Below are 71,016 nucleotides of genomic sequence, written 5' to 3'. Positions count from 1 at the left end.
GCTATTGGTTTGTTACCACATGTCCGAGCAAGAGTAAGGCCCATGCTTCCGCTGTACAACGTGCAGGGGTGCAAACACTTGCTGCATCCTGGTGTTGGTACAACCGTTCTGGTTTCCACGTCCCACCTTTCCCACCAGCTGTCTGCTAGCATTGAATCTTATTCTTCCTGCTTGCACTGTCGACTAGAGGATTTTACAGTACTGTAAGCTGTCCTTTATATGGTGATATTATTTATATCTTAAGAATTTTGATTGTGTGTTATTTTTTAAAAAAGAGACAAAGTATGATTGGATCAGTGTGTCTGAAACATGCCAACGGCCTACGCTTCCAAACACTTGACTGGTCTCTCTAAAATGTTACCAGGAGCTCTTGCTGGCTAAAGAAAGCAATGATGCCTGCCTGCCCACTCCCACACCCTTGTCCTCTTAGCGATTCGTCTGAGTTGTCAAAGGAGGGTGAGGGAGCCAGGCTGGCATGGTGGGTATCAGCTTGCCAGTCTTGGATCGCAAGCTTCGCCATCTCATGATAAAATTTAACAGAATTCTGTTCCTCTTCTGGGATTTTCTTCTTTCTCTTTCTCCCTCCCCCACCTCACTTCCCACCCCCACTCCCCCATCCCACTCTCTTCCCCCTTCCTCCCTCATCCACCCCATTCTCCCCCACTCCCCAACTGGTGTCTCTTTCTCTTTCTCTCTGCCTCTTGCATTTTTGTCTTCATTGGGTGATGGTGGAGGATTAGGATGTGAATAGTCCAGTCCCACTAAGGACTGATGACTACTGCTTAGAAGCATCTGCCCAGAGTATAAATTTTTGACCAGGGTGCACAGAAAGGAGACTCTAAATTTAAGAGAAAGGGAACTGACGCATACCTGATACTTGGAAAGAATCATACCTTACAAGATTGTGTATGTTCGTCGGACAGTAGCAAAGGTATCTATGTCATGCTGCCTCCTTGCTTGACCACAGCATTCGTGGTCAGCAGCCCTGCACTGTGCTCCTTTGTCAGAGTTACAGATGTTTATTGAAGGAGCACAGCATACAAATTAGCAACCAAATCAGATGTTTTAATGTATCACTCTGGGAGCTTTTCCCTTCCTTTTCCTCCTCTCTAACCCATGTCTCCCCACTCACCCTAGCTGCAGTGCATTGCAGTGGAACTGCTGAATGTGTATCTAAGGCTCCCTTGCAACCCCACCCAAATTAATGACAGAGCATGGTAAGAGATAGATGTAACAAGAGGTGTGGTCACTCAATGCTGCCAGCTGCATAGTGTCAGAGATGATAATGTGGGGCTAAGATGACTGAGTTTTGGATTTACCTGCTTGCTGGTGTTGACTGTGCAGTGGATTTGAACTCCATGTGGCAAGAAGGAACAGGTTGTTTTAGGTGCAGTGGTTCCCTGAGACTGGCGATGCAGCTGATGTCCTCTGTAGCCTGAGGCTGCAGCCTGTATTTTTCAGTAAGAAAGAGTCAAATTGCACAGTGTATACTTTCCAGGTATCCCAGCAGTGGCATGTAAGTGCTGAGCTAACCACTGTGTAGGCCCTGTCATGCCTTACTTCAACTTGCAAGGCTGGGCTGGTGGGCAGGAGTGAGGACTGCATTTAGCAGCGAAAACTACATTGTCTGACCTACCAGCGAGGAGAGAGAATTTGTGCTCCCCCATCCCCATGCCAGGCCTTCAGGCAAAAGTGTGCAAGGAGAACAGTAACCCATAAAATCTAAATGGTCCCTTTCACAGGGCAGCATTCAAAGTCTGTCGTTTTGATCTTTGAAACTGCACTGACTGTTACATGGGCTGTAGCAGTCCCATGATGTGAATGACCAACTCATTGTGAGGTTTTTTTTGGTGTAGTGATGATGTTTGAGTTGTGGAATGTGGTTCTATGCCAATGCGGAGCTCTTCCAGCTAGTGGCTCTTGGATCTTTAACAGCAACCCTAACCAAGCAGACTGTGCCTTGATATCTGTGACCTGATTCTCTTTCCCCTTCCCCAGCCCTTCCAGCCAAGTTACAATTGAGCACTTTTATTTGAGCTTCCTTTTAGCACCTTACAATGCACTAAATTGCACCAAAAGGCATATTTATATCTATTGTAAATGTGAACGTGCATATCACAATGTTACTGATCCATTACCTACTTAGTGGTCTTCAGTAATGAAACCAACGTCCCTCCACTGAGCAGTGGCCCCACATACACTCATCTTTCAGAAGAGAAAACCCCTGTAGGGATGTGGTTGAATTTGTGTTTTAGTATGGGTGCTGTTGCTGAGCTCATGACAGAGCAGTGCTTCTGTTCTGCCTTTGTGGCAAGGGACAGTTGGCTGTGCTTTTGTGCAAAATTTCACAGCCTTGGCCAAGCACTTTGTGGGCATTTGCAAGGACTTTTGCTTTTGTTTCTCAATTGTTTTACCACTCACTTCTGACTCCAATCTCGTAATCCTCCCAAGAACTCATAAATAGGGCGTTGACTTATGTTAGGTTTCCTCCATGCCCACACTGCATTCTGGCACCAATAAACAGCAGAAGTGTGAATAGCCTGACAATCTTACAAGAAACTAACAGTTGGACACTGAACAAAAACCCACAAGGAAATTTCCACAAGATGTTGTAGCCACTACCTACAATGAGCTGACGCTACTTTGTTTCCTGCTGCCCCTGCATAATGGAGGATGGGATCCAGGAATAACTAGACTCTAGTTTTGGCCATTTCCTCCAGTTTACAGCAATTTAGCGAGTCATTTAATTGCAGCCCACGGCCTAGTATGAAGTCCGTAGGCTGCATGGAAGGAAAGCACTTGATAATATGAGTACTGTATTGATGAGAGCACTGGCAGAGGAAGAAAGAATCTAATTGATGTTTTGCAAAAGAAGAAGCGTGGAAATTCCTAATGTTTAATAAAGTGATGGGTCGTTATTCTTTAGTGTCCTCTGTGTGTTGAAATGTGTAGGCCAATCTGTGGTGCCTTATGCATGACAAACAGTTCAAATTTTCAGATTTGCCTGGGGACTGAAGCAATCTGGTGCCATGACCTTGGTGAATTTAGGCGACGACTATATCTTAGTGCATTTAAAACTCTGTAACATGAAAATTTCATCATGTTTTGTTCAGTGTCCAGCTGTTAGTTTCTTGCAGTATTTTTTGGCATCGACCTATTCCCACTTATGATGTTCACTGATGCCAGAATGCATTGGTGGGGTGGGGGAAAGGTGGAAATTGCACATCAATCAACTCCCTGTTTGTGAGTTTCTTGCAGACTGCTCCCACTGTCACCTGCACCCTAATGCCCCCGGCTCAAAGTTCTTGTGCTGGCAGTGACAGACCTGTTGCTGTCAGTAACCTGCAACCAAATGCCACCTAGCTCAAAATTATCTTCCTCCCCTGTTCTGGGCTGACATGATCAGATTGTGGCATCTTCCCTAGCCAAAGATAGAGACTGGTACAGGCCTGACCAATTTGGAGGGATACTCGAGATTGGGGAGCTGCGTTTTGCCCAGTTTAGAATCAAACCCAGATAGTCTGGGCCTGGGTGTGTTTTGTGCTGATGCAGAAGTTGAGATTATAGATCTCTGTTTTTCACTCAGGTGCCTTTAAGAGCAGGAGAAGAAGGAAGCAAATGCTGACTGGGGTACAGTGATTATCACCCCTTGTTGTAACTGTCTGACGGTTCCTAGAAACTGGCTGCTGTAATTTGCATATTGTACAACAGCCAGACAGTGTTTTTAGACAGGCTTTCCATCTGCCAGCCCTTCCACTGTAAAAGCTTGTGTTCTGCATGAGAGACCACTTCAAATTGCCTTGTGACATCAGGACTGATAATTACTCAATGGTTGTTTGCAACCAATGCGTACTGCAGTCTGTTGCATGCAGGTGTTTTCCTCATTGTCACAGAACACTAAACTTATAATCAGAATAGAGGGCCAAATCCTGCTTCTGTTGCAGCTAGGATTACTTGTTACAGATTGTACTTGAAGCCTCTGTGACAAAAAAACTGGGTATTTTGGGTGGCTGAGGTAGTGGGAGCATAGTCTGCTGGTTTTCTGGAGGCCAATGTCATCCATTGGTGTTTCCAACACTCTGGCATTGTTTTTCAATGAGTCACAATCTCCATCTTGGTGCCACTTTGCACCAGGTACCCTCGCGTGCCCCTGTGTGCCATTGCGTCCAACTGCTGTAGGTGGTTCGGGGGACTTGATTGAGCAGCTGTGCCACTGTGTCTCAGTGAGTTCCTTCATTTGCTCGCTCTTGCGCGCGCATGCACACATCTATCCCTTCCTGGGGAACGGAGGAAATTGCAGTGATTTTTATTTTATCTGCACCCCTCTAAGAAAGGTGACCAAGCCTAGTGAGTCTGCAGTAAAAAGTCAAAATTTTCTTCCAGTTGTCTGTTAGCAGAGTTAGGGGCTGGGATGGAGCAATAAGGATTAACCAAGTTAAACCTCAGATTGTTAGTATTTGGAGTCACGGAAGAAATTCCATTTTTCCCTTCTGATCTCATCTGTGAAACAGAAGTACATAGGCAGTGATCTGAACCTCTCATGCTCCTTTCTAGGTGCTGTCTCAGAATGGTTTGCATCCTTGCTGATATTTGGCACATTGATTTGACTTTATTTCTTCAATTGAGTGTTCAAAATGCAGTTCACTGCAGTAGCAGAGGCTCCGTAAGTGTCGGGAGGTAGATAGCGATGTGACTGAGAAGTTCCAAAAGGAAATGTGATACAGCTCCTGCACTGGTCCATCTGTCCACTCTGTCCTAACATGCAGTGAGAGGACCTTTCAACTTGATGCCACTTTGCAGGCTCACTGATTTAAGAGCCTTTCCATTGTAAAGAACTTTATGTATGGGCATTCCTATCCCAGTTGTTAATCCTAATTGTGAAGAGGTATCTGTACACTCATCAACAAAAGCCACAGGAAGAGGGGAATGAGCATTTAATCCCAACCGTCCATTCCCCCCCCCCACCCCCTCAACTTCCCAGTCCCTGTCCCTGTGTAGTACCAGTTTTTGGGAGGTCCCGTGTAGCAACAACTTGTATTCTTATTTAGCACCTTCAGTGTAGTCAAACCATCACAGCATGCATGCAACTTTATCTTAAAAGCCCCACTTCCTTTGTCAAGTCCAGGATTCAAACAAGTGCATTTTCAGCTGGAGTGAAAAGAATCAGTTGTTTAAAACGGCAATAGATAAAGGCTTCAGATCATGCAAGTGTGTTTCGCTAGGTTACGCTCCAAGGATTTGGGTAAGGGGGAAGAGGCAGGTTTTATCCTAGATACATGATATCCTTCATCTTCCACTGCCTTTTCCCCTCTCCCTCACCCCCCTTCAACCCTTGTCCCTGATGGAGGCAGCAGAGTGAGCTCAATCCTGGCCCTGTGTTACTCCCAGCTCTCAATCTGCCTGGTGAAATGTTGGGGTTGGTTTCTCTCCATGGGTTGAAGGCAGCCAAGTTCCACTCCAGTAGCTGTGAGTTTGTGTTTATGTCTCCACCCTCGCCACCTTTCTGTCCTCTCTGTCCTTTTATGAAGCTGCAGCCCTGCTCTGTTTCTGCTTGTCTCCTCAAGGAAAGCCTTTCACTGCATCGCAGTGCCTCTTGTTAACAGCCCTTCCCAACAGTTGGATGAACAACTGCAAAGTATCCAAATGACCGAAGCAGTGTGGTAAGGATCTGCCAGAAAGCATTTTCTAGTCTGCACTCCCAACACGTTTGTTCTTGTGTGTATTGTCAGTGACTAGACTCTTCCTGTAAACGAATAGCCAGTAACACCTAGGTTTAACCCGTGGGTCTTTTATTCTGTAGAATAACGCTTTTGTTTTTGCACGAAAATAGAGAAAACAAGTTTATATTTTTTTTAAAAAAAGCATTTAAAAAAATCATAATTGTAAAACTGTTCTGCTTGTGACTCCTCCGAAATGTTTCAGTAAACAGAAATATAAATTATATTCTATATAATTGTTGCTTTTACATTGTTCACCCTTAACCATCACCTAGGTAACTCCGTCGATGTGCTGGTGGTTTTTTTTTAGTTAAAACAAAGTTATTTTAAACAAAAAAGAATACATAAATTTAAATCAGCGTTCCAGTGCTTATGTGTTGACATTTGCCCGGTAGAAAATTGAGATATGTGAATTTAACCCAGCTTCCCCTCTGTCCTCACCTGAAAATTAAAGGGGCACAGAGTTGGAGCGGGGTGGGTGTGTGTGTGGCGGCAGATCTTGTGAAGAAAAGAAACGGGGTGGCGGGGTGGAGACTAAATTAGTGGCAGTTAGAGAGAAAGGGGCTGAGAAGGGGACTTGTACGTCGGGATTTGGGGGTGCAAATGTGGCAGCCACACAGTTTGGCAAAGCGTTTCCGTAAATTCAGTGACCACGGCCAATTCTTAGCCGTTAATGTGTGTGTGTGCTGATCTGTTTTTTAATTATTTTAAATAGATAATCCGTTTGTCCGGTAAGGATTGACCGGTTGGGGGACCACCTGGTTTATATTTTTTACATTTTAGTAATATATAGAATATATAAAGCTTCCTATAGAATATAAACATATAGTTTCCTATAGAATATACATGTATAGTTACTTAATAGATTCTAGCTCAGTGCTTCCTTTTTCTCTTGTACTGTCCAATTACCGTGATTATCAATGCCGGGCCTGTCGCTTGTCTGTTGGCTCGAGTATTCCTGAAAGCTCTTCCTCGTTTAATGACACTACAGTGCTGGAGCATTGGTTGTGCTAACTGTGTGGAAGCCCTGTTTATTCAGCAGGCTGTAGGGACTGCTGTACGTAATCATGGACTCCCTGTCTGTTCAGTGAGGTAGAAGCTTTAATGCTCACTGTGTAACCATGTCGACATTCCTGCTCAGCCCGGGGCAGGGTCTCGTCTGTGATAATGTTGTTTCTGTTTGTTGCCAGGGTAGTAGTGGGTAGGATGGGTGGTGTAGGGAACTGAAGCCCAATCACTGTGTGACAGTATTGGAGTTCTTGTTTGTTCAGCAGGGCAAGGATTGCTCACTGTGTAACTCTGTGTGTGTGTGTGTGTGTGTGTGTGTGTGTGTGTGTGGGGGGGGGGGGTGGGGTGGGTGGGTGGGATGGGATGGGGGGGGTGGGGGTAGAGTCTGTTTTATTCAGCAGTGTAAAAAAAAAAGTTGCTCACTGTGCTGTGTAATGGTATGGAGTTCTTGTTTATTTGGCAGGGTAAGGGTCACTTTCACTGTGTAACTGTATGGGATGGGGGTGGCAGGCTAAGGGTTCAAATTACTGTGCAGACTGATCGGTCTTCTCTCATTTGCCTTCCAAGTGATTCTTGAATGTGGCTACCATGACTCTCGGCACGTTTGATGAACTGATGTGGTCTCCCGTCACTGTCGAAACGCAAATAAAAACTTCCGAGTCCTTCAATTTTAACTATTTGTAAGAGTTTTACTTTGGCAGTGAAATGAAGTTACATCTTTCTTTTAAACTTCCTTGACCACAAACTTCCAGCCCTTGGTCAAAGACCCAGTATGCAGAAACATACGGCACCTTTAAACTCCAGGGCAGACCAATGTGCTGGCACCTTATCTTACCCTATCTCCTGGTGACTGATGGTGACGGATGCGGGGTGCTGTCTCTGGTGGAGGCCAGGCTAACCAAAGGGTTCAAACACCTAAGTCGAAGCTACTTGAGCTGGGGCTGGCTGGCTGCAAGTAACTTTCAGAGAAGCAGTCAGTCTGCAAAATGGTAAAGGGTAGGGAGAAAGACCTGGCTAATGACTGTGGTGGATGAATCGGCCTGGAGTGGGGATATCACTGATTTCTGTCAGTCATGTACTTGACACTTTGCTCCTTCTGTGCTGGCACTGAGGGAAAGATATGCCCTAAATGGCCCACTGCCCTGCTGCCCCTCTCCTACTTGCACCCACCTCTGTGTTGGCATATGAGAGCCCCAGAGTCAGTATACTGCCTGCTGTTGCTATGGCTGCAAATGACCTTTGCTGGTAACCTCCCTCCCAGCTTTCACTTGCATGCCCTGTTTGAGTCAGGAATGATCCCAAGTTGCATCTAACCTCTCGGTGCCCCTCACCCACTTCATGACTCCCACCTCTTCCTATTGTCCATCCTACTTTTTAAATAAATGGGAACCGCTGACCTGTGTCATTTTAAAGACCATGCCGAGGTTGGTGTTGGTATTTGCTAACGGGATTGAAACAGGAGGCAGACACTTGGGAGTGTTCAGTGTTGGAATGTGTCGTCACTCGATTTTTATGTGCAGCTTAAAAGACTATTGATATCACATTCACTTTGGGAATGGCTGGTGAAGAGAGGTTGAACCTTTCATTATTCATCCAGTAAGAGACAGGATGACCAACAGTGACCTGAAGGGGTGCCACGTAAATCTGGCATGTGGTGGATTTCTACAGAGCATCAACTGTTAATCCGTCTGAAGCTGTTTGTCATGTCATCACGGTATCTGAAAAGCATCTGTCTGCCTGTCGAAGCAGTTAAAATTCATCGCAACTGGAAAATTATAAGCTGTGTCCATAGCGTTTGGACATGAGGATTGGTGGTGGCTCTGGAACAGCCTTTCCCTTTGGCTTGATTTGAGGCCACAACCACAGGAAATACTCTTGCCACAATCACTGCAGGCCATACTTCTTCCAGCAAGTCATGTCCCTTGGTCCTTGAAAGCCAAATGTCAGCTGAAAGTCTCTGCTGTTAGTATCAAGAGGGACCTGGTCCACACCATTGCCCTTCCTGCCATGATGCCTTGTTATTCATTTGAAATGTTTAGTGAAAAGTCACCCATGTTCCGTCTGGTGGATAACAGTGCATGCTGACCTCTACCTAATCCCTCATTCTTTCCTGGGATATGAACATTACTGCTGAGATCGGTGTTTGTTGCCAGTCTGGATTGGTCCCTGAACTGAGGCTTGCTGTTGCTTTTTAAAGGGCGGTTCGGATTTAGCCATATCACAATGAGGTCTGGAGTCACATGTAGCCAGACTATATAAGGATGGCAGATTTCCTTCCCTAAAGGATATTCATATACCAACTTGATCTCTGTTGCAGAGACTGATTTTCAATTCCAGGTATTGATTTTAAATAGCATAAGGTGGGATTTGAATCAGTGTCTCCTGGGCATCGGCCTGGGGCCTCTGGGTTATCGGAGTCCCATGACTTCACTGCCACGAGACTGTGTTCTGTACATTGTTCATTCATGGGGAGGCAGGAAAAGGTACAGGTGTGTTTGTGAAAAGGCTAGCACTATAAGTTGGGCCCTTCTACCCTCCCGCAACCATCTCTGTCATAAACATCAAATCACTGCCTGTTTTTAAAGGGTGAGTGCCAATGGGAGAATTGTCCTGTTCAGTTTCTCTCACTTGCTCTCTCTCTAAATGCATGTGAACTAGATTTACCTTTGCCTCTCCAAAAGTAACCATTTGGCAAGAACATACAAAGCACTGTAGACCCGGTTATAGAACAGTCTTGTGGAATGTGGTGTTCGGTGCTAGTTGCCAAGCATAATTGAGAACTTTTGGGCTAGTTCACACCCCTCCCATACATCTTTCATCACTTTGGAGCTGTTCTCTTCTCCACCCGTACTAAATCGTTGCACTCTGTGCTCAGACTGTATGGCAAATGGTCTGCATCTGTGAAGGGGGCGCTCAGCTTCGTGTTGTTGCCATGTGCTGCTTTTGTGTGTTAGGCTGGGATATGAGTATGGGTCTGTTGGTGCATGGCTGTGTGTGCGGGGTTGTGTTTGTGTGCGGGACTGCCTATGGGAGTGTGGGGCAGCCTGTGGGGGTGTGAGGCTGCTTGTATCAGTATGGGTCTGTCTGTGTGGGGGTACGGGGCTGTATGTGGAGCTGTAGGTCTGTGTGCGTGGGGGCCCAGGACTGCATTGGTACGTGTGTGGTAGCAAGCGGTTGTATTTATGCAAGTGGGGTTAAGATGCTGCGTTTGCGTGTGGGGTGCATGGGGCGCTTTGGACATGGGGCACCAAGTCTACATTTGTGTGATGCTCCATTTGTGCAAGTGAGGTGTGTGGTGCTGTGTTAGTGAGCATGGGGTGTGCTGTGCTGCGTTTGTGTGTGCGCGCGGGTGGGGCTGCAATTGTGGGCAGGGATGTGGAGCTGTGTTTGTGCTTGGGGCATTGGGCTGCATTATTACCTATGGGGCAGTGAGTCTGTGTTTGTGCATGTGAGGGTTGTGCTGTGCTGGCGAGTGTGGTGGTTGAAGTGCTGTGCTGGCGAGTGTGGGGGCTGAGGTGCTGTGCTGGTGAGTCTGTGGCGGCTGAGGTGCTGTGCTGGTGAGCGTGTGGGGGAGTGCAGGGCCGCGTTTGTGTGTGGCTGCATTGTGTGTGGCGTCTGGGGCTGCGTGGCTGCATGTGGGAACATGGGGCTATACGAGTGTGTGTGCGCGCGCACGCGCGGGGAGGCGCATGAGGCTTTGTGTGGGGCCACGTGCTGCATTTATGTCTGCTGTGCTGTGTTTCTGCAAGTGGGGGTTGTGCTGCATTTGTGTGTGGGGTATGTAGCACTGCATTTGTGCGTGGGTGATGTGGCATTGGGTGCCTGCATGGTTGTGTGTGCATGTCAGCGTTTGCATGGGTGTGTGCCGTGTGTGTGCATGTCAGCGTTTGCATGGGTGTGTGCCGCGTGTTAGTGTTTGCGCTGGTACATGCTGTGTGTGGGTTATTATCTGTGTGGGTACATGCCGTGTGTGTGTGTTTAGTGTCTGCACGGGTACATGGAGTGTGTGTGTGTGTGTTCGTGTTCGTTCACACATGGATTCAGGTGGCAACCAGTCGTGGAGGCACAAGATCGGGAGCCCTGTCACCCATCATTTTCTGTGGAAGAAAGGGCCAAAGACAATTTGGTCATCCCCTCATTGGGAACTGATTTGAAAGGTGTTGTCCACTCTCAGCTGATTATACTGTCAAGCCTTTCCGAGGGTGGCCAATGGAACATCAGGGAGAGGGGTACTGTAGAAAAACCCCACGGAAACTGCAATGTAGATGAGAGCACTGTTGATGTTGGATGGTCTGAACGCTGTCTCTTCACACCCAGAGATGCAAGCTGTGACCCCCTTCCATCTGTGATCCGCTGACCGTGCCTTTTGAGGTGGTAAATGCCCCATCTTGTCCAACGTACGCCCAGTGCATTTGCAATTGAACGTGGAGTCTGCCCCGGCGAAGCCAGTGACAGTTGGGAGTGCCTCGCCCCCAACCTGTAGGCAGGTGGTTGACACTCACTGGCAGTGGAATGGTACTATTTGAGCCCAGATATGGGCTAAGGGTAAGCCCAGCTCTCGTTAAGTTTCATTGCTCAGGAACTAGTTTGTTCCCTTCTGAAGTGGTTGGCTTTTGTTTTAGATGCCCCAAAAAGCTGCTGTTCCTTCCTGGCATCTGCTGTTTCGCTGGGTGCAGTCTCCTGTCATTATTTCTCTCTCAAGCTGGTGACCCGTCCCGGCCGTTTGTGTTCTTATCCATTTGCTGAATACTGGGCTGGCTTGAAGAGGCTGGTGATCTGCTGTTACCCTCTGTGCTGTGTCAGGGCACTCCTAAATCTCCCCTGATATGGTTTTCCTGATGGATTTGTGTGTGGAATTTGCCACCGAGCTGAGGAAGGAAACCTTGGCAGCAGTTGGCATTTCTCCTCTGCTCACATTTTCTAGCATTTCTGAAAATCTGACCGAATGGTTGACTCTCACTTTCTCAGAATTGACAGAGAGAGGCAGCTTGAAACCCTGTTCCAAAATTGCAGTTCTTTGCTCGTCCCCAATTTGTGTTGCTATTTCGCCCTTGATTGTCGCTCTTGTGTTCTCCCATTGACCATTCCTCCCATGTTCTCCCCTTGGCCACTCCTCGTGTTCTCCCATCAACCTCCTGTTCATCCGGCTCCCTCACCAAACGTTCTTCGGCCCTGGATCCCTCCATCCCTTCGCTCTCGTTCTTCGGGCCCCGGCTCGCTCCCTCCCCTTCGTTCTTTGGTGTCCTCTTGCTCACTCCTGTTCTCTTGCGCTCGTTCCCTCCCTCCCTCCTGCTGTCTGGCACTCACTTCCCCCCTACCTCCCATCTCGTTATTTTATTCATTCCTGGATTGTGGATGCTGCTGGCTATGCCACCACTTATTGCCCCGTCCCTAGTTGCACCCCTTGAGAAGGTCGGGGTGACCTGACTTCATGAACCACTGCAGTCCATATGCTGTGGGTTGACCCACAGTGTCCCTTAGGGAGGGAATTCCAGGATTTTGACCCAGTGTCGCTTCCGGAACGGCGATATATTTCCAAGTCGGGAAGGTGAGTGGCTCAGAGGAAAACTTGCAGGATATGCTGTTCCTGTGTATCTGCTGCCCTTGTCCTTCTAGATGGACGTGGCCGTGGGTTTGGATGGTGCTGCCTGAGGATCTTTAGTGAATTTCTGCAGTGCATCTTGTAAATGGTGCACACTGCCACTACTGAGTGTCGGTTGTGGAGGGAATGGATGATTATGGATGTGGTGCCAATCAAGCGGGCTGATTTGTCCCAGATGGTGTGGAGCTTTTTTTTTGTAATATTGGAGCTGCACCCGTCCAGACAAGCCCTTCAGAGCACCTTGTTGTTTTCTGTTGTACACTTTGCCCCCATTTGTTTTTACACATGCATCTCTTCTGTTCTTTAGCATGCGTTCACACCCTGTCTCATAGTCTTTGGCCTTCCCTTGCCCTCTCTCCAGTTAACCTGCTGTGGCCCCCCCACCCCAACAACTTACCAGCCACCCATCCTTCAGTTCACCACTTTATTACAACTGATGCCTGCCCCCAACCCCAACCAGATGTAGTTATGGACAGCTGTGTCCCCCCAGTCTTGGCTGGTACACATCACTTTATCAACAAGCTGCCCAGACTTGGCACCATGGTGTGCCCGTCTCCCTTCCATCTTCACTGGGAGGGAAATTGGTGATGAGTACAGCCTATCATTGTTTCTGACTCTGTGGTTTCCAAGTGGTGTTAGCCACTCCCCCCAACCTCTGTAGCCTCACACAGAAGCAGCAGACTCCCCCCGGGACTGGCCAAGGGCACACGGCCTGGATGGCAGCTGGGTGATTCGTCGATCTCTGTTCCCTGTACCTTCTGCGTCATAAACTAGTGTACACACAGGGACAGGCCTGTTCCCTCAAACTTATTGCAGAGCTTCCCGTCTGTCTCTGTCTGTATCAGGAAGTGTTTCGAGCAAAACTGCCTGGCCTGCTGTGTTCCTCCAGCTCCACACAGTGTTCTCTCTGACTCCAGCATCGGCAGTTCTTACTGTCTCTGAAGTTTTGCCTAGTTGTAGTGAGTGCTGACAGCACCACTGGGAACCCAACCACCATCACGATATTGGCTGGATTCAGACTCATTCTCGGCGATAGTCTGCACGCATGCACACGCTTACATTGCTCCTTGTGTACCACTCACCCTCGCTGCTGTTTGCAAATCTCTTCCAGGAAAAAAAAGACAGGGGAACTTTTGCTTTTTTTAAAAAAAATAAAATGCAAAACCCTTGTGAACACTGCCAGACCTATTCTGTCAGGACTGTTATCTAACTTTTTTTTTCCCCCTGCCCCCACTCCTGCGATCAACCCTTTTTCATTTCCTTTTAGTGTCAAGCTGTGCACTCGTCCCTTGAGTCTGTGGTGTTTTCCCCAAACATGCGTGTAAATTTTCTTTACCTTTTGCCTGTTTTCAAGTATTTCGGACAGAATAATCTGCTTTTTAAAAAAGAAACTTAGACAGGTAGATTAAAAGGTTTTTTTTAAAAAGAGGAATCTTTTATTTTGCATCTGGTTTAAGGTCATTCTATTTTCGGAAGGGTTAGCGTGCGAAAGGCTTTGACTTATTTAACACAAGATCAGTAAATGTAAGAAAAAAAAGGTTCTATTTTCTAAATGAAGTACTGGGTTCTTTGCATTATTTGACGAACAATGGAAAAGCACTGAGAGAGCAGCAAATGGTTTGTTTATAAACAAAAACAGAAGACATTTGTATTATTTCAGTTACAGACTTGTTTGAATGTGTATCCGTATACATACATGGAATCCCTGCAATGTATTTATTAAAAAAGAACAGACAAAACAAAGCAATTTTGGCTGCCTTTGTTACTTTTAGAAGTGCTTCCTTGTTTTCCTTTCTAGTCGCTAGGAAATTTGCATGATACCCCCAACATGCTGCCCCTGAAGCGGAAAAACCAGATGTTGCTACTGCTGGTGGTAAAATCATTAGACCACGTTCCTTTGTTTCCTGGGCAAGCGAATGACACAGCCCTCCAACAACCCTCTCAGGGAAGCATTAAACAGTGTGTCCCCAGCTTCTCCTAAACATTGTCGGAACTAGGAACAGGAGTAGGCTGTTCGGCCCCTCGAGCCTGCTGCCCCATTCAAAAGGATCCAACATTGCTCACTCACACTCTCCTGCCCTTTTGCAATTACTCATGATTCCCCTACACATCCAGGAACTATCTACCTCAGTGTTAAATTGGTATGAGGATATTCAAGACAGTCAGAAGCGTCCTTCCCAACCTCCTATCTACCCTCTCTCGTTCCCTCAAGATTGTCTGTGCTTCAGTAAGGTTTCTCGAAGCTGTCCAGCCATTCTCCCAGGTCTGACTGGAATGAACTGTTAATGATCCTTGAACAATAAGAATCTTTGTAATCGTCCTCTTTAAAAGGCAGCAGAAGGGGAGATAGTTACAGAGTTGTAAGCAGAGATGGCTACTGGGTATAGGCATGAAATGTGGTTGAGTCAGCTGTGATGTTACCCAATGTGGGAGTAAACTCCTGGGGCCTGTGCCTCCTAATCTGAAAAACTTGATCTTGGCCTCCTGAGTCAATCAGGAAAAGTATTCTTAAAAAATGTGCTGTGTGTGTGTTTGCGCATACCAGTAACACCATGTTACCTGTTGTTAATCCCCAAAATACCACAGAAAACAGGGTTTTCCCAAACTGTGGGTCGTGATGTGCTGCTACAGCGTCCCAACCTGAGTGTTAACAGCAGCGAGGTATCACATCCCTACTGGTGTTGGGGGGAGACAGTGTACCGGAAATCAAGGCCCCCTTACTCCCGGATTCACCACGAATTTGATTAAACCACCAACTCACCCAAATTTACCTCCCCCTCTAATTCAGGTTGAGAGACCTTGCGCTCTGGGCTTTTTAATGAACAAGAAGATAAATATTTATTGCAGTCGAATGGTTTTTCAACCCATTATAAGAAAGAAATATGGATTGCTGACTTGTAAGTCTATGACTTGAACTCTGCCCCTTTTTAAATCATCTGTGCACGAACAAACAGGTACATGAGACAAAACTCCAGTGCTTATAGTTAGGAAGTTCTGGTTATCAGTCCGGATCATAAGCATCGACGAGTTGTTTTAGTTCCTTTCGATTCTTTGCTGAGAATACAAGGTTCTGTTTATGACGGTTCCATTCAGTGATTCAGAATTTGTCCTTTTCTGTGTCTGTAAAGGTGGTTTCTGTACCTTTCTGTTTAGCAGGGGATTTGCACAGAGGGCAGTATAGGAAGTAAAAATAGCTACTGGGAGTTTTTTTTGTTGTTTCTGCACACACACAAGGGAGAGGGAGCGATCTCAGTGCTTACTGTTTGCAGTCTGAAGGCGTCTTTTGTATTTTCCACATAGAAGGCTGTAGCTACCTCCCCAGTAAGCAGTCACAAAGCTTGTTTTTTTTAAAATTCATTTGTGGGATGTGGATGTTGCTGGCTGGGCCAATATTTAGACCATAAGACATAGGAGTGGAAGTAAGGCCATTCGGCCCATCAAGTCTACTCCGCCATTTAAATCATGGCTGATGGGTATTTCAACACTACTTCCCTGCACTCTCCCCGTAGCCCTTCATTCCTTCTGAGATCAAGAATTTGTCGATCTCTGCCTTGAAGGCATCCAATGTCCCGGCCTCCACTGCACTCTGCGACAATGAATTCCACAAGCCCACCACTCTCTGGCTGAAGAAATGTCGTCTCATTTCCATTTTAAATTTACCCCCTCGAATTTTAAGGCTGTGCCCACGGGTCCTAGTCTCCCCGCCTAACGGAAACAACTTCCTAGCGTCCACCCCTTCTAAACCATACATTATCTTGTAAGTTTCTATTAGATCTCCCCTCAGCCTTCTAAACTCTAATGAGTACAATCCCAGGATCCTTAGCCGTTCATCATACGTTAAACCTACCATTCCAGGGATCATCTGTGTGAATCTCAGCTGGACACGCTCCAGGGCTAGTATGTCCTTCCTGAGACGTGGGGCCCAAAATTGGACACAGTATTCTAAATGGGGCCTAACTAGAGCCTCATAAAGCCTCAGAAGCACATCACTGCTTTTATATTCCAACCCCCTCGAGATAAACATTACATTGTCACAACATGACAACATTACATTTGCTTTCTTAATTACAGACTCTACCTGCAAGTTAACCTTTAGAGAATCCTGGACCAACACTCCCAGATCCCTTTGCACTTCTGATTTGCGAATTTTCTCACCGTTTAGAAAATAGTCCATGCCTGTATTCTTTTTTCCAAAGTGCAAAACCTCACATTTACTCACATTGAATTTCATCAGCCATTTCCTGGACCACACTCCTAAACTGTCTAAATCTTTCTGCAGCTTCCCCACCTCTTCAGCACTACCTGCCTGTCCACCTATCTTCGTATCATCGGCAAACTTCGCCAGAAAGCCCCCAGTCCCTTCATCCAGATAATTAATATATAAGGTGAACAGATGTGGCCCAAACACTGAACCCTGCGGGACATCACTCGTCACCGGTTGCCATTCTGAAAAAGACACTTTTATCCCAACTCTCTGCCTTCTGTCTGACAGCCAATCCTCAATCCAAGCCAGTATCTCACCTCGAACACCATGGGCCCTCACCTTGCTCAGCAGCCTCCCGTGAGGCACTGTATCAAAGGCCTTTTGGAAGTCTAGATAGATAACATCTACTGGGTTTCCCTGGTCTAACATACTTGTTACCTCTTCAAAGAATTCTAACAGGTTTGTCAGGCACGACCTCCCTTTACTAAATCCACGCTGACTTGTTCTAATCTGACCCTGCACTTCCTGCTTCCACTTTACTGCTTGTCCCTAGTTGCCCCTTGAGAAGGTGGTGTTGAGTTGCTTTCTTGAGCCGCTGCGGTACACCTGCTGTGGGTTGGTGCACAATGCCATTAGGGAGGGAATTCCAGGAATTTGACCTGGTGACAGCCACGGAATGGTGATATATTCCCAAGTCAGGATGGTGAGTGGCTTGGAGGGGAAGTTGAGGTGCTGTTGTTCCCATCTGTTTGCTGCACTTGCCCTTCTAGGTGAAAGCGGTCATGGGTTTGGAAGGTGCTGTCTGAGGATCTTTGGTGAATTTCAGCAGTGCCGTGTGCAGATGGTACATACTGCTGCTACTGATGGAGGATGGAGTGAATGCTCCAATGTTGTTAGCATGCTGAGCTTTTCTGAACCTACACAACTGTTCCCGATTGCAAAATCAATCAAAAGACTGTGTCTGGGCCTTGTTGCGGTGAAGTGGTATTTTCCCGATTCCCGAGATTAGGGGGGGCCCGGATTTAAGCCCCATCTGCTCCAGCAGTGTGTTATAACATTTCTGAACATGCTATGAACCATACCTAGCCCCCTCAAAGTATTCAGAAAATAGTTTAGACCCTAACTCTTCCTTATTTCAAAAGTTAAACGAAGGTGTCACATTCCAGGTGCAATTTGATTGGTCAAACTAACTAATTTAAAGTAAAACACGCTTTATTCATCCATTATAGTTAAAATACAACAAAAGGAAGGAAGGAACTAGAATAACAACTCTATTGGAAAGTTTAACAGAATAATAGATACAATAACTATTACTATTGAACTGTTCCAATATAGCAACATTCCATAAACACACATTTGGCAAAAGGTACATTCAGGAAACAGATTGGCTCACATGCAACTGCTGGAACAGGAGAACCCGAGATAATAAAATGTGGGGCTGGATGAGCACAGCAGGCCAAGCACCATCTTAGGAGCACCCCAGCTTTTGGCTATAACCAAGAGAGGGGGAAAAAAGAGCATTCAGAGAATATAGAACGTTTCAGCACAGTACAGGCCCTTCGGCCCATGATGTTGTGCTGAACTTTTACCATAATCCTAAGGTCTGTCTAACCTCCAGCCCTACCTTATACTATCACCCATATGCCTATCTAATAGCCGCTTAAATGCCGCTAATGAAGCCGACTCCACTACCCTCTCTGGCAATGTATTCCAAACCCCGACCACTCTCTGAGTAAAGAACCTACCTCTGACGTCTCCCCAATATCTACCTCCACTCACTTTAAAACTATGCCCCTTGTAATAGCTAACTTCACCCTAGGAAAAAGTGTCTGGCTGTCCACTCTATCTATACCTCTGATCATTTTGTACACCTCTGTCAAGTCACTTCTTACAGACTCCCAACAGCAACGACTGAAAACTAAACGTGAAATCCCTGGTTCTGTAGGAGTTTGACCACACATTAAGGCAGCTCCTATTCCAACTTTTAAAACAAAAACATTCAAGTTGTTTCTCATCTCATGGACTATTCCTGCTGTGTCTTTTAGAACAGAAACAAGGACAAAACACACCTCTTAATGCCACAGTATCATCACAAACACACACCCATATGCACTCGCGTGCACACACACTCTTCACACTGTCCTCCCTCCCTCACTTATTCTCAGTCTGTCACTCTCACCTGCCCAACCCCACGATGCCGATGCATCTAGCATTCTCCCCCACCTCACTGCTTGAAAAAGGCAGCTTTGTAGTTACAACTCCCAACTTGTTTTTGGAAATGTTAACAGTCCAGATTCATGGAACAGTACAGGCCCTTTAGCCCTTGATGTTGTGCAACCCGTTATCCTACTAAGATCAATCTACCGTGCATACCCAACATTTTACTATCCTCCATGTGCCTATCCAAGAGTCACTTAAAAGTCTCTAAAGTATCTGACTCCACTACCACTGCCGGCAGCGCATTCCACATGCCCACCAGTCTTGGTTTGAAGCAATACTGTGTCCCATTTTTAGCCCACAAACCAGGGACTCTTGGTGGTAGTAGGCCTGGGACAGGTACTCCTGGTGCTGGCGAGGGAGCGGCGGCAGTGTGATAGGCCTGGAGTGGCATTGCTGAGGCAGCAGTGGAGCCAGGGACTCTTGGTTGCGGGCTGAGTATGCGTTTAGCGTGGGACTTGGCAGCATCGATGAGGTGAGCCCAGCAATGAATCAATGGCATGTAAAGATTGCCAACTCCTACATTGGTGCGTCCGGCGCAGGAGATGGAGAAGGGTGACCAAACTCATGGTGGAGGTGGCAGAAGGAAAATGGACTCTTGTTTCAATTATATCCTTTTATTCTTAAACCATTTGAAATGGTGCCAGGTTGTGGTGACAGTTGAAACTTTTTAGTGTATTATACATTGCAAGTGACAATAAATCATTCAATTTGATCCCAAAAATTAAAAGGCATCTTTCCAGAAGCCCCTTTTTGTGTTTTCTTTCTCTTCATGCTGAGCATGTTGCTAACAGGATGCATCTTGACTGGGTGCAACAAGCCTGTGGATTTTTAATGCAGCCCAATTTTTAAACGTTTTTCCACCAGGTTCAACTTCTCTGGCCCTCCCCTTCCGGGTCAAGTCCCATTGGACACAGTTGCTGTACTGTATTTCTGTGTGCCAGAGTCCAGTCAACCCAACACTGATGACCCTACATCTCGACAGAACGATTATCATGCAAGGGAAGGCTGTTCAGCCCATTTGTGGCTGGCTGAGAGAGTGCTGTAACTCTGGTGCACGTTCTCAGCCTTATCCCCCGAAACTCTGACGTTGTTGCTGTTCAAACCATCATCCAATGAATGCCCTTCCGAAAACCTTGATTGAACTTGCCTTTGCCATGCTGCTTGAAGAGGGAGGGGAGAAAACCCTTAAAAAAAATCCCTTCAGTTTAGGAGCAGGCTATTCGGCCTATCAAATCGCACCAACACTCTATACCCAAAACCTGCATGTCCCATGGCTAATGTACCTAGTCTGCATATCCTTGGACACTACGAGGTAACTTCGGATGCCCAACCCACCCTAAACCACACATCCCTGGATACTGTGGTCAGTTTAGCATGGCCAGTTCACCCTAACCTGCACATCTTTGGACATGGGAGGAAATTGGAACCCCCGCAGACACAGGGAGAATGTGCAAACTCCACACTGACCGTTGCCGGAGAGTGGAATCAGATGCAGGTGCCGAGTGCTCCGAGGCAAGTAGTGCTAAATACGAGTCACCACGCTACCACAAATACTGTGCTTTCTTGTTTCGGCTGATCCTTCGACAAACGGGAAAATTTTCTCCCCTTCAGTCAGATGCGTCACAGTTTTAATCAGATCCTTCTGACAAAAATAGCTCGTAGACTCTCCAACCTATTTCTCATACCTCACTGTCCTTGTGAGTCTCTGCTACGTTCTCTCCAAAGCGTCCATGTCCTTCCTGAAGAGTGGTGCTCGGAACTGCACACGCTCCTCCAGCTGGGATCTAACGAAGTGCCTCAGATATGTTCAGTACAATTTGCTGGCTGTCGTACTCTTATTTGGAACTGAGCTTTGTGGTTCTCAGTTAATGTTCATGAGGGTTTAGGTTTGTTTAAACAGAGCTCCCCCTGATGGTCCCAACTGCTTGTCATCCCAAAGACTAAGATACTCAATGTGGAGACAGTTAAGAACTGAAGATGCTGGAGTCAGAGATGACACAGTGTGAAGCTGGAGGAACACAGCACGGCAGGCAGCATCAGAGGAGCAGGGAAGTTGACATTTCAGATCAGAACCCTTCTTCAGAAATGTACTGACCCTCCGACAGTGCGGCACTCCCTCAGCACTGACCCTCCGACAGTGCAGCGCTCCCTCAGCACTGACCCTCCGACAGTGCGGTGCTCTCTCAGCACTGACCCTCCGACAGTACAGCGCTTCCTCAGCGCTGACCCTCCGACAGTGCGGCGCTCCCTCAACGCTGACCCTCCTGCAGTGCCCACTCCCTCAGCACTGACCCTCCAACAATGTGGCGCTCCCTCAGCACTGACCCTCCAACAGTGCCCGCTCCCTTGGCGCTGACCCTCTGACAGTGCTTACTCTCTCGGCACTGACCCTCTGACAGTGAGGCGCTCCCTCAGCACTGACCCTCTGACAGTAACCGCTCCCTTGGCGCTGACCCTCCGACAGTGCGGCACTCCCTCAGCACTGACCCTCCGACAGTGACCGCGCTCTCAGCGCTGACCCTCCGACAGTGCGACGCTCCCTCAGCACTGACCCTCTGACAGTGACTGCTCCCTTGGCGCTGACCCTCTGACAGTGCTTACTCTCTCGGCGCTGACCCTCCGACAGTGCGGCGCTCCCTTAGCACTGACCCTCTGACAGTGCCCACTCCCTCAGTACTGACCCTCCGACAGTGTCCACTCCCTCGGCGTTGACCCTCTGACAGTGCCCGCTCCCTTGGCACTGACTCTCTGACAGTGCCCACTCCCTCAGTACTGACCCTGCGACAGTGTCCACTCCCTCGGCGTTGACCCTCTGACAGTGCGACGCTCCCTCAGCACTGACCCTCTGACAGTGACCGCTCCCTTAGCACTGACCCTCCGACAGTGCCCACTCCCTCAGTACTGACCCTCCGACGGTGCCCACTCCCTCAGCACTGACCCTCCGACAGTGCCCACTCCCTCAGCACTGACCCTCCGACATTGCCCACTCCCTCAGTACTGACCCTCCGACAGTGCAGCGCTCCCTCAGCCCTGACCCTCCGACAGTGCCCGCTCCTTCCGCGCTGACCCTCTAACAGTGCGGCACTGTATCCTTACACACCTTCCAACTGCGTGGCACTCCCGTCAGTACTATTGGAGGGTCAGCACTGATGGAGTGGGTGCTGTCAGGGGGTCAGTTCGGAGGGAGTGCCTTGCTGTTGCAGGGTCAGCACCAGGGGGAGCAACCACTGTCGGACGGTCAGTGCTGATGGAGCTCCGCACTGTCGGAGGGTCAGTGCTGAGGGAGCGGGCACTGTCGGAGGGTCAGTGCTGATGGAGTGGGCACTGTCGGAGGGTCAGTGCTGATGGAGTGGGCACTGTCGGAGGGTCAATGATGATGGAGTGGGCACTGTCGGAGGGTCAGTGCTAAGGGAGCGGTCACTGTCAGAGGGTCAGTGCTGAGGGAGTGGGCACTGTCGGAGGGTCAGTGCTAAGGGAGTGGTCACTGTCGGAGGGTCAGTGCTGAGGGAGTGGTCACTGTCAGAGGGTCAGTGCTGAGGGAGCGGTCACTGTCGGAGGGTCAGTGCTGAGGGAGTGGGCACTGTCGGAGGGTCAGTGCTGATGGAGTGGGCACTGTTGGAGGGTCAGTGCCGAGGGAGCGCTGCACTGTTGGAGGGTCAGTGCTGAGGGAGTGGGCACTGTCAGAGGGTCAGCGCTGATGGAGTGGGCACTGTCGGAGGGGTCAGTGCTGATGGAGTGGGCACTGTCAGAGGGTCAGCGCTGAGGGAGTGGGCACTGTCAGAGGGTCAGCGCTGATGGAGTGGGCACTGTCGGAGGGTCAGTGCTGATGGAGCGGGCACTGTCGGAGGGTCAGTGCTGAGGGAGCGGGCACTGTCGGAGGGTCAGTGCTGAGAGAGCGGGCACTGTCGGAGGGTCAGTGCTGAGGGAGCGGGCACTGTCGGAGGGTCAGTGCTGAGGGAGCGGGCACTGTCGGAGGGTCAGTGTTGATGGAGTGGGCACTGTTGGAGGGTCAGTGCTGAGGGAGCGGGCACTGTCGGAAGGTCAGTGCTGAGGGAGAGGGCACTGTCAGAGGGTCAGTGCTGAGGGAGCGGGCACTGTCAGAGGGTCAGTGCTGAGGGAGCGGGCACTGTCAGAGGGTCAGTGCTGAGGGAGCGGGCACTGTCAGAGGGTCAGTGCTGAGGGAGCGGGCACTGTCAGAGGGTCAGTGCTGAGGGAGCGGGCACTGTCAGAGGGTCAGTGCTGATGGAGTGGGCACTGTTGGAGGGTCAGTGCTGAGGGAGCGACGCACTGTCGGAGGGTCAGTGCTGAGGGAGCGGGCACTGTCAGAGGGTCAGTGCTGATGGAATACTGCGCTGCTGAACTTCAAAATGCGGCGGAGCACTTCGAGTGTCTTTACTTTCAAGGCTGTGGACCGAGTGCTGACAGTGGGAGCGGACAAAGTTTAGGGTCAGCACAGAGTTGATGGGCCGAATGGTCTCTTTTGTCATGTATCGTTCTGAGATCTGCTCTGCAATTGGGCTCAAGACGGTCATTTTGTATTTATGAAGACTCCCAATCTCATTATAATAACATAATGAAAGTTTTAAACATCTTTCGGGTATTGGTATTTTTCTTGGGTCAAGGGTCAGGTTCATGCGAACTATCTGATTGAAGGGGCACCAGCCAATCGTCAACAGCGCGCTCTGTCCTTGAGCCAATCGCTGATAAAGGTGCGGGCACAAAGCCGTAAGTGGGATTAGAGTGACAGACTGTCGGACCAATCAAACCGCGAACTGGCCGTGGGCGGTGTCCGTTTGCCGAAATCGCGTTTGAGTGGAGGTGGGACAGAGCCGGCTCGTGATTGGGAAGGGGCGGAGAAGGAAGTAAGGGGGCATGGACTTCATTGAGCCCACAAACTCACCGGCCGACCAATCAACTCCAGCTGCATTCTGAGTGGCAGCGGGTTTGGTCAATGGGGAATAGGAATGCCTATGACGACGTGGCCGGATGGCCAATCGAATGGCAGGCACCGTGACGGGGGCGGTAACTTCTCGAGCTCCTCCTGGGCCGACCAATCCAGTTCGTGATTCCTCTCTGCGTGGCTGCAGTTTCGACCAATGGGAGCGAGGGACACGTGGGGTTATTTTATGTTTTTTTCGCTGTGTGGGGACGAATAGACGCGTTGGGCGCTGTCCGATTGGCGGGGCGGTCAGCCAATGGGAGGCGTCCAATCGGGCCCCGGGTCCCGAGGAGTGGCGGCGACGCCAGTCGCGGGTCTCGGCGTTGGAGGGTGAGGAGCTCTGTTTGGTTTCCATAGGAACGGGTTGCGGCCTAGACCGGCACGAACCAAAGACAGGACGATGTCCGAGTGGAGCTGGACCACTGAGTACGCTTACAAGCTGCCCGCCGCCACCATGTGCGAATTCTGCACGGTGATGGACTCGCTGGGCAGTGGCGACTGGAACCGCTTCGGTGAGAGACAGCGAGAGCGCGCACCCTTCTTCTTGATCAGTTAACGCGAGATTTGAGGATCCAGGGTAGCCATTCAACCCCTCGAACCCTGCTGCCCCATTCCAGTGGCTGATCAAGTGGAATTAGGTCGCCCACCTACCTTCAGCCCATTTTACTTGCTGAGCAACGATTTATCTATCTCGGTGCCCCGGGTGATAACTTCTTACGCTTTTCACTCTTATTCCTACATAGAGATGTACAGCATGGGAACAGACTGTCCCACTTGTCCATGCCTATCAGATATCCTAAATAAATCCAGCCCCACTTGCCAGCATTCGGCCCATAACCCTCTTAAACCCTTCCTATTCTGATGCCTTTTAAATGTTGTAATTGTACCAGCCTCCACACTTCCTCTGGTGGCTCATTCCATACACACACCACCCTCTTGTGTGAACAAGGTGCTCCTTAGATCCCTTTTAACTCTTTCCCCTCCCTCCTTTTAAACCTATGCCCCTATACTTGTCACCCTACCTATGCCCCTCATGATTTTATAAGCCTCTTTAAGGTCATCCCACAGCCTCCAACATTCTGGGAAATTAGCCCCAACCTATTCAGCCTGCCCCCTATAGATCAAACCCTCCAACCCTGGCAACATCTATGTAAATCTTATCTAATACCTTTCAAGTTTCACAACATCCTTTCTACAGCAGGGAGACCAGAATTGAACACAGTATTCCAAAAAGTGGCCTCACCAATGACCTGTACAGCCGCAACGTGATCTAGACTTGACAATTAAGATCTGAGTCTAATTCCGTTTCTGGCTGAATGGGTAGGTACTTGGCAAATGCAATACAATGAGGATAAAAGTGAGGCTATCCACTTTGGTCATAAAAGCAGATTATTGTCTGATTTGTGGCAGGTTGGGACAAGGTGTGCTGTTGGCGTGCGGTGCAGCAGGCCGTGAGGAAAGATAATGACATGCTGACTTTCATAACCAGAGAATTTGATCATCAGAGTAAGGATGTCTTGTTACAGGTATACAGGCATTGGTGAGACCACAACTTGAGTCTTGGTCTCTTAGTCTGAGGAAAGGCATTCTTGATATTGAGGGAGTTTGCGTGTTTTGAGAAGATTTGTAGCTCAGGTTGAATAGAAAGCAGGACATAACACCAGCGCTTCACCGGAGGCTCACTGATGATGTTACCTAGAATGGTGATGAAATGTCTGAAAACAAACCTTCCAGCTCAGCGAGCAAACTCACATCCAGATTGAGGGAGTTCAGCAAAGGTTCACCAGACTGATTCCCAGGGTGGCAGGACTGACGGATGAGGCAAAAAAAACTAGGTTAGCTGGGCTTGTACTTGCTGGAATTTAGAAGAATGAGAGGGGATATCATAGAAACATGTAAAACCCTGATGGGGCTGGACAGAATGTTAAGAATGTTCCTGATGATGGGTAAGTCCAGAGCAAGGAGTCACAGTCTGAGAGGGTAAGCTGTTCAGGACTGAGATGAGGAAGAATTTCTTCAGTCAGAGAGCTGTGAACCTGTGGAATTCTCTCCCACAGGAAGCTGTTGGGGCCAGTTAATTAGATACGTTCAGGAAGGAGCTGGATGTGGCCCTCATGGCTAAAGGGATCGGGGGTATGGGCAGAGGGTGGGAATGGGATACCGAAGTTGCATGATCAGCCGTGATCTTAGAGTGGTGGTTCAGGCTTGACGGGCTGAATGGCCTACTCCTGCACCTTTTGTTCCTATTTTTCTAATCCACTGAAAGAGAGTTCCAAACGTTGATCCTGAACAGATTAGGCTGTAATTCCCACCTTAAAACTAAAGAAGCTGTTCCTAGGTACATTAGTATCAGTGTTGGTGCTGTAATTGGTGATGTGAGAACTCTTCACTATACTCAGAGTAAATGCGACAATAAAGGCTGTTTTATTCTATGCCCCCACTTCTCAAATCTCCAACTACTGGTGAGGCCAGTTTTGGAATACTGTGATCAATTCTGGCCTCCTGGCTATAGGAAAGATGTGAAACTTGAAAGGGTGCAGAAAAGATTTACAAGGATTTTGGAGGGTTTGTGCTTTAGGGAGAGGCTGGGTCATTGGACTCTTGGTGGGAGGTGGGGAGGGAGCCTTAGAGGTTTTATAAAATCACGAGAGGTATGGATAGGGTGAACTGTTGAGGCCTTTTCCCCCAGGGTAGGGGAGCCTAAAACTTGGTGTAAATTTTTAAGGTGAGGGGAAAAGTTTAAAAGGGACCTAAGGAGCAATTGCTTCTGCAGAGTGTGGGGAGTATATGGAAAGAGCTACCAGAGGAAGTGGTGGAGGCTGGTACAGTTACTAAAGCCATCTGATTGGGTACGTGAGTAGGAAGGGTTTAGAGGGATATGGGCCAAATGCTGGCAAATGGGACTAGGTCACATTGGGAAATCTAGTCAGCACAGACAAGTTGGACCAAAACGTCTGTTTCCGTGCTGCACATCTGTCTTTAGTGGAATTTAGTTTACCTACTCAGAAATTGCTTTAAAAGCTCAGCTGGTTTGGCAGCATCTGTAGAGAGAGAGAGTTAATGTTTCATGCCCAGTGACCCTTCCCCCTTCAGATGGTTTTATATAGCTGTAGTGAAACTTCTGCATTCTTATACTCCAGTCCTCTGTGTATAAAGGTCACATCCCATTTGCGAAACCATAAATCACAAGAAAAGCTCAATAGATCTGGCAGCATCTGTGAAAGAAAAAATAGAGTTGACGCTTCAGGTCCGGTGACCCTTCATCAGAACTCTTGGTGGCTGGGAAAATGTCTTTTTTTAAATGCAGAAGATAGGAGTTGCGGGGAGGGGGCAAGGAGTAAATGATAGGTGGGGGATCGGACCTTAAGAGAGAAGAACAGTTGAACTGACGAGAGTGGGTGATGATCAGCCTGGGAGAAGGAACATCTATTAGTGACCAAAAATAGATTATGGGTTGTGTGTAATAGCCGGACATTTGTGGGAGTATGGGCAAGGAGATAGGAGAAGCTCAAGCCCTAAAATTGCTGAACTCCATAGTGAGTCCAGAATGTTGTAGGGTCCCCGAACAGAAAATGAGGTGCTGTTCTTCTAGCACGTGCTGAGCTTTGCTGGAGCACTGCAGCAAGCCGGACACAGAGCTGTTGGCCAAGGATTTATCACCTGTCTAGCTTTTTGTCGCCCTGGCTTGCTGGCAATAATCCTGCCTAACTTTTTCCCTTTGTCTTTCTGGGCTCTGTCTCTACGTATCCTTTCCACTCCCCTCTTCCTTGACTGACCCGCTGTCATCGAATTAATGCCACAGTTTCCTGGATGCTGAGAGTTCTGAGGGAGGACCGCTGGACTCAAAACTGTTTCTGTCTTCACATGCTACCAAACCTGAGTTTCTTCAGCAATTTTCTGGTTTTGTTTCAGATTTCCATAATCCATAATTCTTTGTCTTTATTTTGGCATCCAGTTAGCCATTTTGATTTATTTGCAGCTGTTTGTGGCTTTTTAAAGAGTCATACACCTTCAGTTTATCTCAAAAGGGCAGGAAGAAATTGAAGGAAAGTTTTTGTTATTTAATATTTTCTAGCTTCAGAAGTCCTAGCATGTCAATCAATTAATGTATATGTGCACAGTGTGATTCACATTCTGCAGTGGCTGGTGTGCGCCATAATCTATATATTTCTGATAATTTCAAATCTTAGATTTGTACACAGCAAATCTAGTCGCCAGGTCATCTCTGCATGTTGCGAGAAAGTACAAATATTCTTTCTCTGTAAATTTAATCTTTATGTCCTGTAATTAGGTGTGAAGTAATCTTGATTATTTCATAGATAATTGAACAATGTCATATGGTACGAATGAGTGTGAAACAATTATGTATGGAATTATCTTTATATATTGCAATTAGGTGTGAAATTACCTCTACGTATTTTGCATTTTATTGCCAGTGCAGCTGAGGCTTGATTTTTAAAGTTATTTAAATGAATCAGGACACATGAGAAGGCAGAAAATAGAGGGTTATGGATTATCTGCACACCAATCGGATTTGTTCAGAATAGCATCGTGGAGGGTTGAAGGGCCTGTGCCTGTACTGGACTACCCAGTGTAAGAATAATCTTGAATATTGTCCTGGTATTTTACATGCAAAATAGTCAAAATTGCGCCATGAACTTGTGTCACATTCCGTCATAAAGTCATGAAGACATACAGCACTGAAACAGGTTCTTCAGTCCAACTCCTCCATGCTGACCAGAGATCCTAAATTCATGTCTCAGTTGCCAGCATTTGGTCCGTACCCCTCTAAATCCTTCCTATTCGTGTATCCACCCAGATGCCTTTTATATGTTCTAATTAAACCAGCCCCCACCACTTCCTCTGGCAGCTTGTTCCATATATGCACCACCCTCTGTGTGAAAGTGTTCTCCTTTATGCCCCTTTTAAACCTTTTCCCCTCACTGTCATTATGAAAAATACTTTGTGGTAATGTAAATATGGTGTGATGTTTCATGTAAGTGTAAGAATTACAAGAATTGCCTGATCAATAAGAAGTAAGAACAAGAGTCAGCCATTCTGCCCCTCCACCCTGCTTACCATTCAATAGGATTGTGGCTGATCCAGCATTCCTCATATCAACTTTTTCTGCCCTTTCCCTGTAACCCTTATTCAAGAATCTATCTTAGTCTCAACTATACACAAGGACTGTGACTCCACAGCTCTCTTTGGTAAGGAGTTCCAAACACACTCAGCCCTCCTGAGAAGAAATTCCTCCTCGTCTCAGTCTTAAATTGGTGCCCCTTTATTCTGAGATTGAGCCCTCTTGTCTTCTACTTTCTTGTGAGATGGAAAACATTCTCAGCATTGACACTGTCAAGTCCCTTAAGAATCAGATATGTTTCAGTGAGATCACCTCTCATGCTTCTAAACTCCAGTGAGTACAGCCCCAAATTATTTAACTTTCACTCGTAAGGCAGTCCCTCCAAACCAGGGATCATCTAGTGAACTTTCTGGACTGCCTCCAATGAAATGGTATTATTTCATTAGAGGACCAAAACTGTGCTCCCTACTCCAGATGTTGTCTGTCCAACTCCTCGTACAGTTGTAAACACTTTGCTACTGTTATACTCCAACCCCTCTAAAACAAGGGCCAACATTCCATTAGCCTTCCCGATTCCCTGCTGTACCTGTCTGCTAGCTTTCCGTGTTTTGTGAACTGGTTTCCCACCCACCCACACCCCCTGCCAAGTCCCTTTGTGTGGAAGCTTTCTACAATCTTTCTCCATTGAAATAATACCCAGGACAGGACAGATTAAATCTAGAGAAAGCCGGAGGGGTTTGGGGGAGGACGAAAAGAAATGGAGGAGCACGCCACTTGGCTGATGGATGAGGAGCAATGATTTTGCATGAACAGTTTGTGAATCTTTGGAATTCTTGACCTCAGAGGGCTGTGGCATCTGTCTTTTTGAAAATGTTTAAAATAGAGATGGAAAGATTTCTTCTGGTTACCAGAATGGCACCGAAGGATGGGCTGGGTAAAAGGCAAGACAGTGTTTGAGTGGTTACGGGGATATGACTCAAATGCTGGCACATGCTGACTGGATTAATTTAGGACATCTGGTCAACATGGATGTGTTGTACTGAATGGTCTGTTTCTTGTGCTGTATGACCTAATCCTCCTGACAGGCTGAGCAGGCAGGAATTACTGAATGACCTACTCTTGGCCCATTGCGGAAGGGGCTTGCCATAGTGCGATCCTGCAACGTATTACTGCCATGATCTGCATTTGTTGGAGACTACAGGACAGGGTCACTTTGTACGCTCACCAAACTGGCCAGTTCATGACAAGCTGACTTCCCAGCCCTGTCACACCAGCTACCCGAAAACCGACTGAGTGCTGCACCACCTGTAGCCCATCACAACTGCCTGGTCTCCGGTGGTGACTCGTGACTCCAGACCCACCACAACGTGCTAGCTGTTCCCTGTCCTTGGGGAATAGAGCACAGGCAAGAAATGCTGGCCTAGACAGATGCCTACAAAGCCACAAACATGTAAACGTGGCCTGCTTACAAATGTTGTGTAATGAACCTGTCAACATGCCCAGATCCATCTGTACCTCCAAGCTCTGCAATCATATAGGAATACAATATGATAAAAGCCCTTCAGCCCATCGATGCTGTACTGCTGAAAGCACACCACGAGCCACACTAGGCTCAAAGGCTTGGTGATACTCCATGGGCTCATCCAAATACATTTTTAAAGGTTAAATAAAACCTGACAGGACTGTGGATGCTGTAAATGAGGAATAAACACTGAAATTGCTAGAAAAGCTCAGCAGGCCTGGCAGCATCTGTGAAGAGAAATCAGAGTTAACATTTTGGATCCGGTGACCCTTCCTTGGAATCAGCTCTGAAACATTGACTCTGATTTCGCTTCACAGATGCTGCCAGACCTACTGAGCTTTTCCAGCAATTTTGGTGTTTGTTACTTTTAAATGTTGTGAGGTTTCCTGCCTCATCAACCCTCCCTGGTAGTACGTCATGCCCCCCCCCCCCTCCCCCCCCCGGGCGAGAAAGCTGTTCTACAGAACCTATCTAAACCCCTTCCCTTTGACGTTACCCCTTGTTATTCACCCTCCAGAGAACGGCTACTTTCCAATCCATGCCCCTCGTCATCCAGTACACCTCCATCCGGTCCCTGCTGTACATTTTATTTTTAAAAATAATATACTGCTTTTCTGTTCATCCTGGATAAGTTTACATTTTCCCATGATATAATCCATCTGCTCACCCTCAAGCTGTTTCTGTGCCACTATAGATACTATGTCCTCTTTGCAATATACTTTCCTCCCTACCTTTGTATCATAAACAGATATAATAGCCATAATTCACGTTCATTCTTGTAGGTAATTAATAAAGATTGAGAGTAGCTGGGGCATCAGCATGAGTCTCCTGTGGCACAGCACCCATTCCATCTTGTCAGCCCGGGAGTGACTCATTTCAGGCTAATCTCTATTTCCTGCCAACTAACCAACCCTCCGCTCGGTTTAATACGCTACAACGTACACCATGCACTCTTAATTCGTGTAGTTCCCTTCGATGTGGCCCCCCCTCCCCCCCGAGTCAGCTTGTAACAGATAAAAGTATCAGAAACGTACAGCAGGTTTAGCAAGAGGCTGATGTGTGCTTTGACATAACGCCTAACACTTTCTCTGTAACAGTGATTCGTTCCCAAAAATCAGTTTGGAAACAGACCCTCCGACCCAACAAGCCCACACTGATGCCCCACCCCCAACGCCAGTGTGATGAGTCAGCAGATACCATTACACTGCGCGTGCAGATTTAAAGAGAGGATGTGATGTTCGGAAGCCATCACCAGGCCCTTTGCCCTGATGAGTTACAATGGTGCCCCCTCCAACCTGCTCTGTGCCCCATGTGGCCTCCTGAGGTTGCTTTAATGTTAACGGCTGATTTAAATCACTGTGTCTGTATATTTGTGTGCGCGTGCGCCCGTCAGGCCTGCTGTGAATGTGGTGCATGTTATTCAGTCATGTGGAGAGCTTGTGGTAAAACAAGGTAAACCTCACCTCTTCAACTGGTAGTGGTGATTGTAATCTGATCAGATAAGTGCTTACGGTGCAGACCTCCCCAGTGACGACTCCGCGCAGCGGCATGGAGCTGGTGTGATGCAAACTCCGAGGCCCCTGCTTCGCAATCTCGTTGACTCCATTGCTGAGCTGTAAGCTTGCAGGAAGCAGGTTTGGCATCTCTGGGTTAGCAGAGTAGGGCAGGAGTTTGGGCATCCTTGTTACCATCTGACGATAGACCATGCTTACGCACATATTGGCAAAGCAAATTAGGGAGGGGCTCGTACACTTAATAGTAAGGTCCTGGGTGAGTTTTGCCAAACCTTAGGGTCCACAGTTCCTTGAAGGTGGAGTCGCAGCTAGCCAGGGTAGTGAAGGTGAACTCCTCCCGGTTAACTCTCCTTCAGCAGAGGCAGTTTTAAACTTCCCTTCTGTGTGAGCCCTCTGACAGGGTCCTTCCACAATTCTCATGGCCGCAACACTCTCATTTCTACTAACTGGAAGACTTTCACCCCAAACTCTCCTGGTTTAGGTTAGATTACCTACGGTGTGAACTCAAACGCTTGGGCTGTGACACCTGCTTGTTTGGTCACGGTGGTGGGGTGGGTGGCAAAGCGTGCGAAGCTGTCAGAATTTCAAGTGACCTGGAGTTTCTGGAAAGTGGAATGCGCAAGAGCGCGGTGGCATAGTTGAGTGCAGGGGTAATGAGGGCACGCCTAAGAGCTTAAGCAGCAGATGGGCTGGAGAATTTGGCAGTGTGGTGTTTCGGAGCTGGGAGCCAGTAACCTTGGTGCAGGTTGGCAACTGAGGCTCAACGCAGAATGGGCTCAGACTTCAGCACGTTACCAGGGATGAGTGAAAGTGTCTAGGAAAACAAATTTTGGAGAGAAGGTGAAATGGTGTCACTGCAGTCAGGGAGCAGTGAGACTGATTCTGTGTGTAAATCTGCTGTGAGAAACAAACATCAAAAAACTATATAAAGCCAAGGGAGGTTGGAGATGGGGAAGCTTGGTTTGTGCAAGCCCAAGTCCAGCTGCATAATGGCTCTGTGCTGTTATTTGTGGGTGTGTTCTGTCCCGAGGTGGGTTTTTTGTTTCATTGTTAAACCACTCGGATGTAGCCCACTCCTTATCTGCATGAGAATTCTTGTTGGGAATTTGAACCAGAGCTGACCTTTCCTCCTTACTCCGACACTCCCTTCCCCACTGTGAGAAGCTGTCCTGCAGCACACTGGCTGGTGAACACACGAAAAGGATAAATTAGAACCTGCTTCTGACCCAGCCCCTGCCTGCAGCCCCAGGAGTGTTTTACAGCAGTGTAATAATTGCTGTTCAGTTAGCAGCTTACGGAGCGATCGTTAATGCTGCCACTTTTTTTGCATTAAGTAGTTTAGAACAGCCGTATACTTTGTTTTTTACTTAATGTCTACATTAAGTGGTCGGGGTGTAACGTGGGAATTCATCAAGCAATTGAACAGCCTATAGCAAGGCTTCCTGATGCTACGATGCGATAGTGAGCAGAGAATCATTTAGAGCTGTTTTCGGGGGCAGGTGGGGGTGATGTGTTTGGTCCTGCCCTTTCAGCAAGTCCTGCACAGTCTCTGAGCAAGATGAGGGAGCCTGATAATTGGCCGCTGAGCTGTACAGTTAGGTTGTAAAAAGGGATTGATTTGTTTTTTGTTTTCTGTTTTCCACCATACTGCATACCCCACCCCAGCTTCCTCCCTTGTCAGTGATGTGACTGAACTTCGATTGCTGGAGAGCAGAGGGGAACGCGGCCGGACACAGAACGTCATGTGGTACTGGATGAACCGTAATGGGACTGTGGGACAGCTGCTGCACGTTCTCACCAGTCTAAACCTCTGCCGAGCCAGGGACATTATCCTGTCAGGTATGTTCCCCATTACCCCTCAGCTGTTACTCATCAGGGCGTATTTAGTGGGATATGGCTCTCTGTGCGCCATTCCCCTGTTTGTTCAGCCGGGGGACGGCTCTCTGTGGGCTGATTATTTGCCTGCAGTTGCTGCATTCTTGTTCTTCTGCCTTTGCAAAGGCAGCATTGGAGCAGGAGGAGGCCTTTCAGCCCCTTGACTGTGGTCTACCATTGGAGTAGATCAAAGCCAATCTTCCTCCTCAATGTCATTTTATTAAAGTGCTTCATTGCCTTCTGTTTTATCCGTTCATACAAGTTAAACTCAGTCACTGCTCTTCACAACTAAGACTCTTCCTGTGCACGTGAGGAACGCCCAAACACATGGTTGTTTGTTTCTGCTGTGAATGTTTTCCTGGTACAGGTTACCAGCACGAGGGGGCCTGTATCTGCGTCTAACTCTCCTGCACTCACCAACAGCCACATGTCTCAGAAATCATTAACCAGCCTGTTTGGCTGTGTTGATGGTGGAGAGTAGGCTCTGGAGTGGGGTCGGGCTTGAATGATGGGACATTACACTGCGCCACGCGCTCTCCCTTCCTTAAAAGCCCAACACACACAACTGGCATTCGCTGTGTCGCCTTGGAAATGCATTGCCATCCAGGGGCATGGTCCCATCTCGTTGAGATGCTCCTCCAGTAGGTTCGTGGCTTTGGGGATTATAATGCGGTGAGACAGCTTTGCAAAGCGTTGGGAGCTCACCAACCCTTTCTGTTGGTTCTGGCGAGCTGCCAGGGGCTGACAAACTCGTCAAACAGCCTGAGGTTTCCTTTCAAGTTGGCCGCCTGGTTTCGTCTCCAGGCTGAGCCAGCCTCTGTCGTCCAACATTACGTCAGCGATTTGGGCCAGCTGGAGATTTCTGACTCAGACATCGTGTATCTGCTGGAGCTAATCATGTGTCCCAGTCGTGTCTGTGTTTCCACCAGCCTGCTCAGACATGTCATGGCGCAGGTGGGAAGCAAACGCCTGGTCTGCAGGTAGGTCAATGCCAGCACGCCACAAGAGCGCTCTCAAGTTTCCTTTATAAACATGGGCTGTTAAGTGGCAAGTAACATTCAGGCGTCCCCAGTGTCAGGCCGCCAAAGCTCCCCTGAGAGAGAATCTAAGGACTGCACCCTTGCCACAGGCTGTTACCTCAATAGGACTGGGGTGTGGGTCTTGCTGCATTTGTGTAGAGCCTTGGTGTGGCCGCACCTGAAGTAGCAGCTGCTGTTTTAGCTCCCTTTTGTTTTCTTTATTCATTCACAGGATGAGGACGTCGCTGACCAGGCAGCTTTTATTGCCCATCCCTAATTTTTCCGAGGGTGGAGGTAGCTATTACGAGGGGGCTTAGTTTTAAAGTGATTGGAGGTAGATCTAGTGGAAACAACCAAAGGTAGGCTCCTTACTCCGAGTGGCCAGGGCTGGAGAGGGTCGACGGGCATTTAAGCTGCTATGGATGATAGTATAAAGTAGGGGTGGAGGTTAGATATCTCTTAGGATTAGGGTAAAGGTTCGGCACAACATTGTGGGCCGAAGGGCCTGCACTGTGCTGTGTTCCTCATTGCCCGGAGGGCATTTCTAAGTTAATCACATTGCTGCAGGCCTGGAGACCAGACCAGGTAAGGATGGCAGGTTCCTTCCCTAAAGGACATCAGTGAATCAGATGGGTTTTTCCCCTGACAATTGACAAATCAGACTCATAATTCCAGGTATTTATTGAATTCCGGTTCCACCATCTGCTGTGGTGGGATTTGAACTCTGAATGCTGTCTAGGTCCCTGGATTAACAGTCCAATGATAATACCGCTAGGCCATCGCTTCCCCTTACATAAGGAAGGGTTTGCATTCCCTCTATCGCATATCACCAGACTGTGCTACAGCTGAGATGAGAGAGACTGCGTTTCAGTTCTCTATAGAAGTTAGAAAACTGAGAGGCCTCTCATTGAAGAGCGCAAGATTCTCGGCCTGCCAGGGTAGATTCACAAGGATCTTTACCTGGCTTGGAGTGGATATAATCTGGAGCCAGGGGAGGTGGGAGTGGTGGGGGACAGTCTCTGAATAAGAGATCAGCTATGTTAGACTGGGGTGGGAACCCTCTGCCACAGTGACTCAGTTATTGAGCGCGTTTCAGTCAGAGATCGAGAGATTTCAACGAGTGCAGAGTTGAGATAAATGATCTGGTTGAACGGTGGAGCAGGTTTGAGGGGGCGAACTTGCCTCGCCCTCCCTCAGCGTGGACCAGGGACAGAGCAAGAAGTTTCAAAGCTCTTTTGTGACCAGTTATCCTGCCTGCGAATTCCTCGGTCAGTGCCTGTGGGCCTGCAGAGGACAGAACGAAGCCAAGCCTTCGATCAGCTCCGGTGGGTCTGTGACTGTGACCATGTGTTTCGGAGGAATGTGAAATCCCTGTCAGTTTCTTTCGCTCAGAGATGACGAACTGTGCACCCTACTGTTAATGCAGAAAAGATTTGTCACCAGTCCCTTCACTTCTTGTAATTGTCTTTTACCTTCTCCACTAGGAATGTCGAGACTGGTGGATTTGTTGCCTCTCCCTAATCATCCCTTGAGCTGTGCAGCTTTTGAAAAGGTCACTTCAGAGTGTGGTCAGGAGTTGATCTGAATTGTCCTAGCCCCCTCCTGACCTGGACTAATCCCTGTTAGAGCTGGAGCAGACGGGGGTGCCTGGCATTGACACCTGTGTGTTTTGCAAAATGACAGTGGTGGATTGGAAGGAGTTCCATGCCAGCCATCTCCCACCGCCGCCCCCCCCCCCCCCCCAACTAAAAAAAAACCCGAGCTTACTGCTGCTGTGACAGAATCACTCCTGTCAGCAATTGCATTTCGGGTTTTCCCCCACCCTCTGGAGAATCTTTAGAAAGACATCTGTTTTATCAAGAACTTGCGTAGGGCTTCCCCTGTGGTTGACAGAGCTGCAGCAGAGAGACCTCGTGTGTGTTTGAAGCAGCCAGGCCTCTCTTTAATTTTACTTCTCCTTGGGTTTCTCCAAAGGCCCCCCTCCCCACCTTTAAAAGAGGCAGCTCTCATTCCTTTGTGGGAGGAGGGCATTGCTACAACACGTGTATTTGGAGCACAGGAGGTTGAGAGGTGACCTTACAGAAGTTTGTAAGATAATCAGGGGTGTACATAAGGTGAATGGCAGGTGGCTTTTCCCTGGGGTTAGGGATTTCCAGACTTGGGGAGCAATTTTTTAATGGGAGAGGAGAGCGATTTTTTTTTTAAAGAATAAGAGGTTTGTTTGGGGAACGAATTTCCTGAAGAAGTGGTGGATGTGGTTACAGTTACATTTATGGATAAGCACATGAATGGGAAAGATTAGGCAGGACAATGACGAGGAGCAGAATGGTGGGATGAGTTTAGTTTGGTGTGGACTGGTTGGACAAAAGGGTCCGTTTCCTTGCTGTATGCCTCAGTTACTGGAATGAGTGGAGGCTGATGGATTGTCGATATTCCTCCTCTCCCCCCCCCCCCCCCCCCCCCCCCCCCCCGAAAGTGACTCTAATAATTATTGTTCAAATCAACATGTCCCAGCCTGTCCCTTTTAGAGATGCCCAGCTACGGATGAGATTCAGACAAAGTGTTAGTGCAAGTCTGGCAGCATTGGTGGGCAGCGTAACACTCGGGTCAGCAAGAGGAAAAAGAAAATAAACAGTCACATCCGGCCTGAAACATCCACTGTTGTCTTCCTCTGTTTTGCCCAGCACTTCATACCCGGTCTGCAGAGCTTTGCTTCAGCAAATTCCTGACCGAGTGCCAGTTTGGGGAGGGAGGGATGTGGCTGGAGTTTGTAAAAGCAGGGCGGTCACACCGGAGCTGAGCAGGGTTCTGGTTAGGGTAGTGTTTACTGTTCCAGTCACCACGCCGTAGGAAGGATGTGATTGCACTGGACGTAGCTCAGAGCAGCTTCGCCAGGATGTTGCCCTGGGCTGGGACAGCTTTTCTCAGTGATGGGAGAGAGACTGGATAAGTTCAGGTTGTGGAGCAGAGCGGAGCAAGGCCGGGAGAGCTGGAGATTTGATGGAGGTGTGTAAGGGACGTGGACAGGTTTGGGTAGAAAGTAGCTGCCACCTTTAGTCAAGGGAGCACTAACGAAGACACTGAAAGTGAAAGGCCGGAGGGAGTATTCCACTTGGGGGGTGGGGGTGGCCCTGGAATGTGCTACCTGGGAGGGGAGATGATCAGGAAACCTCACTACCTTTTTCCAAAAAACAAGTCCTTTGAGCCAATGAAGCGTCATAATGTTCCAGGCCGTGCCGAGTGTGGGGAAAGTGGGACTGGTATGGGCAGTGGCGGTAAGGTACAGCATTGACGGGCCGAAAGGCCTCGTTTGTACAGTACAATTGCCAGCTCCAGGCCAAGTACCTGTTTGGGGCTGGGGGTGTTGTGAGCAGTTGGAGGAGGATGGGACATGAGGACTCCAAAGGAATTGTCCGTCCCAAACGCAGAATTGAAACGACAAGGACCTGCTTGTCTCGATGCACTTCCCTTCCTGTCTGGGCTGCATAACTGCACAGTCACCTTGGACTCCCGGACGTCTCCCTCCCCACCACGCCCTGATCTGATTCTGGTTTTGACTTGCTCAGCTTCCTCGTGCCTGTCGACACTCCTGCTCTGCTGTTGGTCTGCGGGGGTGGGAAATGTGTCACAGTATAGCCTGTACCCTTTTCACTGGGGGCTGGATTACAACCCAGAGCGGCTGCGAAGGCCAAAGGTTGGCCACTGTAACGTAGAGGAGCCCCTACCTCTGCTTCCTTGTTATCCCCCCCAACCCCAGCTTTCCCTTTTGCTGCCCCCCTCACTCTTGCTCAACCTCCACTGTAGAAGTTTCAACCTAGAACTCTGGTGTTTTAACTGTTTTTAACTTGGGCGTGTGTTCGGTGTTTGCTGACCTCTTGGTAGTGTTTCGCTCGCAGTGATAACTTGCAGGGGAGGGCGTGTCGGTGCCCAGTTAGTCTGATTCTAGTGGTGCAGCAGTTCAAGGTGGCAGCAGCATCTTGTGTGAGGTGGGGGGCAGGGGGTGAGGTTTCAGGATTTTTTGACCCTGCGATAGTGAAGGAATGGCTGAAACTAACCTGAGCCCGCCATTATGTCTGTGTCCTCGGGACTCGAAGCCGAGTTTGTGAAGCGCCTGTTGCGAAGTTGTTCAGTGCGGATGACGGGTTTGATCCTTTTGACCAACTCAAAATACAGCCTGTGGCCCCCACACTTCCACATTCATGCCAGCCCTTCAACTTGTTAAATCTGACCTCTTTGACTGTGCTGTACGTCTGTGGATTTGGGTAGAGGGGATGGGGTGCGATAGGCTTGGTCATTCTAGGCCGTATGGTCAAAACTTGGTGCTGGGTAAATTAATTGGAATCAATTTCAAGAGACAGGCTTGATGGTGAGTTTCAAGTTTACTTAGAAACCATGGGCTGCATGTCCTCTTTCTGTACCATGACTTGACTGAATTTGCGTCCATGGCTCAGGGTGGGTGGGATCGCACTTTGTTCTGTCCTGCTCCAGGAACGGGCCTGGTGTTGTGATTGTACAACATATCCATGGCTTGTGGTCATGCTGTTAGCCTGATGCCTCTGTGTGCCACAGGGAGGCCGACTGTGAGTTCGCTGCCTCTTCCGCCGCTGCCTCCCAGCGTGGCGCCCCCCAGGATGGACCGGTACACCCAGAGACGGCCCCCAGAGCCATTACCGGGGCCTAGCCGTGCGCCGAGCAACTGGTCAGACCCTAGGAAGAGCCAGCACTGTAGCTTGAGCAAACAAGAGACAATGACCATCAACACACCCCGTGAGTAGACAGTATGTCGATTTGGTTGGGGGTGGGGGGTTGGGGATTGTGGTGGGAGGGAGGGAGAGTGTGTTGAAATGCGATTCGTGTGTCAATCGAGCGGGGGAGGGAGGGAGTGAGCGTTGAAGGTGGGGCTATAGCATGTTGATCGAGCAGACAGGGGCTTGCCCTGTCCTGAGTGATGTTGGGCTTCTCGAGTGTCGTTAGAGCTGCCCCCATCCAAGGCAAATGGGAGGTATTCCATCACCCTCTTGACTTGTGCCTGAGACAGGCTGTGTGTGGGGTGGGGGGGTTAGAGTCAGGAGGGTTGTGCAGGATTCTCAGCCTCTGATCTGCTCTGGTAGATACAATATTGATGTCGGGCAGAGTCCAATTTATATTCTAGCCAATGGTAACCCCCAAGATGTCGATCATGAGGGATTCAGTGATGGTAACACCATTTGCTTCTTAACCTGGGGAGTGGTACTGTTGTGTCGCAGGGCAGAATGTTATACTGAAGCCTCTCTCTCTTCCTTTTATTTCCTTTCCCCTGCCTCCCTCCCCGCCCCCCCGCCCCCCCCCCCCCCCCCCCCCCCCCCCCCCCACCCAGTGCCGAAACCGGTGTTACCACGTCCGCCCACACCTCCCAACAGCTTGCTTACGGACGTCAGCCAGTCCAGTTTCACTAGAAAGGACAGTTTGAACAAGGTAATGGGGATCCTTCCACTCTCTCAACTTACAAAGGATAGGGCCCAGGTAAGGGAAGCGTTGAAGAAAGCCAGCAGAGACTTGTCTGACAAAAGCAACGGTGCTGGAACCCTGGGAATGCCATTCAGCTGATCAGCATTTTGTCAGTGCCTTTGTCGCTGCGAGGGAATGCAGGAGCCCCCTCTGGCCAGCCCAGCATCTGTTGTCTGACCTTAGTCACCCTTGAGCTCAGTGCCTTGTTTGGGCCACCTCTTGAGGGGCAGCCATGTGACAGTCAGTCAGTGTTGCTGTGTGAGGATAGGTGCTTGGACCTGGTGAGGCTAATGCTCTTACCTGAATAGGTGCAAAAATGAACTGGCTGAAAGCAGCCTGATAAGCTCAACATTATCTCAGTCTATCCTGCAGATTTGCCCTCTGACCGTAGTCACCATTAATGACACTGGCTTTTGATTCCACATTTTTGTGAATTGAATTTAAACTCCAGCTGCGAAGGTGCGACCCTCCCAATCTCCAGCCTCCACGGCCCTCTGTTAGTTTGTCCTGATATGCTTGTATTTTCAGTCCTCTCTTTCAACGCCTTTCTTTTCAGTGAGATTGAATCGAATGTCGAAACAGGGTCAAGTGTTTCTGGGGAAATTTATCAGATCACACATGTAATATGTACTTCCCTTTTTATTTTGTTTCCGCTCTGCCTCGCTCCTCCCAGGTGCCTGCTTCATGTTCAATGCCCTCCTCTGCCATGACCAAGCCCGTGTTCTCTTGGCCGCTCCACGAGCTCAGAGCTGGTACCTGTAACTTTGCAGACAGGCGGAAGATAGGTGAAGGAGGGTTCGGCTGTGTGTACCGGGCATCGATGCGCCACACAGAGTATGCCGTGAAGAGACTGAAGGAGGCAAGCTGCATTTTGTTTCTGCTGTTGAGTGACCTTTGGTTGTTGTTGGGTCTGGCTGCGTTCCCGGTCTGTGTAATGAATCCCAGGAGGTGAATTCCCTCTGTACACACCTTTTGTCACACAGTGGCTAATGGTTAGGGGTAGGCAGTACCTCTGCGCTGATGTGACAGAAGACCCACTAGTAATAGGAGGTCTTTTCAAACAGAAATGGAAGAACCAGGTGGATGAGGAGTGGGGCATTTGGCTGCTATGCCATTCAAGTTGGTTATGTCTGATCTTGGACTTCAATTCCATTCTTCTGTATCCAATTCCATTCCATTCCATTCCATCCCACACTATCCCTGTAAACCCACACTTAATACAGTTAACCCACCTAGCCTGCAGACTACAGGGCTATTTTAGCGTGACCAGTCACCCTAACCTTCTCTTCCCTGGACTGTGGGATGAAACCAGAACACCCGGAGGAGACCCTGGAGCTGTGAGACAGCAGTGCCGCCATTGTACTGCTGTGTTCTTTTGTATCAAAGTGCCTCACCGCTCCTTTCTCCACATTGAACTTGATTTGACATCAATTTGCTCACTCCACCAATGTGTCCTTTTAAAGTTTGAATCTTAATCTGCCAGTGTAATTGTTCACGCACAGTATGTCAAGGCAGGGTTTTTGATATTTGAGGGGCGAAAGGTTACTGGGATTGGGTTGTAACCAGGTCTCCGATTCTCTGAGTGAATGGTGGTGGTGCTGCTCGATCTGAATCTGCTCCCCCTCCCCCTCTGTATCTTGTAGGATTCTGATTTGGATTGGAAGACTGTAAGAGCGAGTTTTCACACAGAACTGGAGAAGCTGTACCAGTAAGTGCAGGGGTGGGGGCGCTGGGGCGCCGTAGTGTGCGTTTCTCCTACCGGGTCTGCTCTCGCGCAGGCTCTGACCCAGCCCCGTCAGTCACACTGTTCTTGCCTGCTCAGGTACCGACACCCAAACATCGTGGATTTGGCTGGCGGCTGTGTGCAGGATGGTGTGTACTGCCTGGTGTATGTTTACATGCCCAACGGATCGCTGCAGGACCGTCTGCAGTGCCAGGTATGGAGTGGGGCTTTGGGCTCCATGGTGCAGGATCTGCCCCCTTTATTTTTCTTGTGTTTTTGGCTTTTTGCCACGGACCGTGATGGGTAATTTTTACCGTTCGGTTAGCGAGGTCGCTCCTGCTCATTAGTGTCATAATTCATCTGCTTTAAGGATATTGTCCTTGACTGTGCAGTGCCTTGGCTGCTATTCATGTGGGTGCCACCCACAAGGCCAGCATTTGTTGCCCGTCCCGAACTGCCCTCGAGCAGAGTGGCTGACTTGGGGCCCCATTGTGCTAAGAGATAGGCCCAGCGCTATCTGCCTGTGGACTCAGGCACCAGGGACTACTTGTGAACCTTGCAGGATCTGATGATGATCACTGATTGCTGTCTCAGTCACCATCTCTGAGCCTGGCTTCAGATTCCTGATAGTGATTGATATTTAAAAGCTGTCGCTTCCCTGAGCATTAACCAGGGACTGTGGGTCCAGTGGCATTGTCTCACACTCTGCCACAGAGCCAGAATGGATAATCTGGCAGAGAGATGTTACTTGGTTAGCTCTTCAGCGTCCGGTCTGTGTTTGGTAGGAGCAGAGGGCTTTTGTAGGATTGAGGTAATGGAGTTGACACGTTGAGGCTAAGGTCAGTTAGCTTATCCCCTCAGCTGGCACCTCGAGCCTGTACTCCCCAGTTCCTGCGTGCCTCTCCTGTAGCACTGCCCCAGTCTGAATCCCCAGGGTAGGGTCGGTCCTTGAAAGATCTGATAGCCGTGTATTTTTTTTACCCCTGCTTGTCTTACTGTACGCCCTGACCGTTTCCCTTGCTCTCTGCAGGACGGCACTGCTCCGCTGCTGTGGCCGAGGCGACTGGATGTGGCTTTAGGAACTGCTCGCGCGATCCAGTTCCTGCACTCAAGCAAGCCCAGCCTCATACATGGTGACGTCAAGAGGTAACAGGCTGGCACTTGCAACGTTCTGGGATTCACTTGTCGTGCAGAGTCTGTCACACAGGCGCGTGCTGTCTCTCTCGCGCTCTGTCCTATTGGGGGTGGAGGCCATGCTATCGGAGACTGGATGCCGCGGGGGTGCTGCACTGTCAGAGGGTGGGCATCGAGTGGGAGCCATTTAACTGAAGCCTGATCAGGCCTGGGGAGAGCTCCCACTGTTTTGGAGCACTGTTTCCACAATGTACTTGTCCTCATTATCATCTCAATGTGCCTGTCCCTTTCTCAGTTCCAACATCCTCCTGGATGAAAATTTTGTTCCGAAGCTTGGCGACTTTGGGCTGGCGCGGTTCAGCCGATACTCCAGTAATACTGGTAAAAGCTGTACCGTGGCAAAGACACAACCCCTGCAGGGAACCCTGGCATACCTTCCTGACGAATACATCAAGAGCGGGCAGCTGTCTGTGGAATTGGACACCTACAGCTTTGGAGTGGTCAGTACAGCCTTTCCACCACTGCCCCTGCCCTGGGAGTATTCGACTGGGGACACTGTAGAGGGAGCTTTACTCTGTATGTAACCCCATGCTGTCCATGCCCTGGGTGTGTTCGACTGGGGACAGTGTAGAGGGAGCTTTCCTCTGTACCTAGCCCTGTGCTGTCCCTGTGTTGGGAGTGTTTGATGGGGGGGACAGTGTAGAGGGAGCTTTGAACAAAGAACAAAGAAAATTACAGCGCAGGCACAGGCCCTTTGGGCCGATCGAGATCCTCCGTCTAACCTGTCATCTATTTTCTAAGGGTCTGTGTCCATTTGCTCCCTGCCCATCCACGTACCTGTCCAAATATATCTTAAAAGAAGCTAACGTGTCTGCGTCTACCACCTCTGCTGGCAACACGTTCCAGGCACCCACCACCCTCTGTGGAAAGAACTTTCCACACATATCTCCCTTAAACTTTTCTCCTCTCACTTTGAACTCATGACCCCTAGTAATTGAGTCCCCCACTCTGGGAAAAAGCTTCTTGCTATCCACCCTGTCTATACCCCTCATGATTTTGTAGACCTCAATCACGTCCCCCCTCAATCTCCGTCTTTCTAACGAAAATAATCCTAATCTACTCAACCTCTCTTCAGAGCTAGCACCCTCCATACCAGGCAACATCCTGGTGAACCTCGTCTGCACCCTCTCCAAAGCATCCACGTCCTTTTGGTAATGTGGCGACCAGAACTGTACACGGTACTCCAAATGTGGCCGAACCAAAGTCCTATACAACTGCAACATGACCTGCCAACTCTTGTACTCAATACCCCGCCCAATGAAGGAAAGCATGCCATATACCTTCTTGACTACCCTATTGACCTGCGTTGTCACCTTCAGGGAACAATGGACCTGAACACCCAGATCTCTCTGTTCATCAATTTTCCCTAGGACTTTTCCATTTACTGTATAGTTCTCTCTTTAATTTGATCTTCCAAAATGCGTCACCTCGCGTTTGCCTGGATTGAAATCCATCTGCTGAATTCTCAAGTCTATCTATTTGCTCTGTATCTAACCCCGTTCTGCCCCTGCCAGGTTGTGAGGATGGTGTTGGTGGGGGAGGTGGGTGATGTGGGAGGGGTGGGGGTGGCAATCAGTCACATTCTGACCCGTGTAAGTGCCCCTCTGTCTGACGATTGCATTAACTGTTGCTCGTGTCCCTGGGTTAAGGTCCTTGAGCTCTGTCCCAGTGCCACATGGCCTATATGGTTTACCAAGTCAGCCCACCACTGCCTTCTCAGGGGGCAGCTAAGGATGGGCAGTGAATGCTGGCCCGGCCAACGATACCCTTACCCCATGAAAGAGGAGAATTAGCACACAGGAGCAGGAATTGCTTCAGACCGTAAATGGAATGTTAAAAAGGGAAATGGGAGTACAGAAACCTTGCTCCATCTGTACGGGGTGTAGGAGAGACCCCATCGGGAGCACCGTGTACAGTTCTGCTCCTCTCACTGAATGAGGGATAGACTGACACTAGAGGCAGTTCACTTGCCTTGGCAGGTTGGGGGGTGCTGTGCAGTTGGGGTAGAGAGGAAGGGCAGTCTGATCCGCTGTGGCGCTAATGATTGAGGGACTGGACGGCCTCACCTTGCTCTCCGATCTGCATTGCTGTGCAGGCCTCCCTCTCAGTGACGTTACAACAGTGTCATGTACACTTTTCCAAGTGACCTCTTCCCTTTTCCTCCTCCCTCATCCCTCGACAGGTCCTGTTGGAGATCCTGACTGGACGCAAAGCCCTGGAGAGTGATGGATCAGCTAGCTCCAAGTACCTGGTAATCCCAGGTTCTGCCTGGCCTCCCTGTTGTTGGGGGAGGGGAGGATGTGGTGGATGGGTGGGATAGTGATGGTAATGGCCGGCCGGAGGTGTCAGGCTGCGGGGGAGGTGGGCTGGTAAGCCAGCCCTTTCGCTGGGGCAGTCCCTCAAACAGAAACAGTACATTTACTGACCACCCTGGGAGCTGAGGATGAAGGGCTGGTTATAGGAATGATATCATGAGACTTGAAAGGTTTCTGAAGAGATTGACATAGATTGGAGGGTTTGAGCTGTAGGGGGGAGACTGAATAGGCTGGGGCTATTTTCCCTGGAGTGTTGGAGGCTGAGGGGTGACCTTTATAGACTTTTATAACAACCATGAGGGGCATGGATAGGGTGAATAGATGAGGTCTTCTTCCCCCAGGGGTAGGGGAATCCAAAACTAGAGGGGCGCAGGTTTAAGGTGAGAAGTGAAAGGGACCTGAGGGACAGCTTTTTCACACAGGGTAGTGTGTGCATGGAACGAGCTGCCAGAGGAAGTGTTGGGGTCTGGTACATTTACAACATTTAAAAGGCATCTGGATGGGTACATGGATAGGAAGGGTTTAGAGGGATATGGGCCAAATGGAACTGGGTTAATTTAGGATATCTGGGTCAGCATGGATGGGTTGGACCGAAGGGTCTGTTTCTGTGCGGTACATGAGTGAGTGATGGGTGTCGCTGGTCTGTACAGTTAGCCATGTTTCTGGGAGCGCTCAGCGATTCCCGCCATGTCTCTGCCCTCCGTGTGCTGTCCCTTTTACCAAGTGTTTGGAAGGGGTGGGGGTGGGGGATGTGGGCGCTCCGTCTTGTGTGTAACGCACCGCCCTGAGGCTGTCTTCCTGCCCTGCAGAAGGATCTTGTCGAGGAGGATGACGGTGAGGCTGAGGGGCAGAGCATGCGGGCCGCCACTCGGATCTGCCGCAGCCAGCTGGACAGGAAGGCAGGAGAGTGCCCAGGCCACCTGCCCCTGCAGCTCTGCTCTCTGGCCTGTCAGTGCCTGGAGCGCTGGAGAAGGAGGAGACCGAAAATGACCAAGGTAACGAGAGCAGTCACTCCCCATACCTCGCTTTCACAGTGAGGCAGCTGTGGTCTGTATTTAAACACTGCCCCAGGGCACGGTCAGGAAGTCTCTTCACACCCAAAGCCAAACTACAGGCTGTTTTGCCGGACACGCCCCCCGCCCCCACCAACCCCAACCCCAACCCACACGAGGTTCGTCCAAGAGGCTGGGTTTTGTAGAGCACCTCTCAAAGGGGGCCAGAGGACGTGACACAGACGGGGAGGGGTGTAGGGGTGGGAAGGGGACGTACGGCTGAGACGGGGAGGGGGCGCAGGGGTCAGAAGGGGCAGCAGAGATGGGGAGGGGGCGTGGGGGGTCAGGGGGGCGGCAGAAACAGGGAGGGTGCATGGGGGGGGGTGGTTCTGGGGCTGGTATATTGTGGGGGGGGGTGGTGGGGAACAGTACCCAATGGGCAGTGCCTCACTTTTTCCAACCCCCCCCCCCCCCCCCGCAGGTTTACGAACAGCTGAAGGCTCTAAAGAATCTTGGCCAGGCCTCGGGCCCAACTGGAAGTCTGCCTGATGCTGCCGGCTGTTGGCTCGGTGGGGGGCCAGAGCCCGCGGACGTCCTGGCCGACAGATTGCGAAGCACCTCACTCAGTCCTGTGGAGGACACGTACAGATTCGGCTCGCAGTTACACCAGCCACTGCCTCCCAGCTGTTGGCAGACCCACCCCGGAGCCTCCATGTACCCATTGCGGGCGAAGTATGGACCCAGTGACTCTTACCCAGTGGATTCCCTCTCCTCCTGCAGCAGCCTATGCCAGCCTGTAGAGAGTGACGAAAGCTCCATCGATGCTGGAGGTGGTGTCAACAGCTTTCCGCCTCGACTCGGTTTTGACAGCCCCAGTGGTGGTTCCCGGTGGGACTGTGGTAACAGATCGTCAGTAACAGCTTACACTCCCCTGACTCTGCACAAGGACACTCAGTGCCTGGCACCAAGCAACCAACCCGGATTATCCCGACCAGAGGCTGTCAGAGACTCGAGGAGATCTGCAGCCTTTTCTGTCTCGGACTCTTCTCAAGGTAAAGCAGGAAGTTCCTAAAAGATTTAAAAACCTCTCCGTGGCACCCAGATAAGATCCACGACAGAGGTGGCTTTACATCGGGATCGGTCTGTAAAAGCCGTGAGGATTTGTCTTTGTGCTGGGCCTTTTGCAACCCACTTGAAGTAGTAGAATCCTAGCTTAAAAACCAAGGGGCGGCACAGTGGCTCAGCGGTTAGCCCTGCTGCCTCCCAGCACCAGGGACCCGGGTTCGATTCCAGCTTTCGGAGACTCTTGGTGAGGTTGCAATTTCTGCGGCTGTTCAGGCTTCTTGGCATAGTCCGGAGCTGTGCAGGTTAGGGTGGATTGGCCGTGGGAAATGCAGGGTAGCTGGGTGGGATGTTTTATTTTAGTTCATTCATTTGTGGGATGTGGACATGACTGGCTGGGCCCAGCATTTCTTGCCCTGTCCCTAGTTGCCTCTGGAGAAGGTGGTGGTGAGCTGCAGTCCACCTGCTATAGGCTGACTCGCATTGGGATTTTGACCCAGTGACAGGGAAGGAGCGGTGATCTATTTCTAAGTCAGGATAGTGAGTGGCTTAGAGGGGAAGTTGAAGGTGGTGGTGTTCCCATATGTCTGATTCCCTTGTCTTTTGGGATGGAAGTGATTGTGGGTTTGGGAGATGCTGTCTGAGTGTCTTTGGGGAATTTCTGCAGTGCATCTTGTAGATAGTACACACTGCTGCCACTGAGCATCAGTGGTGGAGGGAGTGGGTGCTTATGGATGTGGTGCCAGTTAAGCAGCTGTTTTGTTCTGGATGGTGTCAAGCTTCTTGAGTGTTGGGGCTGCACCCATCCAGGCAGGCGGGGAGTATTCTATCACACTCCTGAGTTGTGCCTTGTAGATGGTGGGACAGGCTTTGAGGAGTCAGGAGCTGAGTTACTCGCCGCAGTATTCCCAGCTTCTGACCTGCTCTTGTAGCCACTGTGTTTATGTGGTGAGTCCAGTTGAGTTTCTGATCAGTGATAACATCCAGGAAGTTGATAGTTCAGTGATGGTAACACCAGTGAATGTCAAGGGACGGTGATTAGAGACTCTCTTGTTGGAAATGGTCATTGCCTCGTCCCTGTGTAGTGTGAATGTAGCTTACTACTTGTCAGCCCAAGCCTGGATACTGTCCAGGTCTTCCTGCATTTGAACATGGACGGCTTCAGTCGCTGAGGAGCGGTGAATGATGCCGATCATTGTGCAATCATCAGCAAACATTCCTACCTCTAACCTCACGGTGGAGGGAAGGGCAGTGATGAAGCAGCTGAAGCTGGCTTGGCCCAGGGCACTATCCTGACGAAATCCTGCAGAGGTGTCCTGAAGCTATACCAGGTACGACTCCGACCAGCAGAGATTTTGCCCCCTGGTACCCATTGATTCTGGGTTTGCTCGGCCTCCTTGATACCACAGTCTGTCAAATGCAGGCTTCATGTCAAGGGCTGTCACTCTCGCCTCACCTCTGGAACTCAGCTCTCTTGTTCATGTCTGAAGCAAGGCTGTCATGATGTCAGCAGCTGAGTGGCCCTGGCGGAACCCAAACCGGGCGTCGCTGAGCAGGTACTGCTCAATAGCACTGTTAGTGACACCTTCCATCACTTTTTACTGGTGATCGAGAGTAGACCGATGGGGCGGTAATTGGCTGGATTGGATTTGTCCTGTTTTTTAACGTACAGGATGTACCCAGGCAATTTCCCACATTCTCGGTAGATGCCAGTGTTGTAACTTTACAGGATTAGCTTGGCTAGGGGAGCACAAGTCTTCAGTACTATTGCTGGAATGTTCTCGGGGCTTTGCAGTATCCAGTGTCTGCAACCGTTTCTTGATATCCTGTGGATTCAATCAAATTGGCTGAAGACTGGTATCTGTAATGCTGGGGACCACTGCAGGGGGCCATTAGAGACTCGATGGGCTTCCCCACTGCAGGGATTCAGTAGATTCTATGAGCACAGTTTGATTTTTTTTTTAAGTTTTAGAGATGACAGCAGGCCAGGCAGCATCAGGGGAGCAGGAACCTGTCCTGCACCTCTGCTGCTTGGCCTGCTGAGTTCCTCCAGCTCCACATTGTGTTACCTCTGACTGCAGCATTGGCGGTTCTTGCTGTCTTTGATTTAGTCTTAGATTTTATTGTCACACACTCATGGGAGTACAGTGAAAAATTTTCACCATTACCCCACACACCGTCATTTTGGGTACAAATATCTAGAATCAAAAACGTAAGAATGAGAAAGAAAGAAGAAAGGAACGAAGTTAAACTTTAAACATGACAATCTTCCTTGGTGTTAAGTGTTTGGTCATGGTGGGACCGCATTTTCTGCAAAGGTCTGACAAAGTTTCAGTCTTTTATAGAGAGCTTACTGATCTCCTCAGTGTCACAGCTCTCATCTAACAACCCCGGTCTGCCAGCTTTCCCCGAATCGCACGTGCTCAAGGACTGTTTTTAGCTGTCAACCTTGTTTCTCTGAATCTTCACACAATCACAGGGTCATTGACAAGCTAGTAAAGCCTGGTACACCCCAGGGAGTGTGTTTTGAAGTGAGGGCACTTTTGGAACTTGGGAAATGTGGCATTTGGGTTCTGTGTGGCAGCAACTGGTCTGACAAACATTCCCCAAACCATCTTGATATAGCATCAGAGATAGTAGGAGCTGCAGATACTGGAGAATCTGACATAACAAGGTGTAGAGCTGGATGAACACAGCATCAGAGCAGCAGGAAAGCTGACGTTTTGGGCCTAGACATTTTCTGATGAAGGGTCTGACGTTTCTGATGAAACGTCAGCTTTCCTGCTCCTTTGCTGCTCGGACTGCTGTGTTCAACCAGCTCGATACCTTGTTATCTCTTGATATCGCATCTGGAGTGTTAGAACATAGAACATTACAGCACAGTACAGGCCCTTTGGCCCTCAATGTTGTGCCGACCTGTCATACCGATCTCAAGCCCATCTAACCTACACTATTCCATGTACGTCCATATGCTTGTCCAATGATGGCTTAAATGTACCTAAAGTTGGCGAATCTACTACCGTTGCAGGCATAGCGTTCCATTCCCTTACTACTCTCCGAGTAAAGAAACTACCTCTGACATCTGTCCTATATCTTTCACCCCTCAATTTAAAGCTATGCCCTCTCATGCTCGCCGTCACCATCCTAGGAAAAAGGCTCTCCCTATCCACCCTATCTAACACTCTGATTATTTTGTGTTTCAATTAAGTCACCTCTCAACCTTCTTCTCTCTAATGAAAACAGCCTCAAGTCCCTCAGCCTTTCCTCGTAAGACCTTCCCTCCATACCAGGCAACATCCTAGTAAATCTCCTCTGCACCCTTTCCAAAGCTTCCACATCCTTCTTATAATGCGGTGACCAGAACTGTACACAATACTCCAAGTGCGGCCGCACCAGAGTTTTGTACAGCTTCACCAAAACCTCTTGGTTCCGGAACTCGATCCCTCTATTAATAAAAGCTAAAACACTGTATGCCTTCTTAACAACCCTGTCAACCTGGGTGGCAACTTTCAAGGATCTGTGTACGTGGACACCGAGATCTCTCTGCTCATCTACACTACTAAGAATCTTACCATTAAGCCCAGTACTTTGCTTTCCGGTTACTCCTACCAAAGTGCATCACCTCACACTTGTCTGCATGAAACTCCATTTGCCACCTCTCAGCCCAGCTCTGCAGCTTATCTATGTCTCTCTGCAACCTACAGCATCCTTCGTCACTGTCCACAACTCCACCGACCTTAGTGTCGTCTGCAAATTTACTAACCCATCCTTCTACGCCATCATCCAGGTCATTTATAAAAATGACCAACAGCAGTGGACCCAACACCGACCCCTTGTGGTACACCACTAGTAACTGGTCTCCGGGATGAACATTTCCCATCAACCACCACCCTCTGTCTTCTTTCAGCAAGCTAATTCCAATCCAAACTGCTATATCTCCCACAATCCCATTCTTCCGCATTTTGTACAATAGCCTATTGTGGGGAACTTTATCGAACGCCTTGCTGAAATCCATATACACCACATAAACCGGTTTACTCTCCTCTACCTGTTTGGTCACCTTCTCAAAGAACTCAATAAGGTTTGTGAGGCACGACCTTCCCTTCACAAGACCGTGCTGACTATCCCTAATCAATTTATTCTCTTCTAGATGATTATAAATCCTATCCCTTAAAACCTTTTCCAACACTTTACCAACAACTGAGGTAAAGCTCACTGGTCTATAATTATCAGGGTTGTCTCTACTCCCCTTCTTGAGCAGGGGAACCACATTTGCTGTCCTCCAGTCGTCTAGCACTATTCCTGTAGACAATGACGAGTTAAAGATCAATGCCAAAGGCTCGGCAATCTCCTTCCTGGCTTCCCAGAGGATCTGAGGATAAATCCCATCTGGCCCAGGGGACTTATCTATCTTCACCTTCTGTAGGATTTCTAATACCTCTTCCTTGTGAACCTCAATCCCACCTAGTCTAGTAGCCTGTATCTCAGTATTCTCCTCAACAACATTGTCATTTTCTAGAGTGAATACTGTTGAAAAATATTCATTTAGCGCTTCCCCTATCTCATCTGACTCCACACACAACTTCGCACTACCATCCTTGATTGGGCCTAATCTTACTCTTGTCATTCTTTTATTCCTTAAATACCTATAGAAAGCCTTAGGGTTTACCCTGATCCTATCCGCCAACAACTTCTCAAGAGCCAGGAGGAACTTCTGAGCTCTCTTTTTAGGTGTTTCCTGGCTACCTCGTAGCCCTCAAGTGCCCTAACTGAGCCTTCACATCTCATCCTAACATAAGCCTCCTACTTACTCTTGACCAGAGATTCCACTTTCTTCATAAACCACGGCTCCCGCACTCTACAGCTTCCTCCCTGCCTGACAGGTACATATTTATCTAGGACACACAGGAGTTTTTCCTTGAATAAGCTCCACATTTCTAATGTGCCCATCCCCTGCAGTTTCCTTCCCCATCCTATGCTCCCTAAATCTTGCCTAATCTCATCGTAATTGCCTTTCCCCCAGCTATAACTCTTGCCCAGTGGTATACGCCTATCCCTTTCCATCACTAAAGTAAACATAACAGAATTGTGATCGCTATCACCAAAGTGCTCACCTACTTCCAAATCTAACACCTGGCCGGGCTCATTACCCAGTACCAAATCTAATGTGGCTTCGCCCCTTGTTGGCCTATCTACATACTGTGTCAGGAACCCCTCCTGCACCTTCTCTGGACAAAAACTGACCCATCTATAGTACTGGAACTATAGTGTTCCCAGTCAATATTTGGAAAGTTGAAGTCCCCCGTGACAACTACCCTGTCTCTCTCACTCTTATTGAGAATCATCTTTGCTATCCTTTCCTCTACATCTCTGGAACTATTCGGAGGCCTATAGAAAACTCCCAAGAGGCTGACCTCTCCTGTTTCTAACCTCAGCCCGTACTACCTCAGTTGACGAGTCCCCAAACATCCTTTCTGCAACTGTAATACTGTTCTTGACCAACAATGCCACACCTCCGCCCCTTTTACCATCTTCTCTGTTCTTACTGAAACATCTAAATCCCAGAACCTGCAACAACCATTCCTGTCCCTGCTCTATCCATGTCTCCGAAATGGCCACAACATCGAAGTCCCGGGTACTAACCCATGCTGCAAGTTCACCCACCTTATTCTGGAAATTAATTACCGCTGTGGAGATGTCGGGGAGATGGTGTTGTGCGGTGTTGGCTGGATGCAGGACACGTGTGTCGGAAGCAGCTCCAAGGAGATGCCACACCTGTGCGGGGAGGGGCCTGTTTGCCCACTTTATCGGTTTGTTCACAATTGCCAATGACCTCAGTGTGGCTCGCCCCATCAGGCACGCACCCCCTTTGAGATGGGGAGGGGAACAAATTTCAAGGAAGTGGCAAGTTTTTGAGTGAAGCTGCCCTTTGTGCAGGAGCAGCCTCCCTCTCCATGATTCCAGTCTTCGGTTCGTGAAGAGAGACCGAGAGAAGCTGTGAACCTTTTTCCTGGGAGTGGAGAAGATTGTGGGTGAGGGAGGTTTTGAATAGAGGTGTTCAGGATCATAAACCGGGGGCTTCAATCAAGTAGGTGAGGAAGGAAATCTCGCCAGAGGCAGCAGGAGGGTGGTGCCCTGTCGGGGAGATGGATTGAGAGGGTATGGGATGAAGAACCGGAGGGGCTTTCATAGGGCGGGCACACAGAAGTGGGCCCAATGGACTGCGGCAGCTACAGTCAATGGCTTTGCTGATGCTGTACCTTGTCTGCCACCCAGTGGTTACGCTCTGACACTGCAGCCACTACAAACGAATGTCTCCTCCATTCACCCAGGGGGTTAGAGCTAGCTCTGAGGCTGAGTATTCCCGAGCGACCCGCCCAGCTGAGGGGCTCCCAAAATATGACCCTTTTCCGGCATTAAGCAGCAAACGAAGAGACAGCTTCTATCGGCTGGTTGGGTAGAGTCGCAGTCGCTCTCGCGCGCCTGCCCATGCTCGCGCTCCCCCTGTCCTTGCAGAGTGGTAGGCAGGCGGACGTTGAGTTGATGGGTACAATCTTTCTGGATTGGTTAGTTCTCAGGGATGGAGAAGAAAGTGATTGATAGCCTCTCGTCTGGTTCTGTGCATCAACTCCATCATCTACCTCAGTGCTAGTCATTCCCCTCAAAATCCTATTAATCTCTAACCTAAGTATACTCAAAGACAGAGCCTTTGACGTCAAGATTTCCAATGATTCCCCCCGTCCTGCTAAGTGAAGAAATCCCCCAACACCACCCCTGGAGGGAGCACGAGACAGGGTTTCAAGGGCTCGTGGGATGATGATGCCCTCTATGGAGCTTATTATAGTTGCTGATGGGGCCCTTTTAAAACCCTCTCCATTCGCACTTTGTCCAGTGGACTGTGCTGTCTTCCGTAGACACCACTCCCACCGAGAAAGTGTTCACTCCCTTTCTGGGGTCACGTGTGCTTGGGGTGGGGTGCAACGTGGCTCAAGGGCCAAGCATCATGGATTGTGACAGCCTCTCCCTAACTCTTTCTCTGTCTTTCCTTCTTTCCCTTTTCTCCTTCCATTTGCAGATTCGTCAGGCCCCAGCCACCAGATTGTTATGAACCCAGCGAAGCAGAGAATACTGGAGCAGCTTGCACTTTATAACGCGGGACAGATTGACAGCAGTGAGCTGCTGTGCTCCGCCTCTGGGCCTGGTATGATCCCACCGAGACAGGGTGGCAGCTTCATTGAGTTTGTCTTTTCCTCTAGGTGTCACAGGAACGGCCAATATTTAGTACATGTCTCTAATGACCCCTTCAGAAGGTGGAGAGCAGAATAGATGGGAGGGGGCCAGAAGAGGTAATACATTTGGATTTTCAAATGGCAGTCTCTAAGGTCCTAAGCATGAGGCAGTTAAATAAGACAAGAGCCTATGGTGTGGATATAGTGCATTAGCACTGGGTAATGAATGGGTAGGGAGGTGGGTAAGGAGGCTATTTTCAGGATGTTATTAGTGGTGACCCACAGGGATCAGTGCTGGAGCCCAATATCATTTTTAGTCACTAGGGCTCAGAGGAGGAAAGTACTGTCCCCGACTTTGTGGGTGAGCCAATAACAGGTGGGAGGATAAATAGCGAGAATGACACACAGTCTGCAGGGGATAGCGACAGTTTAAGTGGGTGGTCACAATCTTGACAACTGGGATACAGTGTGTGGAAATGAGAGGTTACACATTTGGGCAGGAAGAATAGAGGAACTGTGTATTATTTAAGTGGAGAAAGACTGCAGAAAGCTGTAGAACAAAAAGATTTGGGAGTCCTTGGGGTCTACAGGTGTGAGGCTTGAAAAGTGCAGCAGGTCAGACAGCATCTGAGGAGTAGGTAAGCCAGTGTTCAGGCTGAAACCCTTTGGGGAGGGGGAGATCAGCCCAGAAATGAATTGGGGCTAGGGAAAGATGGTGATAGGTGGATGTGGGTAGGGGGTTATTGTGATTGTTGAGTGTAAAGATGGACAGATTAGGTCAGGAGGGAGAGGGTTGGACATGGGATAAGGCTGGGGTTGGAGGGATTGTGAACCTGCTGAAGCCACTCTTGAGACCATTGGGGCTGTAAGCTGCCAAGGCGAAATATCAGGCGGTGTTCTTTCAGTTTACGTTTGGCCAAGGATGGACATATCACTGGGGGAGGGGGAGTTAAAATGGATGGCAACCAGATGGTCAGGTTGGTTGGCGCGTACAGAGCAAAGACGCTCTGAAAAGCGGTCCCCAAGTCTGCGTTTGGTCTCCCGATTATGGAGGAAACCACGTAGGGAGGACCGGATGCAATAGGTAAGGTCGGATGAAGTTCAGGGGAGTCTGTGCCAGATCTGTAAGGATTGTTTGGGGCCTGGGATGGAGGTGAGAGAGGTGGGGAGGTGTAGCACCTCCTGCGGTTGCAGGGAAAGGCACCGGCTGTGCTGGAGGGATTGATGGGGAGTGTAGAGCTGATGAAGGAGTCGCAGAACAAATGGCTTTATGATGGGCCTATGCTTGTTGGGGTTTAGAATAACAAGAGGCAACCTTATTTAAACATACAGCATTCTTAGGGAGACTTGATAGGGGAGATGTGGAGAGGTTGTTTCCCCCTTGTGTGGGAGAGTATAAGACCATAGGGGCAACATCTCAGAGTAAGGGGGTTGCTCATTGAAAACAGATGAGGAAGAGTTTCTTCCCTTCAAGGGGAGTGAGTCCATGGGGATCTTTACCACAGAGGGCTGTGTCATCAAATATATTCAAGACTGAAATAGATGTTTAATCAGTAAGGTGGGAAGGAGTTGAAGATTCCTGTAAAGAGGCAGGAAAGTGAAGGTGAGGACGATCAGATTAACCATGCCCTGGTGAGACCACAGTTGGAGGGCTGTGTACAGTATTGGTCTCTTTTTTTATTTAAGGGACGATTCCAGTGCTTTGAAGGCAGTTCAGGGAGGGTTTACCTTCCTGGAATGGGTTGGGCTGCTGTAGGAAGAAACGCTGGATGGACTGGACTTGTATATGCTGAAGTTTAGAAGTAGACTCGATTGAAACATCTCAAATCTTCAGGGGATCTTGATTGGGTGGTGGCGGGGGGGAGATGTGGAGAGGATATTTCCTTTTTATGGGGAGAATCTAGAACGAAGTGGGTCACTTTGAAAATCAGGAATTTTTATTTTCCTCTCAGAAGGCTGAGTGACTTTGGAGCTATCTGCCTCAAAAAGCAATGGAGGGGAGAACCTTTGAATATTTTTGAGGAGGCAGTGGATAGATTCACGATGAGCAAGCAGTGGCTGTTGGGGGTAGGTGGGCGATCAGATCAGCTACAATTGCAATGAAAGGGGGTAAGCAGGCGCAAGAGGGGCTGACTGGCCACCTCCTTGCTGGCATGTTTGTTGTTGTAAAGAGTGGTGAGTTTCCAGTGACCATGTTTGTTGTCTCTGCAGCTGACTGGTTGAGTCTTGAACGGCGAGCTCCAGAGGAGAGTGATGAGTTTGACTGAAAGAGGATGGGGGGAGCAGGGTTGGTTTTATCAGTAAGCCACCCTCCCACAGGATCCTGCACCACGGTCAAGTCATGACATCGCCTCTGCACCCTCCCCCACGCCATCGCTTGTCCGACGTGGTCACAGGTCCTGCTTCAGTATCCAGTGCCATCGCCCGTTGACAACAGACGCCTTCGAAGACCAGGGAGGGGAGAAAGCAGATCATGCCATGTTCTCAGGGTACAGAGGCTGGTAACAAAGGAGCAAGGCTTCACTTTCCCCCATCGTGTGGTCACCCTCGCCACCCTGTCTCACAGCGAGAAGCTCTGAGTTCATGAGGTTTCAGCCTAGCTCCAGTGAACCACGCCGCCCCCCCCCCCCCCGCCGGCCAGGCCTCGCTGATTTGCCACTGAGTATTTGTTACTTCTCCGGACGGTCGGGACTGTTGCTGGACTGACCCACAGTTAGCTCTCCCTCCGCTTGAGAGGTGAATGGAGAGAACTTAGCATGGGAACGGAAGAGGTAGCAGCTCCTCAGCTCTGCCCCGGTGCTCAATAAGACAGCAGCTGGTTGGGAATGTCCACAGGGGTCCAGTCCTTCAGCCGAAGGTCTCCGTGAGCCCTTTTCTTTTTGGTATTTGGGGAGGGTTTTATTTACAATAAACAGGTGAGTAGTTTTCTGCGTTGTGTTTATGACAGGATTCAAGAGGTGAAAGGCAGTCAGTCAGGGAGGTGAAACGTAGCAGGACCCAGTGTTCCCTAGGCTTGTGTTGCAGGCGCCTGGTCCACTTGCGCAGTGACAAGTACACTGTGGGCATGGCATGTCTCTTGATGCCTAGCATTGTCCACCTCCAACAGGAATCTAACCCATCACCCCTTTGATGATCAATGGGGCCATTCGATGATGGTAGCGCCATTGTCCACATCCTGGGAGAGACCATCTCCAACAAGACAGCGTAACCATTAGCCCCTTGATGTTCAATGATGTTACAATCTCTGAATCTCTCTGCTCTCTTCCCCCCCCCCCCCCCCCCCCCCAATTCATCAATTTTCAGAGGGTTACTATGGACCAGAAACTGATATTGTGGCTACAAAAGCAGGTCAAAGGCTGGGAATCCTGCAGTGAGCAACTCCCCTCCCAGAGCCTGACATGTGCCTTGGTGATAGTGGGACAGGAATGTGGTGGAATGCCTCCCTACTTGCCTGGATGGGTTCGGCTCCAACAACATTGAAGACACTCGCCATCATCCAGGTCAAAACAGCCCCCTCCCGCCTCCCTCCCCCCAGCTTGATCAACATGTTAACCCCCACCTTCAATACTCCCTCTCCCACCACAATGTGCAGCAGCCGTGTGTACCGTCTGCAAGATGCGCTGCAGCAACTTGCAAGACTCCTCTGACAGCACCTTCCAAACCCACCACTGGAAGGACAGTGAAGGTAGCAATAGTATTTGTTATTTGTGATGGTTTTTTAAAAAAATTATTTCACTGGATATGGGTATCACTGGCATTTGTTGCCTAACCCCCCCTCTGCCCCTTAAACTGAGGGGCTTGCAAATGCAGGTGGACAGCACTTGAGAGACAGGTGCATCGCAGAAGCATGTGGGCTGGACCGGGTAAGGACAGCAGGTTTCCTTCCCTGAAGGACATGGGTGAACCAGATGGGCTTCAGTGGTTAATTGGTGCTGGTTTGATCGTCCCCATTTTCAGGCCGACAGGCTTAAAACTTGTCTACCTTGTAGCTTCATACAGATGATCAAAAGTTGATACTTAGATGTGGTAATCTCACCTTCTCAGCACTCAGACCAGGAGCTTAACGTTACTGTGTAACTGCACACTGATCTAGTTTCAATTTCATTTGGGTAGCATGTGAATTTCCTGTGTGGCTAACACCAGCCAAGGGCCTCCCTTGGTTTAGAACTCTCTCCTGAACCTGTCTGTGCCTGCAAGCTGAGTAGAACTGTGATTTTTTTTTTGTTTGTTTGTTTTTTGCTTTTGAAACAAAGGTTGCTGTTTAAGATTTGGTTTTATTTATTCATGGCAGAAGTACAGTGAGGAAAAATGATCACTTCTGATTTGAAGTTCCAAGCTCCATCTATACACTGAGTTCTGATGAGGCACCAGGAGGGATGGCTTACTTTTCTTGGCCTGGGATGGGGAAAAATGAGAGAACGGTTAATCAAAAGTACGGGTGAACAGAAATTGTAATGCATCTGGAAGTGGGGAGTGTCTGCTGGGAGCACTTGAGGCTTTCTGTGACTGGTAGGCAGCATGGTGGCTGGAGTGCATCGTTGGGCCAGAAAATGACGTTTCATTTTAGCTCGAAGTTTCCTACAAGATGTTTATTTCCAGGGATAACACGGTGTGGAGCTGGATGAACACAGCAGGCCGAGCAGGAAAGCTGACATTTCGGGCCGAGACCTTTCGTCCAGCCTCCATGGCCCTTTTAAGGGGCTGTTCTGTTCGTTAGTTTGTTGTGGCGGGCTTTTGGAAGATGCTGTTAGAGAAGCCGTGGCGAGGCACTGCAGTGTATCTTACAGATGGTGCAAACTGTCAGTGGTGGAGGGAGTAAACTGGGAGGAGGGTGTAGTGTGTTCTTTGAGAGGGAAGGTGGGGGCTGCTTTGTCCTAGATGGTGTATAATTGCATCTGTTGGAAGCAAGACAGTGAGTGTTCGGTGGAAGATGGAATCAGGTTTTTAAACTTTTATGTTGATGAATATTTTGAAAGCATTGCAATACAAGTAAACAAACACAGGCGAATGATACACTGCTTGTTGTCAGGCTGGTGTGCAGGGTCACACTGAAATGTTACAGCCAGAAAGCAGTGCTTTCGGGGGATAATCAGGTTGTAAAGAGGGGTGGGAGTGCTGTCGGACTCACTGTCTGATGCCAAGAGGCCACGGAGTATCTGCGCCAACATCTCTCCATACTGCCTGGAGTCCTCTTCGCTCATATGAAGTCCCAGTTGGGATGGTACCTCCATCTGAAATAAAGCCCATGCCTAACAGTGACCAAGGCACAAGACCCTTAAAGAACCAGAACCAGTTAACAAATTAGGCACAATCACAAGGGCTCGTGGGGGAAGTATTGTTTACTGGAAGATGGTTTGAAGTCGGAAAAGCTCTTCTTAAATATTGAATTCCTGAGTGACAGACTATCCACCCAAGCCAGTACATGCCACTGTTTCTGATCTGCTCAAGTGTCCTCCTGTCTTTCCTCATTGACATCTGTAATCTCCCATTCCTCTCTCCCTTGTTTTACCCCTCTCACTAGTAAACATATGGACACTAATCGCCTGAATCGCTCCCTATGGGAGCGGGACCCACGTTCTGTGTTCTGAGCTGCCAGCTGAATTTTCCCATTTGGATTTCTTTGGGACAGACAGCCTCCCCACAAGATGAAACATTTCATATCAGACCCCTCTTGTCATTTCAAATCACAGCCAGCTAACTATTCCCTTGGTGCATTTTCCACAGCGATGCTTCCACTTGATGACCCTTCCTTCTCGTGCATTAGCAGTTATCCTGGATGTGATATTGCTCGCTGAGCTGGAAGGTTAGTTTTCAGACGTTTCATCACCATTCTAGGTAACATCATCAGTGAGCCTCTGACAAAGTAGCAGTTATCCTTCTGGAAATGTGGTAAATTGAGGTTCTGTATCATGCCTCATTGGGATAGCATCCTGGGAAATGAAGCTTTGCAGCTCCTGGAGTTGTATAACGTGAGTGTCTCTCAGCCAGGTTGACAGCTTGTTAAATAGCAATTCTTGTTCAGTATTTAATAGCAATTACATGGTCTCACTATAGATTAAGTTATAACCTGTTGGCATGGGAAAATAAAAACTTGTTTTTCAGGCTTGAGGTGTTTCCAATGCAGACAAAAGGACAGCTTCCCTTGCAGTTGTCTGACTTCTAACCAAATGTTCATCCCCGTTGGCTGCCAGGTAGCAGGACAGTATATCATGTCACTGTTGGCAGGTAACAGGTGACCACTATTCCACAGACCAATCAGCTGCTTGTTGCCAGGGGAGTCTCCCTGTGTACACAGCCCTGGATCAGCATGTCTGTAGTGACCTCCCCCACTGCTCGAACAAGCAGCTGTGTAAACAGCACTTACTTACAGTCGGGGAATCTGCTTTTAAAAAGTGCAGCAATTCTTTCCACAGTCCTCGTTTTTTAAAGTTATTTCACAATCAAAAACTTACACAATCAAAAAAAAGTAGTAAAATAGGAAAGATACATTCCTTCTGCCTGCTGCATATAAGACAGAAAGCCTTGACAGTAGTACTCACATTGAAGACCTCTCTTAGGCTGCCCCTCCTTTATTCTGAGATAAAAGGGGCTCAACCTGTCAATGCTTTCCTGGCCACAGTACGCCAGAGGTTTATGGTAACTGCTTGTGGATCTTTTGTGGCTACTGAATCACCTGAACAACCTCGAGCACAGGCTCAGTGTGGGTTTAGTTCCTGTATTTTGTTTTATGGATGGATAGTGGCATGTTTCCTTTAGCTAGGATGGCGAGCTCACCTGTGCAGCTGCAGAGTTGCTTTGCTCCTCGTCCATCTGTAGAGTTAAGTCATCGTATACCTGACGCTTGGAATTGGTTTTCTGTGGTACACGAGAAAGAAACTGTTAGACCTGACCTCGAACTGTACCGTAAATCTTGCTGCGAGGCGAGACAAATGTACGAATAGCAAATTTCGAACAATTGCAGCAAGTGGCACCTCATTAACTTGCACTACTGCATTTTGTAGAGTGCTTACAATTAAGCTCATTCATTCATGCAATCTTTTTTTCTTTAGCATGTAGGAGACCGAGGGGCACCCTTATAAAAGTCTATAAAATCATGAGAGGCATTGATAAGGTAGATAGCCAGCAGTTTTTCCCCATGGTAGGGGAGTCTAAAACTCGAAGGCATAGGTGAGAAGGGAGAGATACGAAAGGGGTAATTTGTTTCGCGCCTGTTGGTGCTGAGTGTCTGGAACAGGCTGCTAGAGGCAGTAGTGGAGGACAGTACCATTTTGTCATTTCAGAACCATTTAGGCACATACAGGTAGGGGCTTGCAATGAATGGACCTCGATCAAACACAGGCACATGGAACTAGTTTAATTGTGAAAACTGGGCAGCATGAATAAGTTGGGCCAAAGGGCCTGTTTCATGCTATAAACCTGTATCACTACTATTTGAGAAAGGGGGTGCTGATTGTCCATGGCATGGCTATTGGATATAGGCTTTTTGGGGATTTAAGTGAGACAGAGTTTTAACCATATTCCTTTCCTTTGTGGCTGCTTAACTTAAGTTGGTTGCTAGCATAGCTATACTTGCACTTGGGTCTGATCAGCAAGTATGGCCAAGTTACAGAAACATGCCAAACAGCCTGCCCCTGAGATCATCGGCCTGTTGGGGCACACAGCTGGAATACCAGGCACTAAACTCACCCTGAGGTTCGTACACCACAATTATCCAGGCCAAAGGCAGCATCAGACTGAAGGGCAGCCAAGGAGTGGGAAAGAACTAAACGGAAACTGCTTGGGCTATGGGTCAAGGCAGCACCCTCAAAGACAAGTCAGGCAGGGGCTGCATGCCAGCAATTTTAGAGATCAAATGGGTAGGAGATAGCGGGCAACAAGACATTAGCTCCTGAAAGAGTGGCAGCACAGAGGGAACAGGCAGATTGAGGACCTGGCAGGGGGGTAGGGTCTTGAGTTGATAGTGAGAGGGGTGATGGGGTGGAGGGAAGTGTGACGCTCCCTCGTTCTGAGCTTGGCAATGAGGTCAAATTGCAGAGACGAAGGGAACCAGCCTGCCCACTTCCTCCTCATTCACTGCTGTCTGTATGCTGGTGATTGTGTCCTTTCCACCAGGACTGCCCCTGCCCCCACCACTCACCCGTGCTTGGCCACTGCGGTTGTTATCCTTTGCTGTTGGCCTTGAGTGGAAGCTTACGCCAGCCTCAACCTCAGGAGTGAGAGAGACGAGGAGCGCTAAAGCGAGTGCCATCAGGAGCAGCAGCTTCGTTTTCATCTTGGAACCTTGGAGACAGAGGCAACGGCTTAGCAAGTTTATGTCTCTGGGTGACCGTTGGCACCTGCCCTCTGCCAGCTTGCGCCAAGCTTCATAAGAACATCCACTTCTCTGGCAACTTGCACCACCTCAGAGCTGGGGAAGGGGTCTCAAAGTGAAGTCACAGGCATTCTGTAGCAGTGGGGAGGGGGCACCCAAATTTTTCATGTAGCAAGCTCCTGTAATCATCAATGTGAAAGTGAACCCAAGTCTGTTGCCTGTCTGAGCAGTAAGGATTGAGGGATACATACTGACCCATGAAGACCAGAGACATCTTTCAGGTCACTCACCCCATCAAACCCTCCCACCTCGGGTCACGTTCTTGGTCCAATCATAGTCAAATAATTTTTTTTGCCAGCTGAGACAGAGGGGGCCCTGTTAGAACTTATCATCTGAAATATAAATTACTCTCTGCCAGTGTGGTGCTCCCTCAGCACTGGCTCTCCAATAGTGCAGTTTCTGTTATTCCATATATAAGCCTCCCACAGCCCCATAAAACCCCTTGATTGGATTCCAGTCTGTAACTTGATCCCAGGTATCTGCTGTATATAAACCCCCCGAACCTCTCGCTTAGATTCCAGTCTGTAACTCCCTCCTGGGGTATCTGTTATTTCTGTATATAAACTACCCTGAGCCCCTCGATCAGATTCCAGTCTGTAACACCCTCCAGGGGATCTGTTATTCTGTATATAAACTACCCCGAGCCCCTCGATCAGATTCCAGTCTGTAACACCCTCTGGGGGATCTGTTATTCTGTATATAAACTACCCCGAGCCCCTCGATCAGATTCCAGTCTGTAACTCCCTCTGGGGTATCTGTTATTCTGTATATAAACTACTCTGAGCCCCTCGATCAGATTCCAGTCTGTAACACCCTCTGGGGGATCTGTTATTCTGTATATAAACTACCCTGAGTCCCTCGATCAGATTCCAGTCTGTAACACCCTCTGGGGTATCTGTTATTCTGTATATAAACTACCCTGAGCCCCTCGATCAGATTCCAGTCTGTAACACCCTCTGGGGTATCTGTTATTCTGTATATAAACTACCCTGAGTCCCTCGATCAGATTCCAGTCTGTAACACCCTCTGGGGTATCTGTTATTCTGTATATAAACTACCCTGAGCCCCTCGATCAGATTCCAGTCTGTAACTCCCTCTGGGGTATCTGTTATTCTGTATATAAACCGCCCCGAACCTCTCGCTTAGATTGCTGTGTGTAGCTGTATCCCTGGATCAGTTGAAAACTCCACAGTCTGTCGTGTCTTCCTCCCTGGTGATACGCTTTCCCACCGGAGTGACCAGTTTGTAAATGGGGAACAGGAACGGATGGCGATTACCTTCTCTGCCCAGGAATCAAGGCCAGCGAATCTCTGCAAAGGACACAGCTGTCTTGAACGGTCACCTCCGTGCTGGTCTTCACTGAGAGTGCTGCGGTCTCGGAGAATTTATCTGCAGTGGTGTTCATGCATTTCTTGTGTGCCCAGGATTGAGGAACGAACCGTGCTCTAATCTTATCGTCTGATCGCTGTAGTGTACACAAGTGAGGGTGGAATCTGTGCACAGCTTGCTTTTAACATAGCGCCAGAACCCAGCAACAGCCTCCAAGGGCTGGGAGTTTGTTGACACATGTTGGGGGAAGAGAAGGGACATGCCAAGCGAGAGGCTACGGCAGGCACCTCTCCTGGATGTTGGGGCTATGCCACAATGACCATACCTTGCTGGAGCATGTGGAATGGGGGAGGAGTTGTTTGTACAAGAGATTGAGGGATACTCAGGTTGTGCGGACAGTTGTTGGGTATCAGACACCTGCATTGCACGTGTGTTTGTTGTATGCATGGTAACTCTTGTGTCAAGATGCATGTGTGTGTGTGCGCGTACGCCTCATTGCAATTAACCTCTAGCTGCCCGTGCATGCATCTAACAGCAATTCACTTCTGATTGACCTTAAGATGTGCTCGGCAATAATTCATCCCAAGATGTGCTTTAACTGGCCTTAAGGTAGCAATTAGTCTCTCAATGACCGTCAGATTTGCCTAACAGCAAACATTAACCATAAAGAGTTGTCCATTCAGCCCCTCGAGCCTCTTCTGCCCTTTGATAGGATCATGCATGATCAGATTGTATGTCAGCTCCACTTTCGCACCTGCTCGTGATCACCTTTCACTGATGTTAGTCAACAATCTACCTCCCTTCACTTTGAAAACACTCATCACTGCTCTCTGGGGGAAGGGTGCGCCACAGACTTGTCATCTCCATTGTAAGCGGGAGATCCCTTATTCTGAATCTGTGCCCCTCCCTCGAATGAGGGGAAATATTCTGTCAAGCTCCACCTTGTTAAATCTCCATGTGGAGGGGATAGGGGTTTGTAGGACAGAGACACTCCTACCCTATACAATTAGACCTGCCTATCAGTGCTGGGTCCCCTGTTATTCGTCATTTATATAAATGATTTGGATGAGAATTTAGGAGGTATGGTTTGTAAGTTTGCAGATGACACCAAGGTAGTGGACAGTGAAGAAGGTTATCTGGGAATGCAGCAAGATCTTGATCAACTGGGCCACTGGGCTGACCGAGTTTCATTGAGATAAATGCAAAATGTTGCATTTTGTTAAAGCAAACCAGGCAAGAATTACAGTGTAAATGGCAGAGCCTGAGGGAATCTTGTAGAGCAAAAAGAACTAGGGGTACGGGTTCACAGCTCCTTCACAACAGTTAGACAGAGTGGTGAAGGAAGCTTTCATTAGTCACAGTATTAAGTATAGGAGTTGCAACATCTTGCAGCTGTACAAGTCATTGGTAAGGCCACATTTGGAGTGATGCATGCAGTTCTGGTCGTCCTACTATAAGAGACAATATTATTAAACTAGAAAGAGTGCAGAAAAGGTCTGGTTGCATCTGGGAAAGAAATTAGAGTTAATGTTTTGGGTCTAGTGACCCTTCCTTGGAATGGACTGGAATGTTTGTGTTATGTGGATAAGCTGGAGCATAGGAGACTTTGGGGTGACCTTATAGAGACTGTGACTTATAGAAGTCTATAAAAACATGAGAAGCATGGATAAGGTAGATATTGAACAGCGTTTCCCTGTAGAAGGGGAGACTAAAACAGAGAGCATAGGTTTAAGGTGAGAGGGGAGGGATACCAAAGGACCCAGAGGGGCAATTTGTTTCACACACACAGGGTGGTGAGTGTCTGGAGCGAGCTGCCGGACCTAGTGATGGAAGTGAGTACAATTTCATCATTTAAGAAACATTTAGACAGGTACATGGATGGGATAGTTATGGAGAGACAGGGACCATATGAGACTAGTTCAAATTGTGAAAACTGGGCGGCATGGATTGGTTGGGCCGATCTCAATGACTGTCTCGAGTCTGGACTAAGGTGATATTACAATGAGAGTGTCACAGGACTAATTGGCCTGAAACTTGGGATAACGGGAATATGGGTTCAAATCCCACCAGGGCAAGTGGATAATGTGTATTTTAAAAAAAACTGCAATTAACGGACAGTCAATGATGCATGTTAAGTGTGAATGTGGAGGAAATCCACTGTCTTTATCTGGTCTATGACTCCAGATCCAGTTGACTCTTTTCTGCCCCAGTCATGGGGTGGTTAGGGTTGGCCAGTGAATACTGGCCTAGCCACCGGCTCCTACGTCCCAGGACAATATCTACATTTTCAAGGCACAGCAGTACTGTGGACAGTGTTGGTCTCCACACATAAGGATGGAAGTCAATGCATTGGAGGCAGTTCAGTGAAGGATCGCCCAGATTAATCCCTGGGATCGGGGTGGATGATCGGAGAGATGTATAGCACAGAAACAGATCCTTCTGTCCAACCAGGCTATGCTGACCATAATCCCAAACAAAATGAGTCCCATCTGCCTGCTCCTGGGCGACTCTTACGTTGCAGGAACAGCAACTCATATTCCGCCTGGGAACCCTGCAGCCATATGGTATCAATGTGGACTTCACCAGTTTCAAAATCTCCCCTTCCCCTACTGCATCCCTAAACCAGCCTAGTTCGTCCCCTCCCCCCACTGCACCACACAACCAGCCCAGCTCTTCCCCCCCCACCCACTGCATCCCAAAACCAGTCCAACCTGTCTCTGCCTCCCTAACCGGTTCTTCCTCTCACCCATCCCTTCCTCCCACACCAAGCCGCACCCCCAGCTACCTACTAACCTCATCCCACCTCCTTGACCTGTCCGTCTTCCCTGGACTGACCTATCCCCTCCCTACCTCCCCACCTATACTCTCTCCACCTATCTTCTTTACTCTCCATCTTCGGTCCGCCTCCCCCTCTCTCCCTATTTATTCCAGCTCCCTCTCCCCATCCCCCTCTCTGATGAAGGGTCTAAGCCCGAAACGTCAGCTTTTGTGCTCCTGAGATGCTGCTTGGCCTGCTGTGTTCATCCAGCCTCACATTTGATTATCTTACGTGGAAGGACTGGGTTTGTATTCACATGGAGTTTAGGACAGAAAGTGGAGAATTGATTGAAACAACTAAGATCCTGGGGGGGGGGGGTGCAGGGTAATATGGACAGGCTGTTTCCTCTTGTGGGAGAATGTAGAATGAGATGGGACAAGAGGTTAAAAATCAGGATTTTGCACTGAAAACAGAGATGAAGAGAACTTTCTTCTCTCAGAAGGTCATCTTTGGAATTCTCTCCCTCAAAAGGAAGGGAAAGCAGACTCTGAATCTTTTTAATGCAGAGGTGGGAGAGACTAACAGAAAAGCTGACAGGATATGTATAAGGCATGGCAGGAATGCAGAATAATTAGATCATCCATCATCACACTGAGTAGCAGAGTAGGCTCAAGGGACTGTGTGGCCTCCTGCTTCTAAATCATATCTTTGTCTGTGAAATACACAGGACTAAGGGCCCTGATGCCGAAGATTTCTAACCCTGCAGATGGAGGCCACTCAGCCCCAGACAACTGTGCTAGCCCTCCTCCAAAGCAATCCAGTCAGTTGCAGTCCCTTCCTGTGCCTTCCCTGCAGCCTCATTTACATCCCTTGAGCTTTACGTTCTGAGTACCTTTTCAGCCTGATTCGCTGCTTCCTGTCCCAGTATACCCCCTTCCTCAGGGGAAATACCACGCAGGCTGGGCCTGGACTTTGGCCTGGTGATCAGAATTGGTGATGAGGCCTATAGGTGTACCTGTCTGGTGATCTGATGTCTGTTTAATCACGTGTTGGATGTCCTTGACCATGCATAGAAAGGGAAGAGGCATGAGAGTGAGCAAGTCAATAAACTCTCTCCATAAAGAAATGCTATCCCACCAGCCACCTTGGAATATATCAACACAGTCTCAGTGCGATTCCTCACATGCTCACTGTAGCCTATAACAGCTAATTTCCTTTATTAATTTACGGGATGAGGCAAAGCAGTATTTATTGCCCTTTCCTAATTGCCCAGAGTCAATGACATTGCTGTGGATCTGGAGTCACATGTAGGCCAGACAGGTAATGACGGCAGTTTCCTTCCCTGAAGGACATTAGTGAACCAGATGGGTTTCTCCTGACAATCGGCAATAGATTCATGGTCATCATTAGATCCTTAATTCCAGATATTTTATTGAATTCAAATTCCACCATGTGCCATGGCAGGATTCTATCCTGGGTCCCCAGAACATGATCTGGGTCTCTGGGTTAACAGTCCAGTGACAATACCACGAGGCCATTGCCTTCACTTGGACATGCTGAAGAAAACCAGCCAGTCTGCAACATATGTGGAGAGTTAACACAGTTAATCTCTTGAGTGTAGTAAGACTTTTTATTCACATAGGAATAATATTGTGTCAACAATGTTTTCAGAAAAATGGCACGTGTCCCAATTTATGCCATTTTGGATTATTACACAAACAGTTAGACGGATATTTTACTTGGACCAAAGCCTTAGCCCTCTTTCCTTTCTTTCACACACTCGTTATCAAAATGCATGAATTGAAAAAAAAATCACTGGAAGACCTCATCATCATAAGTGGAGGTCTTCCGACAGGAGAATTCAAAAGCTACCAACACTGTCTCCAGAAAAGTGAATTCAGCCAGTTGTAACTGATCCAGGCAAACACCCCATTGCTAACAGTTTGTGTGCAAAGTGACTTTGGCGACGGATAAACATTTAGGAGATTCTGTGTTTTTTTTAATTTTCTGCACATCTTTGTGTTGGATGAGCTATTTTAAGGTACATTCTGCAAATTTTTTTCTGGCCAGGTTTGGAGGATGTGTGTATAAATGCCTGTGTGAGACAGAGAGAGAAAGAGAGGGAGTGTGTGAGACAGAAAGTGTATGCAAGTGAGAGTGTGTGTGTGTGACAGAGTGTGTGTGCAAGTGAGAGAGTGTGATTGAGAGAATGTGTGTCAGTATGTGTGTGTGACAGAGCACATTTGTGGGACAGTAAGAGAGTGCACATATGCTAGTGTGAGAGAGTGTGTTTGTGTGTGAGACAGTGAGAGAAAGAGAATGCACATGTGTTAGTGTGTATGAGAAAGAGAGAGAGAGACGGTGAGGGAGAGGGTTTGTGTAAAATGTGTGACAGGAAGAGTGAGAGAATGTGTATGATTATGTGACAGAGCATGTGTGTGTATATGTGTGTGTGACAGTGAGAAAGAGTGAGTTAGCAAGTCTGTGAGTTTTGTGGCGCTCTTGTTCAGGTACTGATGCACAGCAGCATTGGGAGAGGTGAGCGAGGAGGGGAGTGTTGAGGAGAGGGCAGGAGCAGAGAGATCTCGTAGGACCTGGGCATGTTTTCAGGTCAGCTTCACTTAGTGGGTGAAGGGCACATGTGGACCCCAGCAAACAGCTTTCCACGAGAAGTGAGATGAGGAATTCCGCAGCAACAGATTTCAGTCAAGGTAGGGAAGCTCTCCTAGTGAGGATAGCTGCAGAGAGGATGTGGGGAGGCCAGCCCAGGGTCCTCACACAGAGAGTAAGCTCCCAAAACTCTTATTTAATATGGTAAAGTTTGTTTAAAGAGTTGCCTCAGAGCATGTTACACTTTCTCACTGTTCCCAAAGTGGCTTTTGAAAGGGCAGTGGTCAGGCACAGCTCAGCATCTCCCTGAGGGAGTGCTGCTCTGTCGGAGGGTCAGCGCTGGGGGAGACACGCTGGTGTCAGTAAGGCCTGGTGGGTCTAAATCTGCTGGCCACCCCAACCATTCGCATGGAGCCAGTAACATCTGCCAAGAACCTTCACAGGAGTCATTGTCACTATAAGACATTCTGGTGGATTCACTCAAGGAAGTCATCATCTGAGGATCAGAAAACAAAAAGCAAGCATCCACGGTAGCGGGATGTGTGTAGAAAGGTTGCACAGTGTGTGTATTGGACCCTGTACCCCAGTGAGAGTGTGTGTGTGTGTGTCAATGTTTGTATTCGTGGGACTCTGTAGCACAGTCTGTGTGCACGTGTGGGAGCAAATATCCCAGTGAGAGTCTGTGAGAGTGAGATAGTTGTACCTCAGTGTGTGTATGTGTGAGCCTCTACCGTGTGTGTGTGTGTTGGGGGAACCCTGTAGCCCACTGACAATCAGTGTGTGTGGGAGCCTGTATCCCAGTCAGAGTCTGTGTGTGAGTGCTTGTGCACCAGTGAGTGTGTGCGTGTGAGACAGAGAGAGCCTGTACCCTAGTGAAGGTGTGTGTGGGGGGGGGAACTTGTACCCCTGTGTGTGTTGGGGGGACTCTGTAGCCCACTGACAATCTGTGTGCATGTGATTTCCTGTATCCCAGTTACAGTGCGAGTGCTTGTACACCAGTGAGTGTCTGAGACACGGAGAAGGAGCCAGCCTAGTGAGGGTGTGTGTGTATTGTGCCCCTGTGTGTGTTGGGGGACTCTGTAGCCCACTGACAATCTGTGTGCATGTGGGATCCTGTATCCCAGTTAGAGTCTGTGTGCGAGTGCTTGTACACCAGTGAGTGAGTGTGTGTGTGTTTGTGTGTGAGAGAGAGACAGGGAGAGAGAGCCTGTACCCTAGCGAGGGTGTATGTGTGTGTGTGGGG

At 48.9% G+C, this 71,016-nt stretch overlaps 2 protein-coding genes across 2 annotated transcripts in view; both read left to right on the top strand.

Moving 5' to 3' along the window:
- Positions 1–7,045, top strand: part of mecp2 (methyl CpG binding protein 2) — a 70,688-nt gene extending 63,643 nt beyond the window's left edge. Inside the window, exon 3 of the mRNA XM_048526007.2 lies at positions 1–7,045. This exon is cut by the window's left edge and continues 2,984 nt beyond it. The gene's annotated coding sequence lies outside the window, so the exon portion shown is untranslated.
- A 16,935-nt stretch (positions 7,046–23,980) lies between these two features.
- On the top strand, positions 23,981–57,323 carry irak1 (interleukin-1 receptor-associated kinase 1). Its single transcript, XM_059643195.1, has 14 exons — positions 23,981–24,202; positions 33,475–33,648; positions 39,273–39,470; positions 40,060–40,157; positions 40,864–41,049; positions 41,834–41,898; positions 42,013–42,127; positions 42,944–43,059; positions 43,343–43,547; positions 45,290–45,358; positions 46,232–46,417; positions 46,896–47,466; positions 54,552–54,677; positions 56,917–57,323. The coding sequence occupies exons 1-14, from the start codon at positions 24,091–24,093 to the stop codon at positions 56,970–56,972; spliced, it is 2,277 nt and encodes a 758-aa protein (XP_059499178.1). The 5' UTR covers positions 23,981–24,090; the 3' UTR covers positions 56,973–57,323.
- Positions 57,324–71,016: the final 13,693 nt, after the last annotated feature.

The sequence above is a fragment of the Stegostoma tigrinum genome, chromosome 49 (genome assembly GCF_030684315.1).
Source record: "Stegostoma tigrinum isolate sSteTig4 chromosome 49, sSteTig4.hap1, whole genome shotgun sequence".
Classification (NCBI taxonomy): Eukaryota; Metazoa; Chordata; class Chondrichthyes; order Orectolobiformes; family Stegostomatidae; genus Stegostoma; species Stegostoma tigrinum.
Note: the sequence above shows the minus strand (reverse complement) of the source record. Positions and strands in the feature narration are given on the sequence as shown.

Bases quoted from the DNA above. Each gene is read 5' to 3' on its own strand.
- irak1 (XM_059643195.1), top strand. From the start codon at position 24,091: ATGTCCGAGTGGAGCTGGACCACTGAGTACGCTTACAAGCTGCCCGCC. The intron at 39,471-40,059 runs GTGAGTAGACAG...CCCCCCACCCAG, and splicing joins AATGACCATCAACACACCCC to TGCCGAAACCGGTGTTACCA. The intron at 45,359-46,231 runs GTAATCCCAGGT...CCTGCCCTGCAG, and splicing joins CAGCTAGCTCCAAGTACCTG to AAGGATCTTGTCGAGGAGGA.